Below are 72,089 nucleotides of genomic sequence, written 5' to 3'. Positions count from 1 at the left end.
CACTGCAGCACTCGCCTCCTGTCACAGCAGGAGAGCGGACAGCTGGATGTGTGCGGAGGAGGCGGCGGGTCTGTGTACGCGGGGCAGGGAGGGCTATGAAAGCCTTCTCCTGCGCCACCCGTCCCTCCTAATGTGTATGCCGGGGGCGGCATCAGCCGTTGTTGTTGGCCCGGCGCCGCGGCCGGGGAGTCAGAGCTGCTGATGGGTGGGGGGAGGGGAGAGAGAGAGATGGACAGGCAGCAGGAGCAGAGACTTGCTGACTCCGCCCACCGCTGTGACTCCACCCAGCGTTACGGCCAGGCACAGAGTCACAGATGTAGCCAAATATATAGGAGATGTAAAGTTAGAGTAACCCAATATGGAAAAGACACAATTGTCACCTCAATTAGTAAAGTATCGAGGTCCTTAAGAATAACAGTATAGGCTTGTATTAGAGAGAACAGTGGCCCTCATTCCGAGTCGTTCGCTCGGTATTTTTCATCGCATCGCAGTGAAATTCCGCTTAGTACGCATGCGCAATATTCGCACTGCGACTGCGCCAAGTAATTTTACAATGGAGATAGTATTTTTACTCACGGCTTTTTCATCGCTCCGGCGATCGTAATGTGATTGACAGGAAATGGGTGTTACTGGGCGGAAACAGGCCGTTTTATGGGCGTGCGGGAAAAAACGCTACCGTTTCCGGAAAAAACGCAGGAGTGGCCGGGGAAACGGGGGAGTGTCTGGGCGAACGCTGGGTGTGTTTGTGACGTCAAACCAGGAACGACAAGCACTGAACTGATCGCAGATGCCGAGTAAGTCTGAAGCTACTCTGAAACTGCTAAGTAGTTTGTAATCGCAATATTGCGAATACATCGGTCGCAATTTTAAGAAGCTAAGATACACTCCCAGTAGGCGTAGGCTTAGCGTGAGCAACTCTGCTAAAATCGCCTTGCGACCGATCAACTCGGAATGAGGGCCAGTATTCACCTCAATTGATCAAGCATGAGGGTCCCAGGAGCAACAATATACTGTAAGCTTGTGATAAAGATAACAGAAACACTGATGTGTTCTAATTGCTAAAACGTTTGTTGCTTTAGAACAAGTTCAAAAGCGGCAACTGAATATTTTGTTGCTATAAAACAAGTTTATATTCACCAACTAATGTAAGTGGTAGTAACACTGTTATTTTATAATTGCCACATTGTTAGAATTTTTTGTTAAAGAAAGCGATTGATACAATTTGATTCAGCAGATTGTGCAGTAACATAGTTATTTGCACAGGTATTTCCAGTTAAAACAGGAATACATAATTGTGTACCTGCACTGTGTAATGTACTGTAAATAAAAAAAATAAGACAGAAAGAACACTTCTGCTGTTGGCAGTGCCGTAACTATGCATTTTAGCGCTGTGTGCAAGAAACGACAGTGGCGCGCCCCCCCCCCCCCCCATGTAAGATAGGGGCAGTGCGCGCCGTAGGCGTGTGAAAAATTTATAGGGGCGTGGCTTCACGGGGAAGGGGCGTGGCCACAAAATAATAGCAATTCATACTACGGTGCACAGTAGTCTACATTATTCAAATTACGCTGCACAGTAGCGCCACTACACCAGGTAGAGCCCCTTTTATACATTACAGCAGACAGCGTCCCCCTTTTTACACATTACAGCAGACAGTCCCCCTTTTTACACATTGCGGCAGCCAGTCCCCCTTTTTACACATTGCGGCAGCCAGGCCCCCTTTTTACACATTGCGGCAGCCAGTCCCCCTTTTTACACATTGCGGCAGCCAGGCCCCCTTTTTACACATTGCGGCAGCCAGTCCCCCTTTTTACACATTGCGGCAGCCAGTCCCCCTTTTTACACATTGCGGCAGCCAGGCCCCCTCTTTACACATTGCGGCAGCCAGGACCCCTTTTTACACATTGCGGCAGCCAGTCCCTTTTTACACATTGCGGCAGCCAGTCCCCCTTTTTACACATTATGGCAGCCAGTCCCCCTTTTTACACATTGCGGCAGCCAGGCCCCCTCTTTACACATTGCGGCAGCCAGGACCCCTTTTTACACATTGCGGCAGCCATTCCCCCTTTTTACACATTGTGGCAGCCAGGCCCCCTCTTTACACATTGCGGCAGCCAGTCCCCCTTTTTACACATTGCGGCAGCCATTCCCCCTTTTTACACATTATGGCAGCCAGTCCCCCTTTTTACACATTGCGGCAGCCAGGCCCCCTCTTTACACATTGCGGCAGCCAGGCCCCCTCTTTACACATTGCGGCAGCCAGGACCCCTTTTTACACATTGCGGCAGCCAGTCCCTTTTTACACATTGCGGCAGCCATTCCCCCTTTTTACACATTGTGGCAGCCAGGCCCCCTCTTTACACATTGCGGCAGCCAGTCCCCCTTTTTACACATTGCGGCAGCCATTCCCCCTTTTTACACATTATGGCAGCCAGTCCCCCTTTTTACACATTGCGGCAGCCAGGCCCCCTCTTTACACATTGCGGCAGCCAGGCCCCCTCTTTACACATTGCGGCAGCGAGGACCCCTTTTTACACATTGCGGCAGCCAGTCCCTTTTTACACATTGCAACAGCCATTCCCCCTTTTTACACATTGTGGCAGCCAGGCCCCCTCTTTACACATTGCGGCAGCCAGTCCCCCTTTTTACACATTGCGGCAGCCAGTCCCCCTTTTTACACATTGCGGCAGGCGGTGTCCCCCTGAGAGAGAGAGAGAGAGAAAGAGAGAGAGGGATATACTTACCTTCTCCCCGCTGACAGGCTCCTCGTGCTGGCATCTCCCTCTCGGTGCAGGCAGTGAGGTGAGAAGGAGGAGGAGAGAGGGGGAGCAGGGAGCCGCAGCAGCGCTATTTCATTGGTAGTAAGCGCCGCTGCAGCATCCCCCTCTTCTTCCGTATTGGCTGCCTGGCGCTGCTGTGGATGCTGGGATGAAGGAACCGCATCCCAGCATCCATAGCAGCGCCGGGCAGCCAATACAGAAGGAGAGGGGGATGCTGCAGCGGCGCTTACTACCAATGAAATAGCGCTGCTGCGGCTCCCTGCTCCCCCTCCCTCCTCCTCCTTGTCCGCTGTCCGGCGCTGGTCTCTTCTCCCTCCAGCGCGGCGCACGGCGCACACAGCAGAGGCGGCATGTAATGAGTCAATTTGACTCATTACATGCCGCTGGCCGTGCGCCCTCAGGGCAACTGCGCTGTGTGCCAAGCCCACTTGGCACACACGTAGTTACGGCCCTGGCTGTTGGTGTTAGATGCTGATCGTAACCCTGATGCCAAAGGACAGTGCAGGGAGACTACAACAAATTCGCCAATGAGAGAGTGCTGAAAAATAGGAAAAAATACTGAGCTAATATGTGAGGTAAATTACCGAGAGTGTAGTACAGTATATAGTGATAGAGGGGCCCTTCTGCTGTCTGCGTTAGGGGGAACGGGTCACCCTGATACTAAAAAGCATTGCCGTGTGCCCTCCACGATCGCTGATAAGAGCGGGACCAGAAAAAAATGTGTGCATTTACATCCGTGTGGACATTTTCAAGCGTGCCCCCCAAAAAGAGCCTTCTTATTTCTAAGTGTATTTTCAGTGTGACATTGTGTAAGCTCACCCGCGCTGTTACACGGACCCCGGGCTGTACTGTTTATGTTGAATTTTATATTGTGCTATACCTAGTGTCACCCTCTCCGTGTAACCCACTGCTGTCATCCTCTCCACAGCATCACCCTCTCCCTGGCACCCACTTCTGTCACCCTCTACCTGGTGTCACCCAATGCTGTCAGTGTCACCTTCACTCTATCACTTACTGCTGTCACCCTCTCCCTGGTGTCACCCTCTCCCTGTCTCCCAATGCTGTCAGTGTCACCTTCTCTCTGTCACCCACTGCTGTCACCCTCTCCCTGGTGTCACCCTCTCCCTGTCTCCCAATGCTGTCAGTGTCACCTTCACTCTATCACTCACTGCTGTCACCCTCTCCCTGGCGTCACCCAATGCTGTCAGTGTCACCTTCTCTCTGTCACCCACTGCTGTCACCCTCTCCCTGGCGTCACCCTCTCCCTGGTGTCACCCAATGCTGTCAGTGTCACCTTCTCTCTGTCACCCACTGCTGTCATCCTCTCCCTGGCGTCACCCTCTCCCTGTCTCCCAATGCTGTCAGTGTCACCTTCACTCTATCACTCACTGCTGTCATCCTCTCCCTGGCGTCACCCTCTCCCTGTCTCCCAATGCTGTCAGTGTCACCTTCACTCTATCACCCACTGCTGTCACCCTCTCCCTGGTGTCACCCTCTCCCTGGTGTCACCCAATGCTGTCAGTGTCACCTTCTCTCTGTCACCCACTGCTGTCATCCTCTCCCTGGTGTCACCCTCTCCCTGTCTCCAAATGCTGTCAGTGTCACCTTCACTCTATCACCCACTGCTGTCATCCTCTCCCTGGTGTCACCCTCTCCCTGTCTCCCAATGCTGTCAGTGTCACCTTCACTCTATCACTCACTGCTGTCACCCTCTCCCTGGCGTCACCCTCTCCCTGTCTCCCAATGCTGTCAGTGTCACCTTCACTCTATCACTCACTGCTGTCATCCTCTCCCTGGCGTCACCCTCTCCCTGTCTCCCAATGCTGTCAGTGTCACCTTCTCTCTGTCATCCACTGCTGTCATCCTCTCCCTGGCGTCACCCTCTCCCTGTCTCCCAATGCTGTCAGTGTCACCTTCTCTCTGTCACCCACTGCTGTCACCCTCTCCCTGGTGTCACCCTCTCCCTGGTGTCACCCAATGCTGTCAGTGTCACCTTCTCTCTGTCACCCACTGCTGTCATCCTCTCCCTGGTGTCACCCTCTCCCTGTCTCCCAATGCTGTCAGTGTCACCTTCACTCTATCACTCACTGCTGTCATCCTCTCCCTGGCGTCACCCTCTCCCTGTCTCCCAATGCTGTCAGTGTCACCTTCTCTCTGTCACCCACTGCTGTCACCCTCTCCCTGGTGTCACCCTCTCCCTGGTGTCACCCAATGCTGTCAGTGTCACCTTCTCTCTGTCACCCACTGCTGTCATCCTCTCCCTGGTGTCACCCTCTCCCTGTCTCCAAATGCAGTCAGTGTCACCTTCACTCTATCACTCACTGCTGTCACCATCTCCCTGGCGTCACCCTCTCCCTGGCGTCACCCTCTCCCTGTCTCCCAATGCTGTCAGTGTCACCTTCTCTCTATCACTCACTGCTGTCATCCTCTCCCTGGCGTCACCCTCTCCCTGTCTCCCAATGCTGTCAGTGTCACCTTCTCTCTGTCACCCACTGCTGTCACCCTCTCCCTGGTGTCACCCTCTCCCTGTCTCCCAATGCTGTCAGTGTCACCTTCACTCTATCACTCACTGCTGTCACCCTCTCCCTGGCGTCACCCAATGCTGTCAGTGTCACCTTCTCTCTGTCACCCACTGCTGTCACCCTCTCCCTGGCGTCACCCTCTCCCTGGTGTCACCCAATGCTGTCAGTGTCACCTTCTCTCTGTCACCCACTGCTGTCATCCTCTCCCTGGCGTCACCCTCTCCCTGTCTCCCAATGCTGTCAGTGTCACCTTCACTCTATCACTCACTGCTGTCATCCTCTCCCTGGTGTCACCCTCTCCCTGTCTCCAAATGCAGTCAGTGTCACCTTCACTCTATCACTCACTGCTGTCACCATCTCCCTGGCGTCACCCTCTCCCTGGCGTCACCCTCTCCCTGTCTCCCAATGCTGTCAGTGTCACCTTCTCTCTATCACTCACTGCTGTCATCCTCTCCCTGGCGTCACCCTCTCCCTGTCTCCCAATGCTGTCAGTGTCACCTTCTCTCTGTCACCCACTGCTGTCACCCTCTCCATGGTGTCACCCTCTCCCTGTCTCCCAATGCTGTCAGTGTCACCTTCACTCTATCACTCACTGCTGTCACCCTCTCCCTGGCGTCACCCTCTCCCTGTCTCCCAATGCTGTCAGTGTCACCTTCACTCTATCACTCACTGCTGTCATCCTCTACCTGGCGTCACCCTCTCCCTGTCTCCCAATGCTGTCAGTGTCACCTTCTCTCTGTCACCCACTGCTGTCATCCTCTCCCTGGCGTCACCCTCTCCCTGTCTCCCAATGCTGTCAGTGTCACCTTCACTCTATCACTCACTGCTGTCATCCTCTCCCTGGTGTCACCCTCTCCCTGTCTCCCAATGCTGTCAGTGTCACCTTCACTCTATCACTCACTGCTGTCATCCTCTCCCTGGCGTCACCCTCTCCCTGTCTCCCAATACTGTCAGTGTCACCTTCACTCTATCACCCACTGCTGTCATCCTCTCCCTGGTGTCACCCTCTCCCTGTCTCCCAATGCTGTCAGTGTCACCTTCTCTCTGTCACCCACTGCTGTCACCATCTCCCTGGCGTCACCCTCTCCCTGGCGTCACCCTCTCCCTGTCTCCCAATGCTGTCAGTGTCACCTTCACTCTATCACCCACTGCTGTCATCCTCTCCCTGGCGTCACCCTCTCCCTGTCTCCCAATGCTGTCAGTGTCACCCTCTCTCTGTCACCCACTGCTGTCACCCTCTCCCTGGCATCACCCTCTCCCTGTCTCCCAATGTTGTCAGTGTCACCTTCTCTCTGTCACCCACTGCCGTCACCATCTCTCTGTCACCCACTGCTGTCACCCTCTCCCTGTCATCACCCTCCCCCCTTAATATTTATTTTTTATTTTACAACATTTACAATATATTAGCCGCCTGCTCATCACCAGTTTGGCAGTGGCTGCATCGGACTGAGATGCAAATTAGCGGCAGGGGGGCCAGGACCGTTGATGGTGGCGATTTTGTAGTAGATTGGCATTGGCAGCAGCCATTAGCAGCAGCAGCAGTGGGTATTGGCTTGTGGGGCGGTAGCAGACATCAGCTCAGCGGTGGTAGGGGTTATCGATGGGCCTCAGCGTACATTATGGCTGCAGTGCCTCACCAGCCACTGACCTCACCGCACGTCACTGGTATGTATGTAAGGGGAAGTTGGTGCTTCCTATGAAATATGAGGTGTTTCTGGTCAGACTTCCCCAGTTCCTTTCCCCAGACCACTTCTAATCATGGAATAAACAGAATATCTCGGGTGTTACAGAAAATCAAGTGCCACAAATAGTCCATATCTGTGGACCTGGTTTTTCACACCCTCCCTTTGCGCCTGGTGATGACCGGTGGCGATGGCTGAGTATCTCCAGCAGAAGTGTGAGGAGCCAAGACGTATTTTCGGGGACAAATTGTTATGTCGCAGGGGATTAGCTCCCGGCCTAGTCTCCATTTGTTGCCCGGCCAGTGAAACCAGGTCCTCGTTTCACGTTCCTGGTGACATCCTGGCGGCGAATGGGTTAAAGACCCAACCCTTCTACACAGCCCAGCCCTCTCCCCCTTTTACCAACTTTTCAAAGGTTTCATTCATCCTGTGCAGCCAGACAGAAAATGTGGGGCCAGATTGATGCCTATAGAGCGAAACATTAGTATAGGCCCAGCTTGGTAAGGAGGGGGGGGGGGCTTTTGATGTTGTAATCTCCCCTCCCCCGAAACCCCCAAAAGTCTTTCTTTTTTTTCTTTTTATAATGCTTTTCTAAGTTCAGATAAAGGAGCTAGTAGGAGGACCAGCGTGTATCAGTAACACCACTCACTGTATACGGCTGCGGCTGTGCAGCTACTGGGCAATACGCACCACAGTATTACAGTGGTGTCGGGCTATGGTTACTGTAGGTGCAAATGGCAGTAACTTACCTCAGAGCTACTACAATGAGCCAGCCGTAGAGATACAGTACCTGGTGCAGGGTGGCCGCCATTTTGTCAGTAGCCCCTTATCAGCCCCCGTGTCGCAGTTTGTGAGTCCGGGTTCGGACTGCAGCCATGGCTTATATACACGGTAACCTAACTCCTCTGTGACTACTAATATCATTACCATTTCACAGTAAGGGATACCGGAAGCGTTTACGGTGTCCCAAATGTTTCCCACATTTCCACCTGGGAATACTGGGAAGTGCTGAACATACATGTAGCCTTTTTAGGACTGATGTGATGGAAAGGAGCGTTAGCCCTTGTGTCCAGTGTGCCAATATGGGGCAGTCAGCGCTGCACTTATTAATGGCTGAAACACGGCAAACTACAGCCAAAATGGGAGTAACCGTTATCGCACATGTCATTCTCGGTATCTGTTGTCATTGTGTATATAAGTGTAACCGCACATGGCATTCTCGGTATATCTGTCCTCATTCTCTATGTCAGTGTCACCGCACATGGCATTCTCGGTATCTGTTCTCATGCATGTAAGTCTAACTGCACTTGGCATTCTCTGTATCTGTTCTCATTCTGTGTGTAAGTCTAACGGCACATTGCATTCTCGGTATCTGTTCTCATGCTTGTAAGTCTAACTGCACTTCCCATTCTTAGTATCTGTTCTCATGCATGTAAGTCTAACTGTACATGGCATTCTCGGTATCTGTTCTCATGCATGTAAGTCTAACTGCACTTGGCATTCTCTGTATCTGTTCTCATTCTGTGTGTAAGTCTAACGGCACATTGCATTCTCGGTATCTGTTCTCATGCACGTAAGTCTATCTGCACATGGTATTCTCGGTATCTGTTCTCATGCATGTAGTCTAACTGTTCATGGCATTCTCAGTATCTGTTCTCATTCTGCATGTCAGTGTAACTGCACATGGCATTCTCGGTATCTGTTCTCATGCATGTAAGTCTAACTGAGGTTGGCATTCTCTGTATCTGTTCTCATTCTGCATGTCAGTATAACCGCACATGGCATTCTCAGTATCTGTTCTCATTCTCTATCTCAGTCTAACCGCACATGGCATTCTCGGTATCTGTTCTCATGCATGTAAGTCTAACTGCACTTGGCATTCTTAGTATCTGTTCTCATGCATGTAAGTCTAACTGTACATGGCATTCTCGGTATCTGTTCTCACGCTTGTCAGTGTAACTGCACTTGGCATTCTCGGTATCTGTTCTCATTCTCTATCTCAGTCTAACCGCACATGGCATTCTCGGTATCTGTTCTCATGCATGTAAGTCTAACTGCACTTGGCATTCTTAGTATCTGTTCTCATGCATGTAAGTCTAACTGTACATGGCATTCTCGGTATCTGTTCTCACGCTTGTCAGTGTAACTGTACATGGCATTCTCGGTATCTATTCTCATGCACGTAAATCTAACTGCACATGGCATTCTCAGCATCTGTTTTCATTCTGCATGTCAGTGTAACCGCAGATGGCATTCTCGGTATCTGTTCTCATGCATGTAAGCCTATCTGCACATGGCATTCTCTGTATCTGTTCTCATGCATGTAAGTCTAACTGTTTATGGCATTCTCGGTATCTGTTATCATACTGCATGTCAGTGTAACCGCACATGCATTCTCAGTATCTGTTCTCATTCTGTATGTAAGTCTAACTGCACATTGCATTCTCGGTATCTGTTCTCATTCTGCATGTCAGTGTAACCGCACATTGCATTCTCTGTATCTGTTCTCATGCATGTAAGTCTAACTGCACTTGGCATTCTCGGTATCTGTTCTCATTCTTCATGTCAATGTAACAGTATATGGCAATCTCAGTATCTGTTCTCATTCTCTATGTCAGTCTAACCTCACATGGCATTCTTGGTATCTGTTCTCATGTAAGTCTAACTGCACATGGCATTCTTAGTATCTGTTCTCATGTATGTAAGTCTAACTGCACATGGCATTCTTAGTATCTGTTCTCATGCATGTAAGTCTAACTGCACATGGCATTCTCTGTACCTGTCATCATTCTGCATGTCAGTGTAACCGCACATGGCATTCTCAGTATCTGTTCTCATTCTCTATGTCAGTCTAATCGCACATGGCATTCTCTGTATCTGTTCTCTTGCATGTAAGTCTAACTGCACTTGGCATTCTTAGTATCTATTCTCATGCATGTAAGTGTAACTGTACATGGCATTCTCGGTATCTGTTCTCATGCATGTAAGTCTAACTGCACTTGGCATTCTTAATATCTGTTCTCATGCATGTAAGTCTAACTGCACTTGGCATTCTCTGTATCTGTTCTCATTCTGTGTGTAAGTCTAACGGCACATTGCATTCTCGGTATCTGTTCTCATGCACGTAAGTCTATCTGCACATGGTATTCTCGGTATCTGTTCTCATGCATGTAGTCTAACTGTTCATGGCATTCTCAGTATCTGTTCTCATTCTGCATGTCAGTGTAACTGCACATGGCATTCTCGGTATCTGTTCTCATGCATGTAAGTCTAACTGCAGTTGGCATTCTCGGTATCTGTTCTCATTCTGCATGTCAGTATAACCGCACATGGCATTCTCAGTATCTGTTCTCATTCTCTATCTCAGTCTAACCGCACATGGCATTCTCGGTATCTGTTCTCATGCATGTAAGTCTAACTGCACTTGGCATTCTTAGCATCTGTTCTCATGCATGTAAGTCTAACTGTACATGGCATTCTCGGTATCTGTTCTCATGCATGTAAGCGTAACCGCACATGGCATTCTCGGTATCTGTTCTCACGCATGTCAGTGTAACTGCACTTGGCATTCTCGGTATCTGTTCTCATTCTCTATGTAAGTCTAACTGTACATGGCATTCTCGGTATCTATTCTCATGCGTGTAAGCGTAACCGCACATGGCATTCTCGGTATCTGTTCTCATGCACGTAAATCTAACTGCACATGGCATTCTCAGCATCTGTTTTCATTCTGCATGTCAGTGTAACCGCACATGGCATTCTCGGTATCTGTTCTCATGCATGTAAGCCTATCTGCACATGGCATTCTCGGTATCTGTTCTCATGCATGTAAGTCTAACTGTTTATGGCATTCTCGGTATCTGTTATCATACTGCATGTCAGTGTAACCGCACATGCATTCTCAGTATCTGTTCTCATTCTGTATGTAAGTCTAACTGCACATTGCATTCTCGGTATCTGTTCTCATGCATGTAAGTCTAACTGCACTTGGCATTCCAGGTATCTGTTCTCTTTCTTCATGTCAATGTAACCGTATATGGCAATCTCAGTATCTGTTCTCATTCTCTATGTCAGTCTAACCTCACATGGCATTCTTGGTATCTGTTCTCATGTATGTAAGTCTAACTGCACATGGCATTCTTAGTATCTGTTCTCATGTATGTAAGTCTAACTGCACATGGCATTCTTAGTTTCTCTAACGTCCTAGTGGATGCTGGGAACTCCGAAAGGACCATGGGGAATAGCGGGCTCCGAAGGAGGCTGGGCACTCTAGAAAGATTTAGGACTACCTGGTGTGCACTGGCTCCTCCCACTATGACCCGCCTCCAAGCCTCAGTTAGATTTTGTGCCCGGCCGAGGTTGGATGCACACTAGGGGCTCTCCTGAGCTCTTAGAAGAAAGATAGTCTTAGGTTTATTATTTTCAGTGAGACCTGCTGGCAACAGGCTCACTGCAGCGAGGGACTAAGGGGAGAAGAAGCGAACTCGCCTGCTTGCAGCCGGATTGGGCTTCTTAGGCTACTGGACACCATTAGCTCCAGAGGGATCGACCGCAGGCCCAGCCTTGATGTTCGGTCCCGGAGCCGCGCCGCCGTCCCCCTTACAGAGCCAGAAGCAAGAAGATGGTCCGGAAAATCGGCGGCATGAAGACATCAGTCTTCACCAAGGTAGCGCACAGCACTGCAGCTGTGCGCCATTGCTCCTCTCACACTTCACACTCCGGTCACTGAGGGTGCAGGGCGCTGGGGGGGGGCGCCCTGAGGCAGCAATAAAAACACCTTGGCTGGCAAAAATACCTCAATATATAGCCCCAGGGGCTATATATGAGGTAAATACCCCTGCCAGATTCCATAAAAAAGCGGGAGAATAGGCCGCGGAAAAGGGGCGGAGCTATCTCCCTCAGCACACTGGGCGCCATTTTCCCTCACAGTTCCGCTGGAAGGAAGCTCCCTGGCTCTCCCCTGCAGACTACTCTACAGAAAAGGGTAAAAAAGAGAGAGGGGGGGCATTTAATTTGGCGCAGTATATAGTTATATTAAAAAGCAGCTATAAGGGACATAACTCAGTTAGTACCTGCCTTATATAGCGCTCTGGTGTGTGCTGGCATACTCTCACTCTGTCCCCCCAAAGGGCTTTTGTGGGTCCTGTCCTCTATATAGAGCATTCCCTGTGTGTGTGGAGTGTGTCGGTACGGCTGTGTCGACATGTTTGATGAGGATAATGAGGTGGAGACGAGGCAGATGCCTTTAGAAGGAATGTCACCCCCTGGGGGGCAGACACCTGAGTGGATGTGCTTATGGAAAGAAATGAGTGCACGTATAGACTCATTACATAAGAAATTTGACGACATGCCGACTGCGGGACAGCCGAGTTCTCAGCTCGTGCCTGTCCAGGTGTCTCAAAAGTCATCAGGGGCTCTGAAACGCCCGCTATCTCAGATGGCACAAGTAGATGTCGACACGGATACTGACACCAGTGTCGACGACGATGAGTCAAATTTAATGCCCATTAAGGCCATTCACTGCATGATTGAGGCAATGAAAGAGGTGTTAAATATTTCTGATTTACATCCAGGTACCACAAAAAAGGGTATTATGTTTGGGGAGAAAAAACTACCTGTAGTTTTTCCCCCGTCAGATGAATTAAATGAAGTGTGTGAAGAAGCGTGGGCTTCCCCTGATAAGAAATTGGTAATTCCTAAGAAGGTACTAATGGCGTTCCCTTTCCCGCCAGAGGATAGGTTACGTTGGGAAACACCTCCTAGGGTGGATAAAGCGCTCACACGTTTGTCTAAAAAGGTGGCACTACCGTCTCAGGATACGGCCGCCCTTAAGGAACCTGCTGATAGAAAGCAGGAGGCGATCCTGAAGTCTGTATATACACACTCAGGCATTATACTTAGACCAGCTATTGCGTCAGCATGGATGTGCAGTGCTGCCGCTGCGTGGTCGGATAAACTGTCAGAAAATATTGACACACTAGACAGAGAGAGCCAGGTACGGTGGGGGCCCGCCTCATGAATTTCAGCGATCAGTGGGCTCGCTCACAGGTGGATCCCTGGATCCTTCAAATAGTATCTCAGGGGTACCAGCTGGAATTCGAGGCGGCTCCACCCCACCGGTTCCTAAAATCTGCCTTGCCGATTGCTCCCTCAGGCAGGGAGGCGGTGCTAGCTGCGATTCACAAGCTGTATTCCCAGCAGGTGATAATCAAGGTACCCCTACTTCAACAAGGCCGGGGTTACTATTCCACACTATTTGTGGTGCCGAAACCGGACGGTTCGGTGAGACCCATTTTAAATTTGAAATCCTTGAACACATACATAAAAAAATTCAAGTTCAAGATGGAATCGCTCAGGGCGGTTATTGCAAGCCTGGAGGAGGGGGATTACATGGTATCCCTGGACATCAAGGATGCTTACCTGCATGTCCCCATTTACCATCCTCACCAGGAGTACCTCAGATTTGTGGTACAGGATTGCCATTACCAATTCCAGACGCTGCCGTTTGGACTCTCCACGGCACCGAGGGTATTTACCAAGGTTATGGCGGAAATGATGATACTCCTTCGAAAAAAGGGAGTTTTAATTATCCCATACTTGGACGATCTCCTAATAAAGGCACGATCCAAGGAACAGTTGTTAGTGGGAGTGGCACTATCTCAGGAAGTGCTGCGCCAGCACGGCTGGATTCTGAATATCCCAAAGTCACAGCTGGTCCCGACGACACGTCTAATGTTCCTGGGAATGATTCTGGACACAGTCCAGAAAAAAGTGTTTCTCCCGGAGGAGAAAGCCAGGGAGTTGTCTTCTCTAGTCAGAGACCTCCTAAAACCAAAACAGGTATCGGTGCATCACTGGACGCGGGTCCTGGGAAAGATGGTAGCTTCTTACGAAGCAATTCCATTCGGCAGATTCCATGCCAGGATTTTTCAGTGGGACCTGTTGGACAAGTGGTCCGGATCGCATCTTCAGATGCATCGCTTGATAACCCTGTCCCCAAGAACCAGGGTGTCTCTTCTGTGGTGGCTGCAGAGTGCTCATCTTTTGGAGGGCCGCAGATTCGGCATACAGGACTGGGTCCGGGTGACCACGGATGCCAGCCTACGAGGCTGGGGGGCAGTCACAAAGGGAAGAAACTTCCAAGGACTATGGTCAAGTCAGGAGACTTCCCTTCACATAAATATTCTGGAACTAAGGGCCATTTACAATGCCCTAAGTCAAGCAAAATCCCTGCTCCTACACCAGCCGGTGCTGATCCAGTCAGACAACATCACGGCAGTCGCCCATGTGAATCGACAGGGCGGCACAAGAAGCAGGATGGCAATGGCAGAAGCCACAAGGATTCTCCGATGGGCGGAAAATCATGTACTAGCACTGTCAGCAGTGTTCATCCCGGGAGTGGACAACTGGGAAGCAGACTTTCTCAGCAGGCACGACCTCCACCCGGGAGAGTGGGGACTTCATCCAGAAGTCTTCCAAATGATTGTAAATCAGTGGGGCCGTCCACAGGTGGACATGATGGCGTCCCGCCTAAACAAAAAACTAGAGAGGTATTGCGCCAGGTCAAGAGACCCTCAGGCGATAGCTGTGGACGCTCTAGTGACACCGTGGGTGTACCAGTCAGTTTATGTGTTCCCTCCTCTACCTCTCATACCAAAGGTATTGAGAATAATAAGAAAGCGAGGTGTAAACACAATTCTCGTGGTTCCGGATTGGCCAAGAAGAGCGTGGTACCCGGAACTTCAAGAGATGATCTCAGAGGACCCGTGGCCTCTACCGCTCAGACAGGACCTGCTACAGCAGGGGCCCTGTCTGTTCCTAGACTTACCGCGGCTGCGTTTGACGGCATGGCGGTTGAACGCCGGATCCTGAAGGAAAAGGGCATTCCGGAGGAAGTCATTCCTACGCTTATTAAAGCTAGGAAAGAGGTTACAGCAAATCATTATCACCGCATATGGCGGAAGTATGTTGCATGGTGTGAGGCCGAAAAGGTCCCAACAGAGGAATTTCAACTAGGTCGTTTTCTGCATTTCCTGCAAGCAGGAGTTAATATGGGCCTAAAACTAGGCTCCATTAAAGTACAGATCTCGGCTCTGTCGATTTTCTTTCAAAAAGAACTAGCTTCAGTACCTGAAGTTCAGACATTTGTGAAAGGAGTGCTGCATATTCAGCCCCCATTTGTGCCTCCTGCGGCACCTTGGGATCTCAACGTGATGTTGAGTTTCTTAAAATCACATTGGTTTGAGCCACTAAAAACCGTGGATCTGAAATATCTCACGTGGAAAGTGGTCATGTTATTGGCTTTGGCTTCAGCCAGGCGTGTGTCAGAATTGGCGGCTTTATCATGTAAAAGCCCTTATCTGATTTTCCATATGGATAGGGCAGAATTGAGGACTCGTCCCCAATTTCTCCCAAAGGTGGTGTCAGCGTTTCACCTGAACCAGCCTATTGTGGTGCCTGCGGCTACTAGGGACTTGGAGGACTCCAAGTTGCTAGACGTTGTCAGGGCCCTGAAAATATATGTTTCCAGGACGGCTGGAGTCAGAAAATCTGACTCGCTGTTTATCCTGTATGCACCCAACAAGCTGGGTGCTCCTGCTTCTAAGCAGACTATTGCTCGCTGGATTTGTAGTACAATTCAGCTTGCTCATTCTGTGGCAGGCCTGCCACAGCCAAAATCTGTAAATGCCCATTCCACTAGGAAGGTGGGCTCATCTTGGGCGGCTGCCCGAGGGGTCTCGGCTTTACAACTTTGCCGAGCAGCTACTTGGTCAGGGGCAAATACGTTTGCAAAATTCTACAAATTTGATACCCTGGCTGAGGAGGACCTGGAGTTCTCTCATTCGGTGCTGCAGAGTCATCCGCACTCTCCCGCCCGTTTGGGAGCTTTGGTATAATCCCCATGGTCCTTTCGGAGTTCCCAGCATCCACTAGGACGTTAGAGAAAATAAGAATTTACTCACCGGTAATTCTATTTCTCGTAGTCCGTAGTGGATGCTGGGCGCCCATCCCAAGTGCGGTTTATCTGCAATACTTGTACATAGTTATTGTTAACTAAATCGGGTTATTGTTGAGCCATCTGTTGAGAGGCTCAGTTGTTTCATACTGTTAACTGGGATTCATATCACGAGTTGTACGGTGTGATTGGTGTGGCTGGTATGAGTCTTACCCGGGATTCAAAATCCTTCCTTATTGTGTACGCTCGTCCGGGCACAGTGTCCTAACTGAGGCTTGGAGGCGGGTCATAGTGGGAGGAGCCAGTGCACACCAGGTAGTCCTTTATCTTTCTAGAGTGCCCAGCCTCCTTCGGAGCCCGCTATTCCCCATGGTCCTTTCGGAGTTCCCAGCATCCACTACGGACTACGAGAAATAGAATTACCGGTGAGTAAATTCTTATTATCTGTTCTCATGCATGTAAGTCTAACTGCACATGGCATTCTCTGTACCTGTCATCATTCTGCATGTCAGTGTAACCGCACATGGCATTCTCAGTATCTGTTCTCATTCTCTATGTCAGTCTAACCACACATGGCATTCTCTGTATCTGTTCTCACGCATGTCAGTGTAACTGCACTTGGCATTCTCGGTATCTGTTCTCATTCTCTATGTAAGTCTAACTGTACATGGCATTTTCGGTATCTGTTCTCATGCATGTAAGCGTAACCACACATGGAATTCTCGGTATCTGTTCTCATGCACGTAAGTCTAACTGCACATGGCATTCTCGGTATCTGTTCTCATTCTGCATGTCAGTGTAACCGCACATGGCATTATCAGTATCTGTTCTCATTCTCTATGTCAGTCTAACTGCACATTGTATTCTCGGTATCTGTTCTCATGCATGTAGTCTAACTGTACATGGCATTCTCGGTATCTGTTCTCATTCTGCATGTCAGTGTAACCGCACATGGCATTCTCAGTATGTGTTCTCATTCTCTATCTCAGTCTAACTGCACATGGCATTCTCGGTATCTGTTCTCGTGCATGTAAGTCTAACTGTACATGGCATTCTCGGTATCTGTTCTCATTCTGCATGTCAGTGTAACCGCATTCTCAGTATCTGTTCTCATTCTCTATCTCAGTCTAACCGCACATGGCATTCTCGGTATCTGTTCTCGTGCATGTAAGTCTAACTGCACTTGGCATTCTCTGTATCTGTTCTCATTCTCTATGTAAGTCTAACTGTACATGGCATTCTCGGTATCTGTTCTCATGCATGTAAGTGTAACTGCACATGGAATTCTCGGTATCTGTTCTCACGCATGTCAGTGTAACTGTACATGGCATTCTCGGTATCTGTTCTCATGCATGTAAGTCTAACTGCACGTGGAATTCTCGGTATCTGTTCTCACGCATGTCAGTGTAACTGTACATGGCATTCTCTGTATCTGTTCTCATTCTCTATGTCAGTCTAACCTCACATGGCATTCTTGGTATCTGTTCTCATGTATGTCAGTCTAACCTCACATGGCATTCTTGGTATCTGTTCTCATGTATGTAAGTCTAACTGCACATGGCATTCTTAGTATCTGTTCTCATGCATGTAAGTCTAACTGCACATGGCATTCTTAGTATCTGTTCTCATGCATGTAAGTCTAACTGCACATGGCATTCTCTGTACCTGTCATCATTCTGCATGTCAGTGTAACCGCACATGGCATTCTCAGTATCTGTTCTCATTCTCTATGTCAGTCTAACCGCACATGGCATTCTCGGTATCTGTTCTCTTGCATGTAAGTCTAACTGCACTTGGCATTCTTAGTATCTATTCTCATGCACGTAAGTCTAACTGCACATGGCATTCTCGGTATCTGTTCTCATTCTGCATGTCAGTGTAACCGCACATGGCCGTGGCTCCCTGGTGTGCCTCGGGACACTTGCAGGGGTGCCTCAGGTTGGTGGTCCAGGACCAATTCAAACTATTTATTGTCAATATAATAGGTAAAACCAGTGCTGGTGGCTGCCAGTCATAAAATATATGGACAAACAGTAGCAGATCCTGTCCCTCACCACATAATTGAACCTAAGGATAACATAGAAACATAATTTACTTAATTTAATATTTTTTCCCTAAATTTTGCAATAAGAAACTTTTGGCCTAGGGGTGCCATGAAAAAAATGCTGATACTCTAGGGCGCCGTGATTCAAAAAAGTTTGGAAACCACTGAGCTGCACTGATGTAGGTCCAAAAGGAGATTTTTCGGTTAAATGTTGCCTTCTGCTGGCACCTGGTGGCCATAATAGTGTACTGATCTATCAAGTGCATTAACAAACCGTTATTGATTGCAGTTATTCCATAGAGGTTTCAAAAGCTTGAGGCACCCCAACAGCAGAGGCGTCACTTACATGTTTGACACCCGGTGCGGCTCCTGGCCAAAAAGGGGCGTGACTTCGCGGGTGCCGTCAGAAGGGGCGTGGCTTTGCGATATGGGGGGGTGGTTGCGCTGCACATGGGCGTGGCTTCGCTTCCCGACCCCCGTTTCCGTGACTAAGGGGGTACTGGAGGTGCTGGCTGACCCCGGAGACTGCAGTGTCGGCTTCTTCACAGTGACAGAAGTCGGGCACTGCAAGTAATGTTACAGTGCAGTACCCGGCTCCTGTCACTGAGCAGGAGCCGACACTTTGGTGACACCCCTTGGTGGTTGACACCCGGGTGCGGCCCGCACCCTCCGCACCCCGGTTTTGACGCCACTGCCCAACAGTCCAGGTTTTAGCAGAGCCGGCCCTAACCAATATGATGCCCTAGGCAAGATTTTGGCTGGTGTCCCCTAGCACCGCCGCTAGTTCTGCAGGAGATGCCTGGCATGAGTCAGCTGTCAGCTCTGCTAACGTCGGGCACCTTTTGTGTATGAAAATGCATATTATTTGCTTACTATATGGCTAGGATAGACAAGCAGCTTCTGCTGATTAAAATGATATGCAGCATGCCTATATTATGTGTGCGACTGCAGCTGTAGCTGCATACGAAATGCTACATTACAGTGATTTCCAGGAATACACGCAACATAGCATTTCGTATGCAGATACAGCCGCAGTCACACACAGAATATAGGCATGCTGCATATCATTTTAATCAGCAGGAGCTGTTGGTGCCCCTAAGCATACCAAATGCCCTAGGCATTTGCCTAGTTTGCCTATGACTAAGACCGGCTCTGGGTTTTAGGTATATCCATGGCTCAGCACAGACGGTTAAAATAATTGACTGAGGTGCTTATTAAGTCACCTGCGGCCAAGCATGGATAAACTTAAACCTGGACTGTCGGGGTGCCTTGAGGACCGCGTTTGAGAACTTCTGCAGTTACGGTAATGATGATGTACAGCGATAATCTCTGGACTATTTTGATCAGACAATTAGAACTAAATAATGGGAAAGATGACACATTGGGGTAAATTTACTAAGACTAGGTGATTCATCGCGCCCTACGGGCGCTCTTCACACCGTCGTAAGGGGCTACGCCCCCTTAACCCTTGCACACCCTTGTGGTGTGCAATAATTTTTATTATATGAAGTATTACCTCCAATCATAATTGTGTGAGTGGTTAAATATTGCACGGACAAAGGGCGTGCAATGGTTAGGGGGTCGTAGCTCCTTGCAATGGGTGAACAGCGCACGCAGGGCCTGATGAATCACCTAGTAGGTGTTGTGGTTAGGGGACTGGCGGGTGCGGGGAAGACGCGGATGGGATCTGGGGTGCCGCGGGAGGGGCAGTTGCGGTGGTGCCGCAGGTGAGGGAGGGGCTGGTCCGGTGGTGCCGCAGGTGAGGGATGGGCTGGTGCGGTGGTGCCACAGGTGGGGGTTTGGTCCACCGCGGGTGGGAGAGGAGCAGTTGCGGGGGTGCCCCGGGTGGGGGAGGGGCGAATGTGATGGTGTGGCGGGAGGGGCAGGTGCGGGGTCGCTGCAGGTGGGGGAGGGGGTCCGGAGCTATCGCGGGTGCTGGAGGGGGTGTGTGGGGGTGCCACGGATGGGGCCCGGAGGTACTATGAGTGGGGGAGGGGTGGGTAATGCTTATCCTGCTTCTCCTCCTGTCAGCAGCTAAGCTGCTGTCCTCCCTTTGGCAGTGGCTCTCCCAGAGACTCGCACAGCAGCCAGTCACTATTGTTAGCACCGGTGTCCCAACGCACCGCATTACAGGGAAGAAGATGCACTCAATAAACTACAGCTCCCAGCAGCCCTTAGGGCCGGAATGCTTCGGCGCTAAGGGCTGCTGGGAGTTGTAGTTTATGTAGTGCGTCTACTTACCTGTAATGCGGCGCGTTGGGACACTGGTGCTAACAATAGTGACTGTCTGGCAGAACTGAGTGACTGGCTGAATCAATGTAGAAGGTGAGAGTGCTGTGCAGTGTCAGTGACACTGCACACAGGTCCGGCGCTAGCCGCTCAGCAAAGGGATGCAGTGCAGGGAGGCACCAGGAAGGAGAGGCGTTCTCCCTGCTCTGTATCACTGTGCTGAGCTTCTGCTGCTAACCCTGCTGCTGCCGGCTGCTGTCACACATGCAGCGGCGCCAGCAGCACAAAACCTCCTCTCCCCCTCAGCGCCGGCAGCACAAAGCCTCCTCTCCTCCTCCCCTCCCCTGTGTGACATTCAGTGGCCGGGCGAGAGCCAAAGGGGGCGGAGCTAGATGGGAATAAGGGGAGGAGCTAGAAGGAACCATGCTGCAGCAGGAGGATGTGCTGCTACAGCTTCGGCCAGCCAGACTTCATTAGGCAAGTGTCTGGAAAGAGCGTGAGTGTGTGTGTGTATATACAGTGCAGTGGCGGAACTAGCGAGCGGTGGGCCCAGGTGCGACAAAATGCTTTGGCCCCCCGCCCCCATCCAAGTTTACTCCCTCACCCTGGAGAGGATCTGGTGAGGGGGACCTGCTCAGGGCCAGAGAAATGGATACCTAGCAACAGTGCCGTAACTAGACATTTTAGCACTGTGTGCAAGAAACGGCATCGGAGCCCCACCTCTGCATGCAAAACAGGGGCAGTACGCGCAAAAATACATAGGGGCGTGGCTTCGTGGGGAAGGGGTGTGGCCACAAAATAATACCAATTCATAAAACGGTGCACAGTAGTCTCCATTATTCAAATTACGCCGCACAGTAGCACCACTACACCAGGTAGAGACCCTTTTACACCTTACGGCAGACAGATTCCCCTTTTTACACATTACAGCAGACAGCGTCCCCCTTTTTACACATAACGGCAGACAGCATGCCCTTTTTACACATAGTGGCAGACAGCGTGCACTTTTTACACATAACGGCAGACAACGTGCTCTTGTTACACATAGCGGCAGACAGAGTACACTTTTTACACATTACGGCAGACAGCGTACACTTTTTACACATTACGGCAGACAGCGTCCCCTTTTTACACATTACGGCAGACAGCGCGTCCTTTTTAGACATAATAGCAGACAGCGTGCCCTTGTTACACATAGCGGCAGACAGTGTACACTCTTTACACATAACAGCAGACAGCGTCCCCCTTTTTTACACATTATGGCAGACAGTCCCCCTTTTTGCACAGAAAGAAAGAAAGAAAGAAAGAAAGAAAGAAAGAAAGAAAGAAAGAAAGAAAGAATTATACTTACCCTCTCCGCTGGCTCAGGCTCCTCGGTGCAGCTTCTGGCAGAGATCCCGGGCAGGAGAGAAGGAGGAGGAGGAAGGTGGAGGAGGGAGCCGCAGCAGTGCTGTGTTATTGGTGGAGGCGCTGCTGCTGCTGTCCCTCTGCTTCACTATAGGCTGTTCTCCGCCGCTGTGAATGCTGGGATGCGCTTCACAGCGACGGATGACAGCCTATAGTGAAGCAGAGGGACAGCAGCAGCAGCAGCGCCTCAACCAGTAACAAAGCGCTGCTGCGGCTCCCTCCTCCACCTCCCTCCTCCTCCTTCTCCCCCGTACCGCTGCGCTCCTCTCCTCTCTGTCAGGGCGGCTGTGTGCTGCAGACAGCGGTTGCCCGCAGCACACATCAGCATGTAATGAGTCAGTTTGACTCATTACATGCTTTGGGCCCCTGGACAGAGGCGGGCCCCAGTGCAACGCACTGGTTGCACCAGCGGTTGTTCCGCCTCTGATACAGTGTCTGTGTATACTGTATATATGTGTGACTGTGTATGTGTGTAATGTATGTACAGTATGTGTGTGTGTGTGTGTGTGTGTGTTTGTTTGTATATATATATATATATATATGTGTCTGTTGTGTGTGTATGTGTGTGTATGTGTGACTGCGGCATAATGTGTGTAAGGGTCACTGGTACAGGGGGCGTTACATGTGTAAGCGTCACTGGTACAGGGGGGCGCTACGTGTGTAAGCGTCACTGGTACAGGGGGCGTTACGTGTGTAAGCGGTACTGGTACAGGGGGCATTACGTGTGTAAGCGTCACTGGTACAGGGGGCTTTACGTGTGTAAGCGGCACTGGTACAGGGGGCATTACGTTTGTAAGCAGCACTGGTACAGAGGGCGTTATGTGTGTAAGCGGCACTGCTACGGGGGAAGTTACGTGTCTAAGCGTCACTGGTACAGAGGGCGTTACGTGTGTAAGCGTCACTGCTACAGGGGGCTTTACGTGTGTAAGCGGCACTGGTATAGGGGGTGTTACGTGTGTAAGCGTCACTGGTACAGGGGGCGTTACGTGTCTAAGCGGCACTGGTACAGAGGGCGTTATGTGTGTAAGCGTCACTGGTACAGGGGGGCGTTACGTGTCTAAGCGGCACTGGTACAGGGGCCGTTATGTGTCTAAGCGGCACAGATACAGGGGTGTTACGTGTCTAAGCGTCACTGGTACAGGGGGGCGTTACGTGTGTAAGCGTCACTGGTACAGGGGGGCGTTACGTGTCTAAGCGGCACTGGTACAGGGGCCGTTATGTGTCTAAGCGGCACAGATACAGGGGTGTTACGTGTCTAAGCGTCACTGGTACAGGGGGCGTTACGTGTGTAAGCGGCACTGGTAGAGGGGGGCGTTACATGTCTAAGCGTCACTGGTAGAGGGAGCGTTACGTGTGTAAGCGTCACTGGTACAGGGGGGTGTTACGTGTGTAAGCAGCACTGGTACAGGGGGCATTACGTGTATAAGCGGTACTGGTACAGGGGGGGTTACGTGTGTAAGCGGCACTGGTACAGGGGGCGTTACGTGTGTAAGCGGCACTGGTACAGAGGGCGTTATGTGTGTAAGCGTCACTGCTACAGGGGGCATTACGTGTGTAAGCGTCACTGGTACAGGGGGCATTACGTGTGTAAGCGGCACTGGTACAGGGGGCATTACGTGTGTAAGCGTCACTGCTACAGGGGGCATTACGTGTGTAAGCGGCATTGCTACAGGGGGCGTTACGTGTCTAAGCGGCACTGGTACAGAGGGCGTTATGTGTGTAAGCGTCACTGCTACGGGGGGCGTTACGTGTGTAAGCGTCACTGCTACAGGGGGCGTTATGTGCGTAAGCATCACTGCTACAGGGGGCGTTATGTGTGTAAGCGTCACTGCTACAGGGGGCGTTACATGTGTAAGCATCACTGGTACAGGGGGGGCGTTACGTGTCTAAGCGGCACTGGTACAGGGGCCGTTATGTGTCTAAGCGGCACAGATACAGGGGTGTTACGTGTCTAAGCGTCACTGGTACAGAGGACGTTATGTGTGTAAGCGTCACTGGTACAGGGGGGCATTACGTGTGTAAGCGTCACTGGTACAAGGGGGGGGCGTTACATGTGTAAGCGTCACTGGTACAGGGGGCGTTACATCTGTAAGTGTCTGTACTACAGGGGGTATTATGTGTGCTGTAACTTTGCAAAGTATGTGAGGGTGCAAATTTATAGTTTGCAGGGGGGCGCCGAACACCGTAGCACCGTCCCAGACTGCACACCCACTGCACTGCACAGCACTGTCACCTTTTACATTGATTCAGCGTCCAGGCATTACCCTCCGCGATATCACCCTCTCTATCCGTTACATTAGCCATCTCGGGGCTTCCAGGCCGGCTGCCCAGGTGCTGTGTTGCGGAGTCAGGGCCCAGGGCCGAAACTAGGGGGGGGGCTAGGGGGGCAGGTGACCTGGGCGCCGGATTGGAGGGGGCGCCGAGACCCCCAAACACCGCTGCGGCACTTTTAATCCCCCTTCTCCCGAGTGCCCAGCTCGGGGGGCGGGGTTTAGCGGAATGACGCGATTGCGTCGTGACGTCACGGCGCAAACGCGTCAGTCAACGAAACCCCGCCGGAGGAGGGAGAACTGAAGGGGGAGCCCGGAGCCGCGCAGACGAGGAGGGAGAGGCGGCTGAAGAGCGGCGAGAACCGCTTCAAATGTAAGTCAGCCCCTCTCCCTTCCTCTCTCTCTCTCTCTCTCTCCCTCCCTCTCCCCACCACCTGCCGTAATGTTTAAAATGGGGACCTGTGCCTGCGTACTGTGTAAAATGGGGACCTGTGCCTGCGTACTGTGTAAAATGGGGACCTGTGCCAGCGTACTGTGTAAAATGGGGACCTGTGCCAGCGTACTGTGTAAAATGGGGACCTGTGCCAGCGTACTGTGTAAAATGGGGACCTGTGCCAGCATACTGTGTAAAATGGGGACCTGTGCCGGCGTACTGTGTAAAATGGGGACCTGTGCCAGCGTACTGTGTAAAATGGGGACCTGTGCCAGCGTACTGTGTAAAATGGGGACCTGTGCCTGCGTACTGTGTAAAATGGGGACCTGTGCCAGCGTAATGTGTAAAATGGGGACCTGTGCCAGCGTACTGTGTAAAATGGGGACCTGTGCCTGCGTACTGTGTAAAATGGGGACCTGTGCCAGCGTACTGTGTAAAATGGGGACCTGTGCCAGCGTACTGTGTAAAATGGGGACCTGTGCCAGCGTACTGTGTAAAATGGGGACCTGTGCCAGCGTACTGTGTAAAATGGGGACCTGTGCCAGCGTACTGTGTAAAATAGGGACCTGTGCCAGCGTACTGTGTAAAATGGGGACCTGTGCCTGCGTACTGTGTAAAATGGGGACCTGTGCCTGCGTACTGTGTAAAATGGGGACCTGTGCCAGCGTACTGTGTAAAATGGGGACCTGTGCCAGCGTACTGTGTAAAATGGGGACCTGTGCCTGCGTACTGTGTAAAATGGGGACCTGTGCCAGCGTAATGTGTAAAATGGGGACCTGTGCCAGCGTACTGTGTAAAATGGGGACACTTGCCAGCGTACTGTGTAAAATGGGGACCTGTGCCAGCGTACTGTGTAAAATGGGGACACTTGCCAGCGTACTGTGTAAAATGGGGACCTGTGCCTGCGTACTGTGTAAAATGGGGACCTGTGCCTGCCGCAATGTGTAAAATGGGGACACTTTTTCCTGCCGCAATGTGTAAAATGGGGACACTTTTTCCTGCCGCAATGTGTAAAATGGGGACACTTTTTCCTGGATATGAAATTTATGTTAGAAAAGGCAGTTTTTCAGGTTAAAAAGTTCTGAAAGAGATATATATATATATATATATATATATATATATATATATATATATAATATTTTTATTCATTTATTTATTTATTTATTTTTTATTTTATTATTTTTATTCATTTATTGTAAAATAATTATTTATTTATTTTGCGGGGGGGGGGGGGGGGGGGTCAAATGACTACCTTGCCCCGGGTGACAGAAATCCTAGTTTCGGCCCTGTCAGGGCCTCTGGGGATCTGGACGTGGATGTGGCTGGGAGGCACTTCTGTGACATCACCATCTTTCTCCTGCTAGTAAAGGCTCATCTCCATCTATGGCCACCAGCCTCTAGTAGTACGATGATCAGTCCATCACTACTTACATCTTAGCTGTATTATGTCTTGAGAATGTGTGGTGCTCTGTTACCTGTACTCTATTTCTGTTATTTATTTACTGTAATGCTATGTTTTGTCCCCTGTACTGTCCTTTGTACGGCGCTGCGAAACACATGTGGCGCCTTATAAATAAAATATTATAATAATCACGCGCAGAGGAGGCTCCGGGGCTCAGAGAGCATGCGGCGCAGGGAGGGCTATGAAAGTCTTCCGCTGCTCCGCTTTCATACACATCTATACCGGTGGCTGCAGCAGCTTTTGTTCCTCCTTTGCCGAGGCTAGGGAGTGGGGATTGTTGATGGCGGTGGGGGCAGGCGGACTGGCAGCAGGATATAGGACGCTGCAGTAAAAGGATTTTTCTTCCCCTATCTACAGTGCAGAGACTTGCTGCAGATGCAGTGGCATACCCTCCAGCTGCACCTTTTTGGCAGGTACAGTCCCTTTTCCCCCCCATTGAAAGTATATGAAAAGGGGCGTGACCACGCAGCTGTACCTGTGGTCACGCCCCCTTTTCAAATGTGCATCTATGTTTATGTGTAAAGTGTTGGAGGGTATGTTGCTGCAGATGCAGTGGGCCTATTTTGGGGTGTGGACCTGGAGCTGCAGCTCCATCAGTCCCATTGCTAATCCTGCTCTGTGAAAACGGTTGATTCTATATCGGAGTGGGAGAAGGGACCTTCTGTCGTACCTAGGGGAGGAGACATGTCACCAGGGGGAGGAGCTATGGGCGAACAGGGTACCCGAAAAGCACGCTCGCCACGCTTCGGGCTCAATAGTTGGTGGCGTGGATAGTAGAGGAACTATCCTGCTGGCATAGCTCCTCCCCCTTGTGTCGTGGCTCCTCCCCTGACAGAAAAGGTCCATTAGCCCACTTGAATCTAGCATCAACCCTGTGAAAACACAGCAGGCAAAGGGCAGAGCCTCCCATTGGATATAACCTGTGTGGGAGGGCGTTTCTCGCCGAATCAGCTGTGGACTGGGTGTGATAGACCTGCCTCTAACTCAATGAGAGCTCCTAGCCACGCCCAGCATTATACACACAGTCATAGAGTCACAGATCTGGGCTATTATATAGGAGATGGGAGTTCTATTTAAGATAGCAACCAATCAGATTCTACTTCTCATTTATCTAGCACCTTCTAGAAGATATTACCTGGAATCTGATTGGAATTTGATTGGTTGCTAAGGGCAACATCCCATTTTACACAGAACTCCCATCTAAGTAAATTTCCCCCATTGTCTTGTACAATCATACAAAGTCTGATGACAACAACTTAAATTTATCTTAATTTTTAGGATTCCGTTCTAAACCATCTGTTCTCACTGGTGTTTGGAGGATGTATTTTAAGCCTTATCGAAAATAGTCACCGTCTCTTTCATTTACTGAAGACTGACAAAGCTTGGTGGCCCAGTGGTTAGCGTTGTTGCATTACACTCGAGCTCAGTTACAGGACAGGGCGCTATCTGTGTGGAGTTTGTAGGTTCTACCTATGTTTGCGCGGGTTTCCCTCTCGACAAGAGTGTGCAGGGGATACATTAACTTTAACTTCCCGTGGGAAAGGGACTAACGTGAGTGGCAAATATACTCTGTACTGTACAGTGCTGCTTAATATGGTGATGCTGTATAAATAATGATGCTAATAATTATTATCCGAGGCACCTTTGGCTGTTAATATTGATGTCTGTCTATTTGGGGACATCGGTTAGGGCTTTACATATCAGGATTCTGAAATTCTCACCCAGGGGGAGATGTATCAACACTTGGAGAGAGATAAAATACCACCCAATCAGCTCCTAACTGTCATTTTGAAACATAGCCTGTAACATGACAGTTATAAGCTGATTGGCAGGTACCCGTACTTTATCTGTCTCCACTTTATCTCTCTCCCAAGTTTGATACATCTCCCCTCCATTCTTTTCTGTAATGTCAGGGATCGATGAAGACCATTCGCCAATTGGGAAATACTTCCACAGATTCTCAATGGGATGGAGATTTGTAATAATCATTTCCTTAGGCTTCCTTCCCATCTTGGCTCACTATGTATGACGGCCTGTCCAGACAAATTTACAGGTGTGCCATTTTTGTCTTTCATTTATTTATTTATTTTGTTGATGGACTTGATAATGCTCAGGAGGCATATTTGTTTTCTCATATTTGATTGACGCGTTCTTTGCTCTTCATGATGAAGCTCTTTTTTGGAAAAGTGCACAAGCCCACTATGGGAACTCTCATAGACAGGAGTATTTTATTTTGGTGCAGCTTAGGAACAAGAGTAATAAAGACCAAGGGGTACATTTACTATAGTGCAGGTTTCCAAAAATGGAGATGTGGCCTATAGCAGCCAATCAGATTCTGCCTATCATTTATCTGGAACATTCTAGAAAGCGATGGCTAGAATCTGGTTGCTATGGGAACATCTGCATTTTTGTAAAGCAGCAGATTAGTACATTTACAGATAAGTTCTTTCCGTTAATGACAAAGCTCAGCATTTGGCGTTGATCAGTGGTAAGAGTTCTATGGCGTGACGTAAGTAAATAAAACGTGATAATACCAAATGGATGAATTCTCTGTATAACCACTGTATACACGCATCCCTATAACCTACAGTACGTCCCTAAACTGAGCGTTTCTAACATTAACCTTACGCGCAATTAGTTAATGTTCCATATTTGCCATTGTTTTGTGTTTATCGGGTATATTCAATTGAGGTCGGATCCATTCCGACATGCATTTGTCGGAATGGATCCGACAAGGGCTATTCAATGCCATCTCAATTCGACTTTAAAAAAGTCGAATTGAGATGAGGGACCGGAGAGGGGGGATAGCCGCGGACAGACGGGGGAGAGCCGCAGGCAGACGGGGGACAGCAGCGCTGCAGGAGGATGTGGCACCACCACCAGACCTCACCGCAGCGTCTACCCGGCTCCAGCAAACGGGGCCTCACTTGCTGGAGCCAGGTTGACGCTGCCGTGAGCGACGGCTGTGACACATCCTCCTGTAGCGCTGCTGTCCCCTGTCTGTCCGCGGCTCTCCCCCGTCTGCCCGCGGCTCTCCCCCTCTCCTTCTCTCAGGTCCCTCATCTCAGTTCGACTTTTTTTTAAGTCGAACTGAGATGGTCGGAAACGGGGCCAAAACTTGTCGAATTTGACCCTGTTTCCCTCAGAAGCACGCGAATCGCGGCTATACCGCCAATTCACGTACTATTCGACAAGTCTAATTCCCTGACTTGTCGAATAAAAATGCTGGGGACTGAATAGGTCGGAACCCCTACCAACCTGAAAAAGTCGAAAACTGACGTCTTTTTCGACAAGACGGCAGTTTCGACCTTAATTGAATATACCCCTATATCTGTTGGGAAAATCTGATCTTCCCTCTTACTCGTGCAGAGTCTGCAAAGGAATGTATATTTCTATCCATTGGACCTATTCTGCAAGTGGGGCCTGGCTCTATCAGTCTCTGTATTAACACCGTGGTGTAAGCTAAATTAAACCTCAGCGACGTAACTGGACCTTTTTGGACCACATAGCAACATTTTGAAGGTCCCCCTAGTGTTGATTTTATGCCACACAGTAGCACCCCCAGTTACCATTATGCCTTACTGTAGTGCCCCCAATCTCCATTATAGAACATCGTAGAGCCTCCAATTCCCAGTGTGACACACTGTAGCGCCCCTAGTTCCCAGTGTGCCACACTGTAATGCCCCAGTTCCTAGTATGCCACACTGTAGTGCCCCCAGTTCCCAGTATACCACACTATAGTGCCCCTTGTTCCCAGTATGGCACACAGTAGCACCCCCAGTTCCCATTATGCCTTACTGTAATGTCCCCAATTCCCATTATAGAACATTGTAGCGCCCCCAGTTCCTAGTATGCCACACTGTAGCGCTCCTAGTTCCCAGTATGCCACACTGTAGCGCTCCTAGTTCCCAGAATGCCACACTGTAGCACCCCCAGTTACTAGTATGCCACACTGTAGCACCCCCAGTTCCTAGTATGCCACACTGTAGCGCCCCCAGTTCCCAGTATGTCACACTGTAATGCCTCCAGTTCCCAGTATGCCACACTGTAGCACCCCCAGTTCCTAGTATGTCACACTGTAGCGCCCCCAGTTCCCAGTATGTCACACTGTAATGCCTCCAGTTCCTAGAATGCCACACTGTAGCACCCCCAGTTACTAGTATGCCACACTGTAGCACCCCCAGTTCCTAGTATGTCACACTGTAGCGCCCCCAGTTCCTAGTATGTCACACTGTAGCGCCCAAAGTTCCCAGTATGTCACACTGTAATGCCTCCAGTTCCCAGTATGCCACACTGTAGCGCCCCCAGTTCCCAGTATGCCACACTGTAGCACCCCCAGTTCCCAGTGTTCCACACTGAAGCGCCCCTAGTTCCCAGTGTTCCACACTGTAGCTCCCCCAGTTTCCAGTGTGCAACATTGTAGCACCCCCAGTTTCCAGTGTGCCACATAGCAGCACCCCAGTTTAAATTATGACACACGGTGCATTCACATTACCGTACCATTCAGCATTGGCAGCTGGGTGCAGGGGAGGTAGGACCACTAAGCCTCATGTACCCACAGCAATGATACCCCCTGCACCCACTATAGTTACTCCCCTGATGATACTAGACTTGGTATAGGCTCCATAGTAGCAGCAACGCTAATAACACTTGAACTCACTTTTTACTTTAATAAATATGGAAGATGGACACGGACACTAGAGACACAATAGTAGTTTATTTGTAAAAACGTTTTGCAAGGGCCAGTTTTCCACATTCCTGCACTAGCAATCCACGTTCAGTATGTGAAATTGGCGTAGTCCCCAGGAATTGCCCCCATATGTGTAGTCATTCTTTGGGACTACAGAACGCCAATGTGTTGCTTGTTGAGCGTGATTTAAAGACCCCACAACCAATCGCATCTAATACAATCAATGATGAAATAATAAACCGTTCATTTGGACATTTTACATTTGATTACTCTCATTTCTCTATGCATTTTGACCTCTTACAGTATTTGAGTTTGGGAGGGGGGAGGACTGGACAGTTCGGGAAGTCCTCCAGCCGTCAATTCTACCTTAAATAAATTCTTCGTTGTCTAGAATACAGAACATACAGAACAGCGGTCAGAAATTATACACTAAGTGATAAACAAATGTACTTTGGTGCTAGCCAATAAATCCACAGAAGTATTACTGTGTCCTATGGGGGTAATTCCAAGTTGATCGCAGCAGGACATTTTTTAGCAGTTGGGCAAAACCATGTGCACTGCAGGGGAGGCAGATATAACATGTGCAGAGAGTTAGATTTGGGTGGGTTATTTTGTTTCTGTGCAGGGTAAATACTGGCTGCTTTATTTTTACACTGCAATTTAGATTGCAGATTGAACACACCACACCCAAATCTAACTCTCTCTGCACATATTACATCTGCCTCCCCTGCAGTGCACATGGTTTTGCCCAACTGCTAAAAAATTTCCTGCTGTGATCAACTTGGAATTACCCCCCCATGTACCTACCATTTGCCGGTATCCCACAGTACTCCTTGCATTCCTTCTCCGTGTAGAAGTGATTCCCATTTCCTTTGCAGCCGCCATATTGGAAGGCGATACATTTCCCTACAGTAGAGTCGAAGGCCCAGCGGTTCTGGGATACTTTGCATGGACCGGTCACGATGGGTAAACGACAGGCCGCTAGGAGAAAGAAGACGAGATCAGGGTGGGACAAGACGGAAGGTAGAAGATGGTGATGGTGGCAGTCAGTGTCACTTGTGGGAGTGCCACGTATTAAGGCGTGCTTAATGGTGAAGGTAGCCATTTTGTGGATTTGAGACATCCATCCACAATCAACAAATGGCATCGCTACAGCAGCTCAAGACTCCATCGTCACTAGCTCTTGGTATTAAAGATCATGGCCAGTGAGGGAAGACATTTTCCTATGCATTTCAGACATGGCTGTACCCCCAAGAAAGGGCAGAACTTGTAAGGAATTAGATAACAAGTACTAATATTTGTGAATATGAAGTCCTGTCTATCTAGCTCACGGGGTATGGAATTTTTGGCTGAGGGGAGGAGATGTTGTTTAGATGAATGAAGACCAGGGGGTATATTTACTAAGATGGGAGTTCTATTTCAGATGGGATGCTGCCCATAGCAACCAATCAGCTTCTACTTCTAATTTATCTAGAACCATCTAGAAGATAATACCTGAAATCTGATTGGTTGCTATGGGCAACATCCCATCTGAAATAGAACTCCCATCTTAGTAAATTTACCCCCATGAGTTTAAGCCAGTCGCTTGCATATACTCACCCTCTGTTCTGCACGTCTGAAGACAATATCGTTCCGTCTCAAAGTTATTGTAGTTTCCAAGGCAGCCACCATATCGGAAAGTCTCGCAGGCCATGGAAGAAGAGTTGTAGAAATAGCGCACTTTTGATCCCAAGCACGGGCCAGGAGCTGGGTCCACATGACAAGAGGCTGAAAGAAAATGGAGACGCTTAGAGGGAGCCACTGTGATTTTTGTCATACCGGCGAGGTTATTATTTAAGGCAGTGTTATTCGATGCTGTCCATATATATCCATATATATGCTATCCATATATAAATTAGAAGCATGGGCAGCCAAAAGGAGAATGCGCTTCAATACAGACAAGTGTAAGGTAATGCCAGCGGTGCAAGTATGCGGGTACGGGTGGGTACGGCGTACCCTTAAGAATTTTGCCGTGGGTACGCCGTACCCACACCGACGGGCCGCCGCTTGCTACCGCTGATGTGAGAGGAGGAAAGCGCAGCCTGCGCCTCTCCTGCCCTCAGTGTCTTCGTTCAATTCAGCGCCGCCCGTGAGCCAATCAGAGCTCGCGGAGCTTTGATTGGCGTTGAATATTGAACTCACCCGCCGGAGACTGAGGGGAAGGAGAGGCGCAGGCTGTGCTCTCCTCCCCTCACACATGGGAGACAACACAACAGCAGCAGCGGTGAGCTGGGGAAGGGGGGGGGGGGGAGGCAGCACTGTGGGGGGCAATGTATACCTGGCACTGTGGGGGGCAATGTATACCTGGCACTGTGGCAGGCAATGTATATCTGGCACTGTGGCAGAACTCTGGGAAGGGGGGCACCTTTCCTCCCATTCTGTGACACTATTGAATTAAGTTATTTGATAGCTGTCGCTGTCTTTTCAGTGGCCGACTTCCTCACTGGTCCCTGCACCTTACAAATCACACCCTCTTTATTATACTGAATATACACATTTTACAAGTGTAACACCCAGGATTAGAAACCACAACCTATTACACTGGAAGCAGACACCTTACTGATGAAGCCGTTTGCTCCTGTATAGGAAATATGAGAATTTTAACTATATGAAGATACTTCTCTGACAATTACACGTAACTTCATATAGTTAGAATTCTCATGCTTCCTCTACAGGAGCAAATAACTCCATCAGTAAAGTGTCTGCTGTCAGTGTAACAGGTCATGGGTTCTAATCCTGGGTATGACTGCTAAGAAATGTGTGATTTAAAATAAAAGACAATTAAATGTATTAAATACAGTATATAATTTTTTTTTCAGAACACTACATACACACACACACACACACACACACACACTTATCTTAATATAAGAAATAGGGGGCACCAATATTTATCTTGCCTCCGGGCAACTGGGACGAACTTACGCCACTGTATATCTGGCACTGTGTGGGGGGCAAGGTATATCTGGCACTGTGGGGGCAATGTATATCTGGCACTGTGTGGGGGGCAAGGTATATCTGGCACTGTGGGGGGCAATGTATATCTGGCACTGTTGTGGGCAATGTATATCTGGCACTGTTGTGGGCAATGTATACCTGGCACTGTGGGGGGCAATGTACATCTGGCACTGTTGTGGGCAATGTATATCTGGCACTGTTGTGGGCAATGTATACCTGGCACTGTGGGGGGCAATGTATATCTGGCACTGTGGGGGGCAATGTATATCTGGCACTGTTGCGGGCAATGTATATCTGGTACTGTTGTGGGCAATGTATACCTGGCACTGTGGGGGGCAATGTATATCTGGCACTGTGGGGGGCAATGTATATCTGGCACTGTTGTGGGCAATGTATACCTGGCACTGTGGGGGGCAATGTATATCTGGCACTGTTGTGGGCAATGTATATCTGGCACTGTTGTGGGCAATGTATATCTGGCACTGTTGTGGGCAATGTATACCTGGCACTGTGGGCGGGCAATGTATATCTGGCACTGTGGGGGGCAATGTATATCTGGCACTGTGGGGGGCAATGTATATCTGGCACTGTTGTGGGCAATGTATACCTGGCACTGTGGGGGGCAATGTATATCTGGCACTGTTGTGGGCAATGTATATCTGGCACTGTGGGGGTCAATGTATATCTGGCACTGTGGGGGGCATTCGTGTATCTGGCACTGTGGGGCATTCGTGTATCTGGCACTGTGGGGCAACGTGTATCTGGCACTGTGGGGCAACGTGTATCTGGCACTGTGGGGGTCATATGTGTATCTGCCCCTCCCCCATATGTGTATCACGCCCACATTCTAATTGGCCACGCCCCATATGGCATTTGGCCACACCCATTTTTTTGCGCACGCGCCTTCGTCGCGCGCACACAGTACCTGTAAGACATTTTTTCTACTTGCACCACTGGGTAATGCACTGTGGTAACAAGAACAAAAACAACACCTACATACTAAATAGGGTTAAAATTAGGGGATTCTGTACTGGAAAAGGACTTAGGTGTCCTCATAGATAGCAAACTAAGCAGTAGTACCCAAAGTAGGATTGCAGCAAAGAAGGCTAATAAGATACTAGCATGCATAAAACGGGGAATTGATGCAAGGGACGAGAGTATTATACTCCCATTATATAAATCACTTGTGAGGCCACACCTTGAATACTGTGTACAATTCTGGGCACCATACTACAAAAAGGATATCTTGGAGCTAGAAAATGTTCAGAGGCGGGCAACCAACTAATTAAGGGAATGGAGACGCTGGAATACGAGAAAAGACTTGCAAGACTAGGCATGTTTACACTGGAAAAGAGGAGACTAAGAGGGGACATGATCAACATCTACAAATATATAAGGGGACAATACACAGATCTTGCGCAGGACCTGTTTTTGGTTAGATCAACACAGAGAACTCGTGGACACTCGCTCAGGTTAGAGGAGAGGAGATTCCGCACAATACGGTGTAAAGGCTTTTTCACGGTAAGGACGATACGTGTTTGGAATTCCCTGCCTGAGGGAGTTGTAATGGCGGACTCAGTCAACACTTTTAAGAATGGGTTAGATAAATTCCTATTGGATAGAGATATCCAGGGTTATGGTGCATAGTGACGCACTATGGGGGTAATTCCAAGTTGATCGCAGCAGGACATTTTTTAGCAGTTGGTCAAAACCATGTGCACTGCAGGGGGGGCAGATGTAACATGTGCAGAGAGAGATAGATTTGGGTGTGGTGTGTTCAATCTGCAATCTAAATTGCAGTGTAAAAATAAAGCAGCCAGTATTTACCCTGCACAGAAACAAAATAACCCACCCAAATCTAACTCTCTCTGCACATGTTAAATCTGCCTCCCCTGCAGTGCACATGGTTTTGCCTAACTGCTAACTAAATTCCTGCTGCGATCAACTTGGAATTACCCCCTATAGTTACTATAAAAAGAGGGATAAAACGCAACATCAGCATCAGTCAAAATTTTAGATCAAATAATCCTGCATAGGAGACCACAAATAGGTTGAACTCGATGGACAATTGTCTTTTTTCAACCTTAGATACTATAGGGGGTCATTCCGAGTTGTTCGCTCACAAGCGGATTTTAGCAGATTTGCTCATGCTAAGCCGCCGCCTACTGGGAGTGAATCTTAGCATCTTAAAATTGCGAACGATGTATTCGCAATATTGCGATTACACACCTCGTAGCAGTTTCTGAGTAGCTCCAGACTTACTCGGCATCTGCGATCATTTCAGTGCTTGTCGTTCCTGGTTTGACGTCACAAACACACCCAGCGTTCGCCCAGACACTCCCCCGTTTCTCCGGCCACTCCTGCGTTTTTTCCGGAAACGGTAGCGTTTTTTCCCACACGCCCATAAAACGGCCTGTTTCCGCCCAGTAACACCCATTTCCTGTCAATCACATTACGATCGCCAGAACGATGAAAAAGCCGTGAGTAAAAATCCTAACTGCAGAGCAAATTTACTTGGCGCAGTCGCAGTGCGGACATTGCGCATGCGCATTAAGCGGAAAATCGCTGCGATGCGAAGATTTTTACCGAGCAAACAACTCGGAATGACCCCCTATGTTACAATGTTACTATATATTATACCGTATTATGTGCTGGCTAGCTCATTATAATAATTAATTATTATTTTTTGTATACAGTTTATGCAGTTTAGCATATGAGTTTGTCAGGAGTGGTAGCAACAAGAAAATGTATTGTGTATAGTGGTTTTCGGGCCCATAATCTTGATAACCTGGACTACTACATATATTTTTGCATATAGTAAAGCACATTCCCAGGGCACACCCTATTTAAAATATAAAATGTATGAATGTGAGGCGTTTTTGCAGATGCACCTGTCTTAACGTATTGCGTACATATGGCGGGCCACAGAGAGCTAAATGAGGCCCGGGTACTGGGGTTGCGGCCAATCCAGGGGGCGTGGCTACGTCCTTCCGGGAAATTTGTCCTCCTCAGAAGCTATGCAGAAGGTGATATATACATACACATCAGCTGCTGACCCTGGCCCCTCCAAATAGCATGGGCCCTGGAAATCACTCTCTAATGCCCCCCTTCCCAGTATCCCTGTACATATGGACAGTGGTGCCGAGAGAGGGAGGGAGAGGGTACAAATTACCCGGGCCCAGGTCTGATGGAGGGGCCCAGTGAGGGTCCAGTAGGGACCCAGGCAACCTCCCCCTTACCTAGCAATAGCAGACGCAGCTCTTTTCCTCAGCCCAGCACACACCGCTGTGTACTGGGCTGCAGTGTGGCCATGGAAGTGCTTAAAATACTATTTTTTTCAGTATTTTTTTTTCTAAGGGTACATGACCACACCTCCTGTGATTAGGCCACGCCCCTTGAAAAGTACCTGGGCCCATCCTGGCTCTCGACTGCCCTGCATATGGAGTGCAGCCATAGCTGATAAACACAGATAACTTGCAGAACATATGATAAGAAAAGTAAAAATGCCGCTATAAAGTCCAGCCTGCCATCACTAATCATTACTTCACGTTATTCTACTAAGCGCTGCTCCCTGCTGTCTTCAGTCATCACAGGAAGGGGTCGCTGGGGCCGCCATCGCTTCATGTGTGGCACAGATTTGAACCTGATGTGTCATATGGGTCACATGCAGATGCCCACCACCTCTGAGGACATGTATAGTACAGACTGTTTTATTGCTGGGGTGAGGTAATAAAACTCACCATTGTCACCCCCCTCCATTACAATTATCTCAACCCATTGAAACTAAAATAACATCTTCTAGGCAGCGGTGCCAAGAGGGGGGAGCAAGTATTATTTACCCGGGCCCGGGTTTGCTGGATAGTTGGAGGGGCCCGGCGGGAAACCGGGTCTGCTCTCCCCTCATCCCTCCCCCTCACCTGTCAGCCAGCCGCTGCCTCTCTCCAGCGAGTGCGGTGGCTCCCTCTGTCTGCATGGGGTGGGTATAGCCATCACACTGATTGCGCCCCCCCCCCCCCCCCCACCTCTTCCTGGATCTGACCCTGGCTGAAGGGCTCCTGCCCACCCCCCTGTTGAGTAGGGGTTTTTTTCCACAGGTTTTATTAAAAAAGGGGGCAAGGCCACAGCTCCGTGATTAGGCTACGCCCTCTGACTTTACCGGGGCCCTGGCCATCTTTCTACAGACCTGCTTATAGGTGCAGTACATTCCTGCACTTAGGGGGTCATTCCGAGTTCATCGCTAGCTGCATTAGTTCGCTGTGCAGCGATGAGACAAAAAACGGCACTTCTGCGCATGCGTATGCGTCGCAATGCGCACACGTGGCGCACTATCACAACGAATGATGTAGTTTCACACAGGGTCTAGCGAAGCTTTTCAGTCGCACTGCTGACCGTAGAGTGATTGACATGAAGTGGGCGTTTCTGGGTGTCAACTGACCGTTTTCAGGGCGTGTTCTGAAAAACGCAGGTGTGCCAGGAAAAATGCAGGCGTGGCTGGGCGAACGCAGGGCGTGTTTGTGACGTCAAAACAGGAACTGAGTAGGTTTTGAGCTACTCATAAACTGCACATAATTATTTTGTGGCCGCTCTGCGATCCTTTCGTTCGCACTTCTGCATAGCGTTTGCACGGCTGCTAAAAACTGCTAGCGAGCGAACAACTCGGAATGACCACCTTAGTGGGCAATTCAGCAAACGTCTCCCCGATCCACCATTCTCCTCCTATAGGAAGGAGCTAACGTCTGCACATTGTAGTCGCCTATAACACACATACACGGGACAGATACAACATATATTTGAAGTACAGAAGCATTTCTCCAATGTCCATAACGATGATGATGAAGATGATACACCCACCTGCCCTGTTTTTGGTGAATGCGGTATTATCCAATCCTCCAGACCCCTCCTCTTCCTCATTAGCGGCTGCTCTCTGGGATCTCTGTGGATAGTAAGTTACAATATTCCATTATAAGGGGGAGAGTTATCAAACTTGCTTTAAGAGGACAAATGGAGCTATTTCCAAGATCAGCCAATCAGTTTATGTCTGTCATGTTATAGAGTGTAATAGATAAATGATAGCTGCAATCTGATTGGTTGCTATGAGCAACCTTCTCCACTTATCTGTGGAAGATTTGATGAATATCCTCTTATATCTCTATCCACTTTATCTCTGCCCAATGCTTAGGGGTCTATTCATGAAGCAGTGAAAAGAGTGGAGATGTGAGCCAGTGGAGATGTTGCCCATGGCAACCAATCAGTGTTGAAGTAACATTTCTAAAGTGCATTCTAAAATTATACTAAGCAGCTGATTGGTTGCCATGGGCAACTTCTCCACTGGTTCACTTCTCCACTCTTTTCACTGCTTCATGAATAGACCCCCTAGAGAGAACTCAGTGTGGAATATTAATCTGCCCTGTACATTTATCCACAGAGAATTACACATTCAAAGGTTTTACAGTCTTTCTGGGGTTCCCATAACACAATTAGCGGTTTACATACCCTCCAACATTTTACACATAAAGGGGGTCATTCCGAGTTGATCGCCAGCTGCCGTTGTTTGCAGCGCAGCGATCAGGCTAAAAAGCGGCTTTTCTGCGCATGCATATGCCCCGCAATGTGCACGCGCGACGTACGGGTACAAAGCCCGTTGTAGTTGTGCACAGGTTGTAGCTAAGTTTTCAGTCGCACTGACGGCCGAAAGAAGATTGACAGGAAGGGGGCGTTTCTGGGTGTCATCTGACCGTTTTCAGGGAGTGTTTGCAAAAAAGCAGGCGTGTCTGAAAAAACGCAGGCGTGGCTGGGCGTTCGCTGGGAAGGTGTATGACATCAAATCCGGACACGAATAGGCTGAAGTGATCGCAAGCGCTGAGTAGGTTCAGAGCTACTCAGAAGCTGCACAAACTTTTTTTGCAGAGCTCGGCTGCACAAGCGTTCGTACTTCTGCTAAGCTAAAATACACTCCCCAGTGGGCGGCGGCATAGCGTTTGCACAGGTGCTAAAAACTACTATTGAGCGATCAACTCGGAATGATCCCCCAAAATCGGTACAAATTAGGGAAAGGGGCGTGGTCACATGAAAAGGGGGCGGGCCAACCCCATTTTCCTATACTTTCAATGGAAAAATGGAGAGTCAAAAATCGGTACAGACCATATAAAAAAAAACAGGTACTGTACCTGCCAAAAGGGTACAGCTGGAGGGTATGGGTTTAAGGTTCTATGTAACTATATATCCTGTAACAGACTGATAATATTTGCATTAAGCTTACCCTGTGTGTCACCTCAATGTCCCCTGGCGAGCATTCACCTGTTCAGAGAAGCAAAATAAAAATTATTTATTTTATTTATTTATTTTTACATTTTTTAACCCAATTTCACGGTTTCAGCTGCCTCCAATATCCCTCTACCCCAGTGATTTTCAACCTTTTTTTACTCGCGGCACACCGGACAATATTTTAAAATTGCCAAGGCACACCATCAGTTCCCCACAGGAAAAAAAAAAACCCACACACTGGGGGAAATTTACTAAGCTCCCGATTTTGACCGAGATGCCGTTTTATCATCAAAGTGTCATCTCGGTAATTTACTAAACACTAATCACGGCAGAGATGAGGGCATTCGTAATTTTTTGCAAGTCCAAGTAAAAAATTACGAATGAATACACCATCGGTCAAAACGCGGCTGTTTAAGTATGAATCTCGGTCATTTACTAAGAAGTGCAAAGCAAAAAACAAACAAACACTGCCGTGAAAAATTACAACTCGTAAAAAAGTGCTAAAAAAAAACAGACCTTTTTTTTTTATTCGTGATTGGATAGGCATGCACGGATCCATGAGATCCGTGCATGTATATCAGTGGGAAGGGGTGGGAAAGTGCTTATTTTTTCAAAAAAAATTGCGTGGGGTCCCCCCTCCTAAGCATAACCAGCCTCGGGCTCTTTGAGCCGATCCTGGTTGCAGAAATATGGGGAAAAAAATGACAGGGGTTCCCCCATATTTAAGCAACCAGCATCGGGCTCTGCGCCTGGTCCTGGTCCCAAAAATACGGGGGACAAAAAGAGTAGGGGTCCCCCGTATTTTTAAAACCAGCACCGGGCTCCACTAGCTGGACAGATAATGCCACAGCCGGGGGTCACTTTTATATAGTGCCCTGCGGCCGTGGCATCAAAAATCCAACTAGTCACTCCTGGCCGGGGTACCCTGGGGGAGTGGGGACCCCTTCAATCAAGGGGTCCCCCCCCCCCAGCCACCCAAGGGCCCGGGGTGAAGCCCGAGGCTGTCCCCCCCCATCCAATGGGCTGCGGATGGGGAGGCTGATAGCCTTTGTTGTAAAAGAAAAGATATTGTTTTTAGTAGCAGTACTACAAGGCCCAGCAAGCCTCCCCCGCATGCTGGTACTTGGAGAACCACAAGTACCAGCATGCGACGGAAAAACGGGCCCGCTGGTACCTGTAGTACTACTACTAAAAAAATACCCAAAAAAAGACAAGACACACACACCGTGAAAGTATAATTTTATTACATACATACACACATACATACATACTTACCTTAAGTTCCCACGCAGGTCGGTCCTCTTCTCCAGTAGAATCCAAGGGGTACCTGTTGAAGAAATTATACTCACGAGATCCAGGGGTCCAGGCTCCTCGGGAAATCCAGGGGTAATCCACGTACTTGAAAAAAATAACAAAACGGTGTCCCGACCACGAACTGAAAGGGGACCCATGTTTGCACATGGGTCACCTTTCCACGAATGCCAGAAACCCACTTTGACTTCTGTCTAAGTGGGTTTCTTCAGCCAATCAGGGAGCGCCACGTTGTAGCACTCTCCTGATCAGCTGTGTGCTCCTGTCCTCACTGACAGGCAGCACACGGCAGTGTTACAATGTAGCGCCTATGCGCTACATTGTAACCAATGCTGGGAACTTTCTGCTCAGCGGTGACGTCACTTTAGGTCAACCGCAGGGCAGAAAGTTCCCATCATTGGTTACAATGTAGCGCATAGGCGCTACATTGTAACACTGCCGTGTGCTGCCTGTCAGTGAGGACAGGAGCACACAGCTGATCAGGAGAGTGCTACAACGTGGCGCTCCCTGATTGGCTGAAGAAACCCACTTAGACAGAAGTCAAAGTGGGTTTCTGGCATTCGTGGAAAGGTGACCCATGTGCAAACATGGGTCCCCTTTCAGTTCGTGGTCGGGACACCGTTTTGTTATTTTTTTCAAGTACGTGGATTACCCCTGGATTTCCCGAGGAGCCTGGACCCCTGGATCTCGTGAGTATAATTTCTTCAACAGGTACCCCTTGGATTCTACTGGAGAAGAGGACCGACCTGCGTGGGAACTTAAGGTAAGTATGTATGTATGTATGTATGTGTGTATGTATGTAATAAAATTATACTTTCACGGTGTGTGTGTCTTGTCTTTTTTTGGGTATTTTTTTAGTAGTAGTACTACAGGTACCAGCGGGCCCGTTTTTCCGTCGCATGCTGGTACTTGTGGTTCTCCAAGTACCAGCATGCGGGGGAGGCTTGCTGGGCCTTGTAGTACTGCTACTAAAAACAATATCTTTTCTTTTACAACAAAGGCTATCAGCCTCCCCATCCGCAGCCCATTGGATGGGGGGGGACAGCCTCGGGCTTCACCCCTGGCCCTTGGGTGGCTGGGGGGGGGGGACCCCTTGATTGAAGGGGTCCCCACTCCCCCAGGGTACCCCGGCCAGGAGTGACTAGTTGGATTTTTGATGCCACGGCCGCAGGGCACTATATAAAAGTGACCCCCGGCTGTGGCATTATCTGTCCAGCTAGTGGAGCCCGGTGCTGGTTTTAAAAATACGGGGGACCCCTACTCTTTTTGTCCCCCGTATTTTTGGGACCAGGACCAGGCGCAGAGCCCGATGCTGGTTGCTTAAATATGGGGGAACCCCTGTCATTTTTTTCCCCATATTTCGGCAACCAGGATCGGCTCAAAGAGCCCGAGGCTGGTTATGCTTAGGAGGGGGGACCCCACGCAATTTTTTTTTTAAATTTTACAGTGTTTAATTTAAAAAAAAAAAAAAATATAGAACCCCAGCACGGATCACACAGATCCGGCCGAGATTAATTGTAAAAAAGTCGGCAGTGTTTTGCTAATCACTGCCGTAAAAAACACAAAAAAAACACGAATGACATCGACATCGGAAGAAAAGAAAAACCCGAATACGACAGCTTAGTAAATCCATCGTAACAAATTCAAAAAGTTGCAGTTTTACACTTTCGATGTCATTCGTGATTGAACTTTGACCTGAAACGGGAAAATACGAATCTTAGTAAATTTACCCCACTGACTCCCACAGTTAAAAGAACAACACACATACATTGGCCTACACAGAAAAAAAAATCACATTGCTCCCCACATAAATCAATCACATTGCTCCCCACATAAATCATGTTGCTCCCCACATGAATTATTCACATTATTCTCCCCATAAATCCTATTGCTCCCCACATAAATCCTATTGTTCCCCACAGGAGAAATAAAATAACAAATATTAGCCCCTACCAGTCAGCTGTCCTCCTCCCTGTCCCTCAGTGGCGGGGATTGGTCATAGTGGAGTGCTGCGAATACTGAGCAGCGGGCGGGCGGGCAGGAGTGGATGTGGGTGGGCAAGGAAAGCTGTGGATGCAGGCGGGAACTGGAAGATGTGTATGAAGGCGGGTGGGCTGGCTGGGTGGAGAGACGCGGCGGCCGTGACCTATGATATCACACCGCCGCGTCTTCAAGGCATAGGTCACGGTCAGAGCACGACTGATCCTCTAAGAAGAGCCCGGGCCAACAGTTCACTCTGAAGGTGCAGGAAGCTGCTCCTGATATCACACCGCCGCGTCTTCAAGGCATAGGTCACGGTCAGAGCACGACTGATCCTCTAAGAAGAGCCCAGGCCAACAGTTCACTCTGAAGGTGCAGGAAGCTGCTCTGGCTCCGCGGCACACCTTGCAACTGGTCGCGGCACACTGGTTGAAAGAGCCTGTTCTACCCAGTCAGTCATTAGACCATAGGTCTGCAAACTCGGTCCTCATTACCCCACACAGTGCATGTCTTGCAGGTCTTCTCACAGAATCACAAGTGAAATAATTAGCTCCACCTGTGGACCTTTTAAAATGTGTCCGTGAGTAATTAATACACCTGTGCTCCTGCTGGGTTACCTGCAAAACATGCACTGTGTGGGGTAATGAGGACCGAGTTTGCAGACCTATACATTAGACAAAAACATTCTATGAATGTAGACAGGGCCAGATAAGGGCCGCAAGGGCCGCGGGCCGAAAATGTTCAAGGACCTATTGTGAAAAGTGGTGTGGGTGTGGCCAGTGCTGTGTGGGTGGGGCCAGTGATGTGTAGGCGTGGCATATACTATACTAACTGCCCCACTGTAATACCTACTATTTATAGCCGACTGTGTGGCCAGCTGGGCTGCTGGTCATTTTTATGCCGCCATGAGAATGGGCCTATTTTTATGTGAGGCCTGGAGGTGGAGTCCCATCCACCCCATTAGTAATCTGACCCTGTTTATGAATATAATAATATTACCAGGGCCGTAGAGAGCATGGCCGGGCCCAGGTACTAGGAGGGTGCGTGGCCTAATGTAGGGGGGGGGGGGGGAAGCCCCATGGAAATTAAAATATGACATGCAGAAGCCACTGGGGTGCTGGTGCGATCACACTCCCCGCTGCCTGCCTGACCTGCCACTGGTGTCCCCTGTGCCGGCACATAAACTTTAATTTTTAATATTTTACAAAGAGAGGGCCTGGCCACACCTCCCAGAGTTGGGCACGCCCCCTCCCAGTACTGGGGCCCAGTGAAGCAGTCACAGCTCCGGCCCTTTCTATAGGTTACTTCTCCACTTTATCTCTCGGAAAGGTTTTATTTATCTCCCCTTTAGAAAGAAGTGAAGTGGGTGCTTTGGGGTGTCCACTGCATTAAAACAGAGTTTAACATCCGTGTGACGCAGCCCTACAAGACAAACACTCTGACGGGTAAAATAAGGCAGAAAGGTACCTTTGTTGCGCAGAGTAAAGATGGCTTCCTCCAGAACACCCTGCTCCATAGCGAACTGCTTGAAGTCATCGATAAGACTTTGCCTTAGCTCTGGGGTGCGTCCTAAATTCAAAAAGAAAAACACAGAGTATTGTGCTTGAGTGAGTTGTCATACATGGCTTGGTGGCACCCTAAGTGCCGAAACCCAGAGCATACTGGGATTATTCCCCACACTGCATTGCAAAGAGAGTTAGATGTGATTGCGCTGTGTCCAAACCGAAATCTAAATTGCAGTCTAAAAATAAATCTGTCCACTATTTGTGAGCTGCATGCAGAAGCAGCCAGTATTTACCCTGTATGCAAAAAATAAGAATTTACTTACCGATAATTCTATTTCTCGTAGTCCGTAGTGGATGCTGGGGACTCCGTCAGGACCATGGGGATTAGCGGCTCCGCAGGAGACAGGCACATAAGTAAAAGCTTTAGGATCAGGTGGTGTGCACTGGCTCCTCCCCCTATGACCCTCCTCCAAGCCTCAGTTAGGATACTGTGCCCGGACGAGCGTACACAATAAGGAAGGATTTTGAATCCCGGGTAAGACTCATACCAGCCACACCAATCACACTGTACAACCTGTGATCTGAACCCAGTTAACAGCATGATAACAGCGGAGCATCTGAAAAGATGGCTCACAACAATAATAACCCGATTTTTGTAACAATAACTATGTACAAGTATTGCAGACAATCCGCACTTGGGATGGGCGCCCAGCATCCACTACGGACTACGAGAAATAGAATTATCGGTAAGTAAATTCTTATTTTCTCTGACGTCCTAAGTGGATGCTGGGGACTCCGTCAGGACCATGGGGATTATACCAAAGCTCCCAAACGGGCGGGAGAGTGCGGATGACTCTGCAGCACCGAATGAGAGAACTCCAGGTCCTCCTCAGTCAGGGTGTGCCCCTGACCAAGTATCAGCTCGGCAAAGTTGTAAAGCCGAGACCCCTCGGGCAGCCGCCCAAGATAAGCCCACCTTCCTTGTGGAATGGGCATTTACATATTTTGGCTGTGGCAGGCCTGCCACAGAATGTGCAAGCTGAATTGTACTACACATCCAACTAGCAATCGTCTTCTTAGAAGCAAGAGCACCCAGTTTGTTGGGTGCATACAGGATAACAGCAAGTCAGTTTTCCTGACTCCAGCCGTCCTGGAAACTATATTTTCAGGGCCCTGACAACATCTAGCAACTTGGAGTCCTCCAAGTCCCTAGTAGCCGCAGGTACCACAATAAGCTGGTTCGGGTGAAACACTGACACCACCCTAGGGAGAAACTGGGGACGAGTCCGCAGCTCTGCCGTGTCCGAATGGACAATCAGATATGGGCTTTTTTGAGACAAACGCCGCCAATTCTGACACTCGCCTGGCCGAGGCCAGGGCCAACAGCATGGTCACTTTCCCTGTGAGATATTTCAAATCCACAGATTTGAGCGGTTTAAACCAATGTGATTTTAGGAATCCCAGAACTACGTTGAGATCCCACAGTGCCACTGGAGGCACAAAAGGGGGTTGTATATGCAGTACTCCCTTGACAAACTTCTGGACTTCAGGAACTGAAGCCAATTTTTTCTGGAAGAAAATCGACAGGGCCGAAATTTGAACCTTAATGGACCCCAATTTGAGGCCCATAGACACTCCTGTTTGCAGGAAATGCAGCAAACGACCGAGTTGAAATTTCTTCATGGGGCCTTCCTGGCCTCACACCACGCAACATATTTTCGCCACCTGTGGTGATAATGTTGTGCGGTCACCTCCTTCCTGGCTTTGACCAGGGTAGGAATGACCTCTTCCTGAATGCCTTTTTCCCTTAGGATCCGGCGTTCAACCGCCATGCCGTCAAACGCAGCCGCGGTAAGTCTTGGAACAGACATGGTACTTGCTGAAGCAAGTCCCTTCTTAGCGGCAGAGGCCATGAGTCCTCTGTGAGCATCTCTTGAAGTTCCGGGTACCAAGTCCTTCTTGGCCAATCCGGAGCCACGAGTATAGTTCTTACTCCTCTACGTCTTATAATTCTCAATACCTTGGGTATGAGAAGCAGAGGAGGGAAGACATACACCGACTGGTACACCCACGGTGTTACCAGAACGTCCACAGCTATTGCCTGAGGGTCTTTTGACCTGGCGCAATACTTGTCCAGTTTTTTGTTCAGGCGGGACGCCATCATGTCCACCTTTGGTTTCCAACGGTTCACAATCATGTGGAAGACTTCCCGATGAAGTCCCCACTCTCCCGGGTGGAGGTTGTGCCTGCTGAGGAAGTCTGCTTCCCAGTTGTCCACTCCCGGAATGAACACTGCTGACAGTGCTATCACCTGATTTTCCGCCCAGCGAAAAATCCTTGCAGTTTCTGCCATTGCCCTCCTGCTTCTTGTGCCGCCCTGTTCGTTTACGTGGGCGACTGCCGTGATGTTGTCCCACTGGATCAATACCGGCTGACCTTGAAGCAGAGGTCTTGCTAAGCTTAGAGCATTGTAAATTGCCCTTAGCTCCAGTATATTTATGTGGAGAAAAATCTCCAGACTTGATCACACTCCCTGGAAATTTTTTCCCTGTGTGACTGCTCCCCAGCCTCTCAGGCTGGCCTTCGTGGTCACCAGCATCCAATCCTGAATGCCGAATCTGCGGCCCTCTAGAAGATGAGCACTCTGTAACCACCACAGGAGAGACACCCTTGTCCTTGGAGATAGGGTTATCCGCTGATGCATCTGAAAATGCGATCCGGACCATTTGTCCAGCAGATCCCACTGAAAAGTTCTTGCGTGGAATCTGCCGAATGGAATCGCTTCGTAATAAGCCACCATTTTTCCCAGGACTCTTGTGCAATGATGCACTGACACTTTTCCTGGTTTTAGGAGGTTCCTGACTAGCTCGGATAACTCCCTGGCTTTCTCCTCCGGGAGAAACACCTTTTTCTGGACTGTGTCCAGAACCATCCCTAGGAACAGCAGACGTGTCGTCGGAAACGGCTGCGATTTTGGATATTTAGAATCCACCCGTGCTGTCGTAGAACTACTTGAGATAGTGCTACTCCGACTTCCAACTGTTCTCTGGACCTTGCCCTTATCAGGAGATCGTCCAAGTAAGGGATAATTAAGACGCCTTTTCTTTGAAGAAGAATCATCATTTCGGCCATTACTTTGGTAAAGACCCGGGGTGCCGTGGACAATCCAAACGGCAGCGTCTGAAACTGATAGTGACAGTTCCGTACCACGAACCTGAGGTACACTTGGTGAGAAGGGCAATTTGGGACATGGAGGTAAGCATCCTTGATGTCCAGGGACACCATATAGTCCCCTTCTCCATTTCGAATAGGTCTCACCGAGCCGTCTGGCTTCAGTACCACAATATAGTGTGGAATAATACCCCTTTCCTTGTTGTAGGAGGGGTACTTTGATTATCACCTGCTGGGAATACAGCTTGTGAATTGTTTCCAATACTGCCTCCCTGTCGGAGGAAGACGTTGGTAAAGCAGACATCAGGAGCCTGCGAGGGGGAGACGTCTCGAATCTCCAGTCTGTACCCCTGGGATACTACTTGTAGGATCCAGGGGTCCACTTGCGAGTGAGCCCACTACGCGCTGAAACTCTTGAGACGACCCCCCACCGCACTTGAGTCCGCTTGTACGGCCCCAGCGTCATGCTGAGGACTTGGCAGAAGCTGTGGAGGGCTTCTGTTCCTGGGAATGGGCTGCCTGCTGCAGTCTTCTTCCCTTTCCTCTATCCCTGGGCAGATATGACTGGCCTTTTGCCCGCTTGCCCTTATGGGGACGAAAGGACTGAGGCTGAAAAGACGGTGTCTTTTTCTGCTGAGATGTGATTTGGGGTAAAAAAGGTGGATTTTCCAGCTGTTGCCGAGGCCACCAGGTCCGATGGACCGACCCCAAATAACTCCTCCCCTTTATACGGCAATACTTCCATGTGCCGTTTGGAATCTGCATCACCTGACCACTGTCGTGTCCATAAACATCTTCTGGCAGATATGGACATCGCACTTACTCTTGATGCCAGAGTGCAAATATCCCTCTGTGCATCTCGCATATATAGAAATGCATCCTTTAAATGCTCTACAGTCAATAAAATACTGTCCCTGTCAAGGGTATCAATATTTTCAGTCAGGGAATCCGACCAAGCCACCCCAGCGCTGCACATCCAGGCTGAGGCGATCGCTGGTATGTGTGTATATACCTTTTTAGGATATTTTCCAGCCTCTCAGCTGGCTCCTTGAGGGCGGCCCTATCTGGAGACGGTACCGCCACTTGTTTTGATAAGCGTGTGAGCGCCTTATCCACCCTAAAGGGTGTTTCCCAACGCGCCCTAACTTCTGGCGGGAAAGGGTATACCGCCAATAATTTTCTATCGGGGGAAACCCACGCATCATCACACACTTCATTTAATTTATCTGATTCAGGAAAAACTACAGGTAGTTTTTTCACACCCCACATAATACCCTTCTTGTGGTACTTGTAGTATCAGAAATATGTAACACCTCCTTCATTGCCCTTAACATGTAACGTGTGGCCCTAAAGGAAAATACGTTTGTTTCTTCACCGTCGACACTGGAGTCAGTGTCTGTGTCTGTGTCGACCGACTGAGGTAAATGAGCGTTTTACAGCCCCTGACGGTGTTTGAGACGCCTGGACAGGTACTAATTTGTTTGCCGGCCGTCTCATGTCGTCAACCGACCTTGCAGCGTGTTGACATTATCACGTAATTCCTTAAATAAGCCATCCATTCCGGTGTCGACTCCCTAGAGAGTGACATCACCATTTCAGGCAATTGCTCCGCCTCCTCACCAACATCGTCCTCATACATGTCGACACACACGTACCGACACACAGCACACACACACAGGGAATGCTCTGATAGAGGACAGGACCCCACTAGCCCTTTGGGGAGACAGAGGGAGAGTTTGCCAGCACACACCAAAAACGCTATAATTATACAGGGACAACCTTTATATAAGTGTTTTTCCCTTATAGCATTTTAATATATATATATACATATCGCCAAATAAGTGCCCCCCCTCTCTGTTTTAACCCTGTTTCTGTAGTGCAGTGCAGGGGAGAGCCTGGGAGCCTTCCCACCAGCATTTCTGTGAGGGAAAATGGCGCTGTGTGCTGAGGAGAATAGGCCCCGCCCCCTTTTCGGCGGGCTTCTTCTCCCGTTTTTCTGAGACCTGGCAGGGGTTAAATACATCCATATAGCCCCCAGGGGCTATATGTGATGTATTTTTAGCCAGAATAAGGTACTATCATTGCTGCCCAGGGCGCCCCCCCCCAGCGCCCTGCACCCTCAGTGACCGCTGCTATGAAGTGTGCTGACAACAATGGCGCACAGCTGCAGTGCTGTGCGCTACCTTATGAAGACTGAAGAGTCTTCTGCCGCCGTTTCTGGACCTTCACTTTTCGGCATCTGCAAGGGGGGTCGGCGGCGCGGCTCCGGGACGAACCCCAGGGTGAGACCTGTGTTCCGACTCCCTCTGGAGCTAATGGTGTCCAGTAGCCTAAGAAGCCAATCCATCCTGCACGCAGGTGAGTTCACTTCTCTCCCCTAAGTCCCTCGTAGCAGTGAGCCTGTTGCCAGCAGGACTCACTGAAAATAAAAAACCTAACAAACTTTTACTCTAAGCAGCTCTTTAGGAGAGCCACCTAGATTGCACCCTTCTCGGCCGGGCACAAAAATCTAACTGAGGCTTGGAGGAGGGTCATAGGGGGAGGAGCCAGTGCACACCACCTGATCCTAAAGCTTTTACTTTTGTGCCCTGTCTCCTGCGGAGCCGCTAATCCCCATGGTCCTGACGGAGTCCCCAGCATCCACTTAGGACGTCAGAGAAACATACATTTATTTGCTCCCCTTACACTGCAGCGTGATTTGTTCCAGATACACAGTGACTTTTTTTTTTTGCTTTGACCCAACTCAGTGTCATTGATGATTGATGGTTGAAACAATTGGTCAGAGACCATCGATGGTGAGCCATTAACGGTAAGTGTTTTGCTAATGCACAGTCGTGCCTGAACAAAACGCATTTACTGTATGTTTCACCATCGGGATCAGCCATAATATTATGCCATCGGTGGTTGGCCATTGATGGTGAAAGAAAACAAACACTCACCATAAGTCTCTGTCTATTGATATTTGCTAAACTAGGGATGGTCATCAGTGGGTTATCCATTGATGGTCACCATCGATGATGCCAATGATGGCTAACATAGATGGTATAAAACCATTTGCTAGGGAGCTATCGATTGTTTCGCCAACACCAATGGTCATCCTTCTTTAGTATGGAGTGGGCTGATGGCCAATCAGTTACTGGGGGTGAGGCTTTGCAATGCCGGGGGTCCGAGCTTTGACCCGTGTCTGGTTCGTTTTTACCATCGATGTCAAGAAGCCATCTGGTTCTCCCCATCGATGGCTAAAGTATTCATGTGCCCTTTCCAAACCATACATAAGGATCAACCTAGGGGCACTAGAGGGGCAAATTTAGAGGCAGCTTCATGTTTTGATTTTTTCACTGGGACAATTACTCACAATTAAAGTTTTGTTACCAATTACGTTATGATCCGGCCCATAAATTAATCTTATTTCTTTAAGTGGATTGTTTGCTATATCCATTGGCTGTGTGAAGGACGATCCTTCCACCATACGCACCGTACAATTTAACTGTGGTGGTGGTTTCGCCTCTCTTCGTTTTCCTCATCAGCAACGTTGCGTACTCGTAGTAATTGGTGAAAACAACATAAGTCTTGAATTCTGCACCGTATTCTGTAGGGAGAACAAAAAGATACTGAGTGACATCAGATACAGTGGGGGAGATGTATCAAACCTTGAAGAGAGATAAAGTACTAACCAATCAGTCCTTAAATGTCATATTTCAAACACAGCATGCAACATAGCAGTTAGAAGCTGATTGGCTGGTGCTTTACCTCTCTCTCTACTTTAGCTTTCTCCACAACTTGATACAACTTGTATGCGCAGTAACACCAGCAATGGAGGTGAGAGTGGTTTTCGGGGTATGCCAATGAACTTACTTTCTATGAAGTAATTGAATTTCCCAGGAACATCTGTTTTTTCATATGAGCTATTATATTGTGAGCATCTTCCACGTCTGTATGGAGAAAAAGTAACAGGATGGGCGAATGACCTATTATTTTATTTGCTTTGCTATTCATTTGCATTTGTGGCATTTTAAAAGACAAAATCTGGTCAAAATAATCCACAGTCCACAAAACCCATCCAGATCTGGACACATGTATGTTAAGCCACACCCACTTCCCGATAAGCCACACCCCTTTTCAGGTTCAATAAATGGGACATTTTCACCAATTATTACAAACTGTAAAAAATGTGGGGCAATACTGTTTCTGTGGAATCTGGCAATTGTAATTGAGCCCTGACTGGTTTTCCAGCAAGACAGCACCAGTCATCCACCGTGGCGATATCTGGTGTAGTCGGCAGGGTGTCACTCCCTAGAGACACATAACTGCTCCTCTACGCCCCTATAACGATATGGCTTTCATTACAGACATCAGAATTGTGTTGGTGGCAGAGATGAGGCTCTGACTTTGGCTCCTGCTGATCAGCGTCCTTCCTATCCTTCCTCCGGGATCCGGTCTGAAGATCGACATTGTCTAGGTCGACAATGTTTAGGTCGACCACTATAGGTCGACAGTCACTAGGTCGACATGGATGGAAGGTCGACAGGGTTTCTAGGTCGACATGTGCTATGTCGACAGGTCTAAAGGTCGACATGAGTTTTTCACATTTTTTTATTTTTTTGAATTTTTTCATACTTAACGATCCACGTGGACTACGATTGGAACGGTAAAGTGTGCCGAGCGAAGCGGTAGCGGTGCGAAGGCACCATGCGAGGGGACGCGGTGCACTAATTTGGGATCCCGGTCACTCTACGAAGAAAACGACACACTAAAAAAAAAATCCTCATGTCGACCTTTAGACCTGTCAACCTAGCACATGTCTACTTAGAAACCCTGTCGACCTTCCATCCATGTCGACCTAGTGACTGTCGACCTATAGTGGTCGACCTAAACATTGTCGACCTAGACACTGTCGATTTGATGAACCACACCCCCTTCCTCCATACAACTACACATGCACAACTCATATAATCCATTCATGAAGGAGAGAGAGGGGATATATAGACCAGGCACTGCACTTCCTCTTGCGTTCAGTGAAAGGGAAGCAGTCTCTGGAACAAATATCTATCATGACCTACACATGGGGGGTCATTCCGAGTTGATCACTAGCTGCATTCGTTTGCTGTGCAGCGATGAGGAAAAAAAAGGCACTTCTGCGCATGCGTATGCGGCGCAATGCACACGCGTGACGTACTACTACAACGAACGATGTAGTTTCACACAGGGTCTAGCGATGCATTTCAGTCGCAATGGCTGCCGCAGAGTGATTGACAGGAAGTGGGCGTTTCTGGGTGTCAACTGACCGTTTTCAGGGAGTGTTCGAAAAAACGCAGGCGTGCCAGGAAAAACGCAGGCGTGGCTGGGCGAACGCAGGGCGTGTTTGTGACGTCAAAACAGGAACTGAACAGTCTGAAGTGATCGCAAGCGCTGAGTAGGTTTTGAGCTACTCAGAAACTGCACAAAAAAAACATTGTAGCCGCTCTGCGATCCTTTCGTTTGCACTTCTGCTAAGCTAAAATACACTCCCAGTGGGAGGCGGCATAGCGTTTGCACGGCTGCTAAAAACTGCTAGCGAGCGAACAACTCGGAATGACCACCATAGTTTTCTCTTATACTACTAGATTAGGAAATAAATGATGATAATTTGTCTGTACCTCATCCTTGTGCTGATGACTTGGAGCTCATTGTCCGTCTGACCCTCGTAGAGCTCCATAGTCCCCATGTCGTATTTGTCCTTGTAGGCCATGAGCCATTTACACGTGGAACCGATGGCGACATCGTACCACTTTCCAAAGAACTGATAGAGACATAAGGTGGATGATAAATACTGGCTTACGTCCCTATCATTCAGCCATTCCTAGACACTTAGGGGCCTGTTCATTAACAAGCCATGATAAGGGCAGTTTTGGTTTTTCTCACCTAAGATGACATCATTAAAAAAAAAAAAATGTGTCATCGCTGCAAATTATCAATAAACCCTCGTCAAGGGCTCTGAGCAGTATTTATCTGCTGGCCTGGGGTGGTAAGGGTTAACTTCAGGGCTGTCTTAAAAGCATTGTAGGCCCTGGGTAAAGCAATGCACTGAGGACCCTACCGGCCCTTTCACGGGAACCAATAAAAAATAAAAAAAAAGTCAATTAATGGATGTAAGCCCTCTGATTGGTGGATAGCTCCAGCCATCCACCAATCAGCATGCTGACAGTCATTCACTGCCTGGCTGCAGGTTGGGAGGCAGGTAGACAATGCTTCTTGGCCGCTCTTGATTGTGAGGCCACCACTCACCCTTGCTCGAAGGCCCCTACAATTGTGGGGCCCTGGGCGGCTGCTAAGATGGCCCTGGCTAACTTGCTGCTTCCCCTGGGCCAGTTGTGAGGGGCTAGCCGGCTTGCTTTGACTTCTACTGATAGAAAAAAACCCAACTAAAATAAATTGGGTAAAAAATTAAACAACATTTAAATTAAAGAAAATAAGTTGTTGTTTTTTTCATTAATTTTGTTCTTCGTCACCATCCTGAGGTAACGATAACAGAACAGAATGATCTTTGCTCAAATAGGTTCACCCATGCTTTGCATGTGGAAGATATCGATGGTCAGATCCGACAAATTGTTCCGGGGGAGGTGCCCCCTTAATGCTCTTTGAGAAACATGAAATTTAGGCCTTCCAAAAACAGCTCCCTACATAGACATGGCTTGGGAATGCTGGAGCTATGGAACTACAAGTCCCAACGTGCTCTGCTAGCAGGTGTAAATTGTGTAGAGGCTCAGTTATATATGGAGGAACAGTGCAGTTCTGTAGTAATTTGTGTCTAGAATAGTTTTGCAGTTAAAAATTACATTTAGAAGTCTGTCGGCTTGTCAGTGCTAGTCCCGCATAACGACAGCAATACTAGTGTTTGTTATAGGGGAGATATTAATTGAAGTGCTTGTCTTGTAGAACGCTGAGAGTGTATGACATTTTACCATGTTTTAGCTATGCAAGTACTACTGTACGATTAACGTCTGTCCCCTTTGGCACCGGCGTATCTATAATGAGTGTAGTGAGTGCAGTGCACACGGGCCTTCAGGGCCCACACCGCACCCTGCACCCACTATTATCAATACTTACCCTCCGGGTAATGGTGCAGTAGAAAAATCACAGGGAAAATGGCCACTGCGACATAAGGGGGAGAGGTCGACCTACGGGGCCCCCTTTGTTACCGCTCGCATAAGCTAATAAGCTCCCTTTGAAATAAAGAGTCTGACACATTTCTTTTGGATCGAATTACTGGCCACAGTTTATTTCCATTACCTTATTCCATGTTACCTTACAAGGTTGCGGGGCACGGATAGAAGTGGTGGGCAAGGCGCCAATGGGTCCCTGACCCCTCCTGATTACCTGGGGGTGTGCCCTGCCTACCCTGTAAGCACAGCTGCAACGCCCCTGGGGAACCAGCCCTCCTGGCGCATATCACGCTCGCCTGGCACGCAGCTCCCTGGCCCAACCGTCCAAAGCTGGAGCCGAGCGTGCGCCCGTTCACCGAGGGTGAATCTGCCAACCTCGACTGGCTCCCCCCGTTCGCCATGCCTTGCGCACCGCTTCTTCCCGCCGCCCGCTGACTGTGACATACATATTTCCTGCATTACTTTTCCTTAACACATTAAACATACAACCGTATTATAACTTGCAACGATTTATACAATAAAACTCTGAACTGTAAGTATATGTACCTATATGCACCTTTTTTAATGGGTGGGTGGGTGGGTCACTCTCTGCGCTCTCCTTTCTCAGTGGCCGCCTCCTCCCCCCCCGCCTTCCTATTTAACCCGCCCACTATCCGGCCGGCCCCCTCGCCTCCTACTGGCTACCAGCGCCTGTAGGTGTGAAAGAGGGGACGGGCACACCTGCCCGCCACTCCTTTCCTTCGTGCCGCTGGCCCGCGGGCCACCTGCCGCCCCTCCCCCTTACCCCTCTCCGGCGCCGTCACGAGCTCGGCGCCTTTGTTACCATAAGGGGGAGAGGATGACCTACGGCGGCCCCCTTTGTTACCGCTCGCATAAGCTAATAAGCTCCCTTTGAAATAAAGCGTCTGACACATTTCTTTTGGATCGAATTACTGGCCACAGCTTATTTCCATTACCTTATTCCATGTTACCTTACAAGGTTGCGGGGCACGGATAGAAGTGGTGGGCAAGGCGCCAATGGGTCCGTGACCCCTCCTGATTACCTGGGGGCGTGCCCTGCCTACCCTGTAGGCACCGCGGCAACGCCCCTGGGGAACCAGCCCTCCTGGCGCATATCACGCTCGCCTGGCACGCAGCTCCCTGGCCCAACCGTCCAAAGCTGGAGCCGAGCGACCGCCCGTTCACCGAGGGTGAATCTGCCAACCTCGACTGGCTCCCCCCGTTCGCCATGCCTTGCGCACCGCTTCTTCCCGCCACACGAGGATCTCGGCTGCCCCCCCGAGACCCGAAGCCCCCACCCTGCAACCAGCTACTGACCCCCGGCCTCCAGTGCTTCCTGAAGCGCATTATTAAAAAGGTCAATCCCAATGTCCGACAAATGGACCCCGTTGCTCCTATACATGCTCCCGATCTTTTGACTGATGTCCTTATGCCGTATGACCCGTCCCCCTAGTGCTGCCACGCACTTGCCCACGGTCGCGTTGACCCTTTTCCTAGCCCTCTCCACTCCTGCCCCTTTCCAAGCTCCGCGCCAAGCTAGCCTGGGAATGATGTTAGACCATATTAGCTCTACGCCCGGCCATCGCTCGCTTACCCATGCTAGATCGGCCCGTATTGTCCTGATCAAGTCTAGGGATTTCATGTCGCCCAACTCGTTGCCCCCCAGGTGTAATACTATGGTGTCGGGGCTGCTTGTCGCCTCTTCCCCGGATAACAGGGTGCCCCTCAAGCCGTGCCACCTCATCCCTCTCTGCCCAAACCAGCATACATTCCCCTCTTTCTCCGCTAGCCCCAACTGCTTTCCATACGACCTCCCGGCGGCCCGTGCTGCCGCCCAGTGAACGTATGAGTGACCGACGATCCATATCTGCCTCGCCTCCTTTTTTCTTGCGGATGGGGCTGTGTGGGAGAGGGGGGGGGGGGGGGAATGATCGTTAGATGTTTTCTGTTTCGTCGTTGAGGGGTCTAATGTAGCGCCTGTAGCTGTTGGACCCCCACCTGCCTAATGCTTTGATCTCTTCGATCGCGCACCCTTCGTTAGCGGCTGACGTGGCCGCCCCTATTCTAAACGAGTGTGTCCCGAACCTCTCTGCCTGCCAGCCAAGTGCTCCTACACATCTCTTCAACACTGCTGCGAACTGGTACCTAGTGAGCGCCGCCCCGTCCTTGTGTACCAGAAAATTCTCTCCTCCTGCCGGCCTTGTTATCCTAAATGCTTCGACCGCCCTTACCGGGCAGACCGCAGCGTCGTCGTGCCTGCGTAGCTGCACCCATTTTCCCTTTCCGTTCTGTCTTTGATCGGCGTATTTTACACAATACTGTGTCCTCCGCTATGGTAACGCTACTGCACTGCAGCCCCGTTTCCCTTGCTGTTTTGGACTGCGCTACCAACTCACTAACCCTGAATGCCCCCCTAAAAGCCATAATAAAAGCCGTTGTAAACAACCTCGCCTCGCTCTGGTCGCGGCAGACGCTTGGGACCGCTTCTATCAGTTTCCTCAGCCTTTCGATTGTGATTGGTTCCCTAGCGTCTGGTTTCTTAATCTCCGCCCTTGCCCAGCCCTTCATTATCGTGCGTACTATGAAACTCTTCGTCTCGTCCCTTTCGCCTGCCAGTTTCTGGAAAAAGGATACCCCTGCTAGTATCGTGTTTGCTCTGGCCCTGGAAGTCTGCTCCCTTCTGAGCTTGTCCAAGAACGCCAACAATTGTTGCTGTGGAGGCTTGGATTCAATCTCCCCCTCCCCCTGGAACTGCCGCCATTTTCTCTATGCGGCCTTGTAGGCCTTCCAGGTCTTTGGTGCCAGGGACCGCTCCACCAAGTTGTCTAGTTCTGATCGACTATCTGCCAGAGATAGGAGGGGCATGTTAAACCTACTGCGCTTACTCCCGGCGCTGCGGCCCTAAAAACTTCCCATTTCTGCCTGGACAATGCGTCCGCTATTACGTTCTTCTCCCCTGGCACGTGTCTAGCTCTGAATGTTATGTTGTGGTGCAAACATGCTGCCACCAACCTCCTAAGCAACCTGACCACCGGCGGCGATGATGCCCGCTGGTTGTTCACGGCTTGCACCACCCCCATGTTGTCGCACCAGAATTGGATCTGCCTGTTTGTCAGCACTTTACCCCATATATCGACTGCCACGACTAGTGGGAACAACTCCAATGCCGCTAAGTTCTTGGTGATCCCCGCGGTCTCCCATTCTGGTGGCCATCGCTGGGCGCACCATTCGCCCTGCAAGTATGCCCCAAACCCCGTCGCTCCTGCTGCGTCTGTGAATAACTGCAGCGCACGGTTTGGCGCTACTTCCTTGGGCCAGATTTGCACCCCGTTAAACTGTAAGAGGAACTCCTCCCACACCCGCAGGTCCTCCCTAAGCTCCCTGGTGATACGTATGAAGTGGTGCTTTGCTGCCCTGCCCGCTGTGGCTTGTTCCAGCCGCCTCTTGAAGATTCTGCCCATTGGAATCACCCTTCAAGCGAAATGTAGGCTCCCCAGCAAAGACTGCAACTGCCCCAGCGTGACCTTCTTGGCCTTTGCGCAGTCGCTCACTTCCCTGACCAACTTTACCACCTTCTCTGTTGGTAGTCTGCACTCCTGCCTAACCGTGTCGATTTCTATGCCTAAATAGGATATAACCTCCGTCGGGCCTTCGGTTTTCTCCGCCGCGATGGGTACGCTGAACTCTTCCAGCATACCCTGTAGCTCTCGTAAAAGGTGGCTGCACTGCTCCGACTCTGGTGGGCCCGCCACCAAGAAATCGTCTAGATAATGCGCTATGGCCCTTGCCCCAGCGCGTTCCTGCAAACACCATTGCAGGAACGAACTAAATGCCTCGAAGAAAGCGCATGAAATGGCGCAACCCATTGGCAGGCATTTGTCCACAAAGAAAACCCCGTCAAAACTTAGACCCATCAACCTGAAGCTCTCTGGGTGCAAGGGAAGCAGTCTGAAGGCCGACTCGATGTCTAGCTTTGCCATGAGAGCTCCTTTCCCTTGTGCTCTCACCATCTTGACCGCCTGGTCAAAGGATTGATACTGCACTGAACATTGCTCTTTGTCCAGTGCGTCGTTTACTGACCCTCCCTCGGGGTAAGACAGGTGCTGAATGAGCCTGAACTTCCCCGGTGCCTTTTTTGGGACCAGTCCCAAAGGTGACACTATCAAATCCTGTAATGGTGGGGCTGCAAATGGCCCCGCCATTCTACCTAACTCTAGCTCCTTTGCGATCTTCTCCCGTACCACCCCCGGTTGCTCCTTGACGGATTTCAGGTTTCTTATTTTTTCTGTGGGCGGGACCTCTCTTATTATTGGTATCCTAAAGCCCTCCCTAAAACCGTCCCGCAGCAATTTGGCTTCCTGCTGCTTGGGATACCTGGCTAGCCACCCCAGGATCCTGCTTAAATTCACTGGGCTAACCGCTTTTCCCAGCCCCTGCCGCCGCGGGTAGCTTTCTTGGGTGATTTGCTCTCTTCCTATAGCAATCCTTTGCGGCATGACTTGCGTTGCAAAAGGAACATGCGTGCCTGAACTTGCACTGCGCGCGGGTGCACTGAGATTAGTTAAACGCCCAGCATTTGAGGTCATGTTTCTGCGTGCTAGGCCTCCCTGCCCCGGCTACTTGTGCCGGTGCCGCCTTCTTCGCTATACCGCTTGCTAATGCCTTGAGCCACGCGTCGAGGTCCCTAACTCCGAAGTCGATGGGCTTACCGCCCTCTGCCTTCGCTCTAAATCTCTCGTCGTACCTCAGCCAGACTGATCCCCCTTGCTCCTTGTACACGGAGTATATAAAATCCGTATATTTTAACATGAACATATATCGACAAAACCCCCTTTTTCTATCTCCTTTCTGATTTGTTTTGGCAAGTGGCCTGCCACTGCGCTAAACTCGCAACCCACTGCGGATCCTGTCTGCAAAAATTTCTTAGCCGTTTCCTGCTGCACCTGCCCCATCCGCTCCCTAACCGCATCTGTCCCGGGGGTAAACCCTTTCTTTTTCTTACAAGTCGCTCTGGCTAACTTTAGCTGCTCCCTCAATACTCTGCATGACTCGTCCTCCTCTGAATCCGTTGCGCTATCCCCCTGCTCCCTCGCCTGACCTGCTCCGCCCTTACCAACCACCCCCGTGAACTTAACCATAACATTACTAACATTTTGCGAGATATCTGGGGACACAATAACATTGCACAAACTGTTCATATCGACATTGGTCTCACCCGTCCCGTGTGAGGATTCCCTCGCTGGACCGTCCACGCTGGTCATCGCGCCGGACGCTGCCTTCGGTGTGGTGGCCACTTGGACCGTGTTGACTGCTGGGGCATCGCTGGCCGTAGCGTAGCCCGTGACGCTCTCCCCGCGATGGAATTCCGCGCCTCCTGACTGCTGCGTGTATGCCCTCTGCTGTTCCCGTGGCGTGATGGTACCGTGGACCGCCGTATTGCTCCCGTGCGTTGATCTTGCTGGCGTGGTGAAGACTTGCAAGTTCCTGTGCACTGCCTCCCTGTCGCCTTGTCTTGCCGGTGTGCCGTGCTGGCTGCTGTTCTGCACTGATCGCTGCCCTCCTCCCGTCGACTGATAACGCTGCTCTTGCCTGTCTTCTCCCCTGCTGCAGCTGCACCCTCGACAGCCGTGCCGTGATGTGATGTATGCCGCCGGCGGTGATGCGTGTCGGCTGTAACCCCTGACCGGTGATGACCTGCGTGCTGTGAAATGTTGGCTGTGCTGATGCCGGGAGCTGGGCGGTGGCGAATGGTAACGCGGGGATCTCCGGCCATAAGATGACTCCCTGCTTCCATGCCCGTTGTAATGCCTCTCCCTGCTGTGACGGTGTCCGGTGTCATGCCGCCCCCTGCCCGGTTGCCCCGCCGCCGGAAGCTGTGACATCTCCTTGAACAGCTGGGTGGAAGCCTGCTGTACCCACGCGTCCCGGCCGCTTGATGATGGCCCGCCCTCGTATCCTGCTTCTCCTTTCTCCCATCTACGGGCTGGGGTTCGCGGTTGTGTGGCGGGTGAAGTGGGATTGGCGCTGCTCAAAACTTTGCCCCAACCCTTCCGCCCCTCCCCCCCGGAGTCAGGTCCGTCTGACTCCGCTGCCGCGGGGATATCTTCGTAAATAGGCGGCAGGTCACTCACCCCGTATTGCTGCTCGCTGGTGATCGCTGCTGCCGGCTGCTTCTTCCTCTTCGCAGCCCTGGCTGCCGGATTGGAGCTGCTTTTTCTTCTCTTCTACACGTGCGGCCGTCCTCCTCCTTTCCTGCCGCCAGGGGGAGCTCCTGCCTCATTATCCCTGTGCTGCTGCTGCTGACGTGCTCCTTCTCTCCCTGCAGGGTTAAAGTGTAACCCTCAGAGGCGTAACTAGGGTAGGGCGAGTGGGGCACGTGCCCTGGGCGCCCTGGCAGGCCCAGGAGAGGGGGGCGCCGCCGGCGTCCAGGGCATCATGCCCCACTCGCCCCGTTACCCCTAAATGTGAGGGGAGGAGAGACCACAGCGTCTCTCCCTCCCCTCACCGCCGCTGGAGCACTAGCAGCGCTGCCAGCAGCGCTGCCGTGTCCGGTCTCCGGCGCTAGCCAATCAGGGCTTGCGGACCAGCTCCTGATTGGCTGCCGGTCCGCGAGCTCTGATTGGCTAGCGAACCGGCGCCAGACAGTCGCCGGCGTCCGGAGGGAGCAGCGAGGGAAAGGAGAGGCGCTGCGCTGCGCTCTCCTCCCCTCACAGGTGAGTGACGGGGCAGGGGGGTCCGGCGGCGGAACGGGGGGTGCCTGGCACTGTGGGGCATGTATCCAGCACTGTGGGGCACTGTGGGGCACTGTAACTGGCACTGTGGGGCACAGTAACTGGCACTGTGGGGCACAGTAACTGGCACTGTGGGGCACTGTAACTGGCACTGTGGGGCACTGTAACTGGCACTGTGGGGCACAGTAACTGGCACTGTGGGGCACAGTAACTGGCACTGTGGGGCACTGTAACTGGCACTGTGGGGCATGTATCCAGCACTGTGGGGCACTGTAACTGGCACTGTGGGGCATGTAACTGGCACTGTGGGGCATTGTATCCAGCACTGTGGGGCATGTAACTGGCACTGTGGGGCATTGTATCCAGCACTGTGGGGCATGTAACTGGCACTGTGGGGCACTGTATCCGGCACTGTGGGGCACTGTAACTGGCACTGTGGGGCACTGTAACTGGCACTGTGGGGCACTGTAACTGGCACTGTGGGGCACTGTAACTGGCACTGTGGGGCATGTAACTGGCACTGTGGGGCATTGTATCCGGCACTGAGTGGGGCATTGTATCCGGCACTGAGTGGGGCATTGTATCCGGCACTGAGTGGGGCATTGTATCCGGCACTGAGTGGGGCATGTATCTGGCACCGTGGGGCATGTATCTGGCACCGTGGGGCATGTATCTGGCACCGTGGGGCATGTATCTGGCACCATGGGGAATGTATCCGGCACCGTGGGGCAATGTAACTGGCACTGTGGGCCATTTTCAGTGGCCACACCCCTTCTGAAGCGTAGCCACACCCCTTCTTGAGTGTGACCACGCCCATTTTTGGACGCGCGCGCGCCTTCGGCGCGCGCACATGCTTCTTTTACTGTTTTTTTTTTTTAAGGGGGGGGGGGGGGGCGCGCCATTTTCCATCTTGCCCTGGGCTCCAAAAACCCTAGTTACGCCTCTGGTAACCCTGCACTGTCCTCGGTCTCCTCCCTGAACTTGTGGGGTATGCTCCTTCTTCTGACCCCCCTCTCTGCTTGCCCTTCCATTCTTCTTTCCTTTTGCTACTTTGCAGGGGATGCAATGTGGCTTGTGCAGCTGCCCTGCGGTGCTGATCTTGCTGGTGGCCTAGTCCGACGAAATGCGCCCCTTTTTCGGCCCCCCCCGCGCTGCACCCAGCCTCCGGAGCCGCCTCGCGACCTGTGCCCGACTTCTCTCCCCCCCCCCCCCCGCTGCCGCCTCTTGCTCGTACTCGCCGAGCTGCGCTCACCCGCGAGTGACCTCTTCCTCCTGCTCGGCGGCTGCTGGCGCCCTCCGTGGATCCTCTCCTCGCTGGCCGCCGCTGCTGCCGTTCGTTCGTCGCACTGCTGCTGCTGCCGTCCGCTGAGTCCGTCACTCTCTGCGCTCTCCTTTCTCAGTGGCCGCCTTCTCCCCCCCGCCTTCCTATTTAACCCGCCCGCTATCCGGCCGGCCCCCTCGCCTCCTACTGGCTACCAGCGCCTGTAGGTGTGAAAGAGGGGACGGGCACACCTGCCCGCCCCTCCTTTCCTTCGTGCCGCTGGCCCGCGGGCCACCTGCCGCCCCTCCCCCTTACCCCTCTCCGGCGCCATCACGGGCTCGGCGCCTTTGTTACCATTTTCCCGGAGATCTGCTCATTGGCTGTAGACTCTGGGACATCGCTAGGGTCCCAGAGCTAAGCGCTGCCAGATAGAGAGAAGGAGGCCCAGACGGAGCCTCCACCTCTCTAGAAACACCCCTGCCCTTGGGTATATAGGAACTGATCGTGGTCGCTATTTTGATATTTACATAGTTGAGCAATTATCAGTGGACTGCGCATGTGTCTTAGACGTAATGCACACGCGCAGCATATGACTTGTGTATTGACAGGGGGAGTGTATCAGCGTCTCGGCTCCTGCGGCCGTTCTGCGCGACCATTAAGTGAGTATAACCAACACCCCCTTCCCTATAAGAGGGTTCCTCCCTATGTGCTGGACTTAGCAAGGTCCTGACATGGACCCATTTCCTGCTGATCACAACTGAGCCTCCCTAGACTGCATACTTGCCTACCTGACCCTCTCCATGAGGGAGAAAAATGGTCTGTTCCTGGACTTTCCTGGTAATGTATGATTGCCATCACCTGTGGTGAGCTAGCTAATTGATAAGAAAGGCGTTCACCACAGGTGATGGCAATCATACATTACCAGGAAAGTCCAGGAACAGAGCATTTTCTCCCTCATGGAGAGGGTCAGGTAGGCAAGTAGAGCAGGGGAGATCCAGTGCTGACAATAAAAGCCAGATGCTGATTGGAGGACAGCCAGCTCGGGAGGGACCCAAGCGATGATAAAGGAGATCAGCAGAGATCCTGGCTACGTTCTCAGTGCACGGACCCTGCTATGTAGTACAGCAAATACTAAGGGAGGGGATTGGTTACATTCTATAAAATAGAAAACCCTTTGAAATTCATATCTTCAATTAACAAGATGACGTGGAAAGTGTTCTATGTTCTTCTGCTCTCTGGTGGAAATACTTTATTAGAAGTGTCTGGAGCTGCAGTCTACGGGTCTGGGACTCAGGGTCGACAACAAAAAGGTCGACATGTATTAGGTCGACGCCAATTGGTCGACACGCCTTATGTCGACATGGACACAAGGTCGACATGGACAAAGGTCGACAGGAACAAGGTCGACAGGGAAAAAGGTCGACATGAGTTTTTTATGTTTTTTTGGTGTCGTTTTTTGCGTAAAGTGACTGGGAACCCCAATTAGTGCACCGCGTCCCCTCGCATGGCTCGCTTTTCTCGCCATGCTTCGGGCATGGTGCCTTCGCTCCGCTTCGCTCGGCACAGATTACCGTTCCAATCGTAGTCCACGTGGATCGTTAAGTATGAAAAGGTAAGAAAAAAGAAAAAAAAAACATAAAAAACTCATGTCGACCTTTTTCCATGTCGACCTTGTTCCTGTCGACCTTTTGTCCATGTCGACCTTTTGTCCATGTCGACCTAAGGTGTGTCGACCAATTGGCGTCGACATAAGGTGTGTCGACCTTTTTGTTGTCGACCTGGAGTCCGGATACCGCAGTCTACTAACCCAGAGCTTCCCAAACGTGGTCCTCAAGACACCATAACAGTCCAGGTTTTAAGGATAGCCATGGCTGAGCATAGGTGGTTAAATCAAATGGACTGAGGTCCTAATTAGGTCACCTGTGGCCAAGCATGGTTACCCTTGAAACCTGGACCATCAGGGTGCATTGAGGGCAGAATTTGGGAACCTCTGAACTAACCTATATCAAGTGATTCTAAAAAGTTATCACTCTGTACTTAAGCATCAACCATAAGGTAAGAAACAGTATTGGGGCAGCACGGATGGTGTAATGGTTAGCATTACTGCCTCACAGCACTGAGGTCATGGGTTCAATTCTCACCATGATCCTAACTGTGTGGAGTTTGTATATTCTCCCCATGCTTGCATGGGTTTCCTCCGGATACTCCGATTTCCTCCCACAATTCAAAAATATACTGGATCCCAACAAAATTAATCCTAGTGTGAATGTGTGTGCGTGTACATGTGGTAGGGAATATAGATTGTAAGCTCCACTGGGGCAGGGACTGATGTGACTGGCCAAAAATGCTCTGTAAAGCGCTGCGGAATATGTGTGCGCTATATACATAACTGGTAATAAATAACAATATCAGATTATATGAATTAACAAAGAACTCCAAAAACTAATAATAATAATAATAAATGAACCTGTTACAGACATTGGGGGTAATTCCAAGTTGATCGCAGCAGGAAATTTTTTAGCAGTTGGGCAAAACCATGTGCACTGCAGGGGGGGCAGATATAACATGTGCAGAGAGAGTTAGATTTGGGTGTGGTGAGTTCAATCTGCAATCTAATTTGCAGTGTAAAAATAAAGCAGCCAGTATTTAGCCTGCACAGAAACAATATAACCCACCCAAATCTAACTCTCTCTACACATGTTATATCTGCCCCCCCTGCAGTGCACATGGTTTTGCCCAATTGCTATCAAAAATCCTGCTGCGATCAACTTGGAATTACCCCCATTACTCTGCTTTTTCATTTTGATTATAATGTTACGCATTTTGCTCCTGCTGCAGCGCTTACCCTTGTGACATCAAAATTCTCCTGTGTTGGGACATCGGCCTGCGCTGGGTCAGCGGTCACTGACGCCAGGACAGCAGCCAGGAGAAATAAATGCATCTTCATGGTCAGCGTCGCAGTCTCTGGTCCCCTTGGAGTGAATCTGCTGCGGACACTCTGCTGGCTGTATACTTTGTGGGATGTGTGCTCTCGCTAGGGCTAAACATCTGTACACAGGATTCAATGTCTCATCACAAAATCTGACCAATAGCCAACACCGTATTGATCCAAACTCCGAAGAAAAAAAATAAAAATAAACTGAGTTCCCACCCACTCGCCCAGAACATGTCTCAATATTGGCGTAGGGGGCTGGGGTACTGACAGGTGAAGTCAGCAGCAAATCATTAACACTTTTACTTTTTAAACTGTTATCGGCCCATGCCAAGGTCCATCTGTTGGAAGTAAAAGTTTGTGATGAGGTGTTGCCCCTTCTACATTGGGAGGGGGGGGGGGGGGGGTGTTGGTGCACTGCAACACGCACCCGCCTCTTCCTCAGGATCCCCTAATTAAATTCTTTGAATCAGACCCTAAAGGCGCATACACACTTGCCAAGAAAATGAGCGACGTCGCTCATTTTCACCATTCCTGAGCGACGACGCTCACTTTCTCGGCAAGTGTGTATGCCGCTCACGACGAGCCATGCGCAGCCCCGTGGGCCGTTAACGTCTCTGGCTGTCGGCCGTGCAGGCAGCTCAATTTGGACTGTCGTCCAAGAGCTGCCTGCACAGCCCGGCCGATGTGTGATGTCACTGAGCGATACGGTCGTCAGTGTGTACGCCCTGCCGCCAACCGCCCCGGCCCGGGAGGGGAATCACTAGGCGGCGCCGCTCATACAGCACATCGCCTAGTGTGTACCCGCCTTAAGACCTGATGTACAGAAATTTACACCATGCACTGGCTTCAGCACGCCCAGAAAATGGGGACAGAACCCCAATTTCCGACATTCTGGCGCCTCACAAAGCAACAACTAAAATAATTATCTGTAACAAAGCGATCAGCAGTCAATGGATTTTCCTGTCCAGTCCTCTGAACCTCTGACTCCGCTGTTTATCCCCCGCAATCATTAACTAGGAAGAGAAAAGGTGAAATCAAAGAGCAAAATTCAAAGATTTTCCTGTTTCACCGCTAGGATCTAGAACATTTATCCATTGAATAATCCCAGAGGAATACGCATATTAATCTTTAACCCTTTCCGGGTCTCCGATTATTTTTGGAAGGCTGTTTTGGGAGCCAATTTAAGTTTTGAGATGAAAACAGAATTTCCTGAATGGATCGGTGATGGCTGGAAGAATCCGTCCGGCTGATTACGCACATTCGCGACTATATGGTGTTATAGGATGGGATGTATTAAAATACATCGCCGCCCCTCGCCGCTTACCGCAGCAATGTTGATCGCATATGTACTAACATATGCGATCAATATCGCAATGCGGTGACGGAGGCCGCCCGCGATACCTGTGAGGTGGTCTCCGTCACCTCCCAGGGGTCTCCACACTGCCTGGAGGCCGGGAAGCAGCAGCAGGCTGCCCCTGGCACCTCCTCCTCCCCCCTGCAGCCGTAAGGACCTCTGGCTGCGTTGATAGGAGGAGATTACATTCCGGGTTCAGAGCAGCCTGGAGGAAGGTAAGCTGGGGGGGAGGGGGGGAGGTGTCTGCGGCGGGGTCGGTGGATTGTGGCGGTCGGCGATAAGAAGCCCATAGGCTTCTATAGGATATCTCGGCAGTAGGGTCTTAGTAAATTTGAAGATGCGGTAAAACCCCGATTTCGCATTTTTCCTTTAGTACATCCCACCTATAGTCTGTCCCAAATGAGACAATTTTTTCAAAATACTTTTGGGGTGCTCACTTTACCCCCCTCCTAGAGAGGAAGGGCGGAGGGACGTGCAGGCAGTGGGCGAGTACAGTAAGGGCGCAAATACACTCACGCTGGTACCCAGGAGATATATTGGATGTCCGCTCAAGTGGCCAATATATTGCGAGCCCGTCGGCAAGTGTGTACCCCTTATATGTGTGTGAACGACGTCGTTCACAGACCTATCATGTAGGTTCTGCAGCACGGCCGGTGGCAGATATCTATACTGTGTGTACGGGTGATCCGCCTACTGCCCGTACACTTGCGGCGGTGGTTGACATCACAACTGGGAGGGCAAATTCAAATGCCTGCCCAGCTGGGGATCCTGACCAACACATTGAGTGGATGACCAGTAAGTGTGTATACATACCTGAATCGGCGGCTCTGTCGGTGCAACGGCGGGTCCATTAACGTGGCATTTTAATTTTCTTTTAAACGTCCATCTTGTCAAACCTGTCAGGGGGTGTATCTCTTGCAGTTGCTCCACCCCTTGCACAAATTACGCACCGATGATGATGCTTAAAAGCAACTGCAGAGATTGGCTGAGACTATCCTGATCCCTCCCATTGATACCATTATTATTAGCGCTGCATTCTCTTTTCAATACAGTTGAACCCAGATTATCTGGTATCACATTAACAGTGGCACGGATTCATGAACACCCAAGCTGCTTGCCGCTTTGGTCCAAGCCACATTGGCTAGGTAGCTCAAATGTTTTTTTGTTTTGTTTTTGTGTTGTTTTTTTTATGAGATTTTATGAAGAGGTTTCTTAATGATGAAAGAATGATTTTATGTGCTGGTCCCTAGGATGTGCACTGTATTGTATGATGGATGCTAAAATGGCCACTGTATTGTATGGTAATTACTGGAATGCTCTCTGTGTTGTATGGCAGACACTAAGATACACTCTGTGTAGGAGGGACCCTTGTCTTAAGTGCCTGGGCCCCCCAAAGCCGTAATCCAGCTCTGATGGAAGGAGCAGGGTCCATCTACAGCACAGAGTAGGCAACTACTCAGCTCTTTTCACTGCTTCATGAATAGACCCCTTTAACAATTCACTTGCTCCACTAGTGTGATGCCTAGGGGTGGTTTGGCTGGGCTGGTTTGGGGGTGTCCCACGCCCTATACTTGATCCTTTAGAACGTTAGGGACTTACCCGATAAGGTGACCTGGCCGTGGTGGGTAAGCCCATAACTTTGGCCGTGATTATGCTAAAAACCTCTATTTCTCATACGTCCTAGAGGATGCTGGGGTCCACTTTAGTACCATGGGGTATAGACGGTTCCGCAGGAGCCATGGGCACTTTAAGACTTTTTCAGAGTGTGAACTGGCTCCTCCCTCTATGCCCCTCCTCCAGACCTCAGTTTAGTGGAGCTCTACTGAGTTCTACTAAAAGACTTTATGTTAGGTTTTTTTTATTTTCAGAGAGACTGCTGGCAACAGTCTCCCTGCTTCGTGGGACTTAGGGGGAAGAAGTAGGAACCAACTTCCTAAATAGTTTCATGGCTCTGCTTCTGCTGACAGGACACCATTAGCTCCTGAATGGTACTGAACACTAGCTGCGGCTATGCGCTCACTCCCACAGCACGCCGTCACCCCCCTAACAGAGCCAGAAGTCAGAAGACTGGTGAGTAGTATTACCGGAGATCTGCAAGAGGGATCTCCGGTCATCGTGACGGCACTAGGTACTGCGCAGCGAGCGGGAACGCTGCGCGAGCATGCTTATCCATAACACAGTGCACAGCAGGGTGCAGGGCACAGGGGGGGGGGGGTTGTTGCGCCCTGGGCAGCATGAAACCTACTCTGACTGGCAAAAGGTAGCATATGATGCTGTGGCACAGTCCTTCACCCCCACCAGTATAAATAACTTGTGATGTTTTCTGAGGGGAAATGCACCATTACAGGGGGCGGAGCTTCCTCCTCAGGCAGCCAGAACACTGCTCAGCGCCATTTTCTCCAATCTGCTGCAGGGGAAGAAACGCTGATCCTCCTCTCCACTTCTGAATCAAGTATCACGGTGTAAAAACATAGTATTTGGCATTATAAAGCGCAAAAGGTCTCTGTGGACAATTTACATGTCACAGGAATTTTTTTCATTGGCGCTGGGTGTGAGCTGGCAATTCCGTTTCTGTGTCCTTCTGACAGATTTTAATGTGCGTCTGTCCCCTATAAGCCCCGGAGTGTCTGTGGTGTGATTGTGCACATGTGTGGCATGTCTGAGGCAGGGAGCTCTTCCCCTGAGGGAGCCATTTTAGGGACACAGAGTTGTAATGTGGTGGCGCTGCCAACACACCACGAGCCTGAATGGGTGAAAGAATTACGGGATAGTGTGAATCATATCAGTAAGAGATTGGATAAGATTGAGTCTCATGCAGAAAACTGGAGAAAATCTGTGGAAGATGTTATTTTTCATAGTTCTGCTTTTTCATCCGCAGGGGACCCCTCTGGTTCACAAAAGAGGTCATTTGCACAAGTAGTACAAACTGATACTGACACGGACTCTGATTCCTGTGTCGACACTAGTGATTCCAGGGGAATAGATCCAAAATTAGCAAAAAACATTCAATACATGATTATTGCTAGAGATGTGCACCGGACATTTTTCGGGTTTTGTGTTTTGGTTTTGGATTCGGTTCCGCGGCCGTGTTTTGGGTTCGAACGCGTTTTGGCAAAACCTCACCGAATTTTTTTTGTCGGATTCGGGTGTTTTTTTCAAAAAAACCTAAAAAACAGCTTAAATCATTGAATTTGGGGGTCATTTTGATCCCATAGTATTATAATATCAACCTCAATAACCATAATTTACACTTATTTACAGTCTATTCTGAATACCTCACACCTCACAATATTATTTTTAGTCCTAAAATTTGCACCGAGGTCGCTGGATGACTAAGCTCAGCGACCCAAGTGGCCGACACAAACACCTGGCCCATCTATGAGTGGCACTGCAGTGTTACGCAGGATGGCCCTTCCAAAAAACACTCCCCAAATAGCACATGACGCAAAGAAAAAAAGAGGCGCAATGAGGTAGCTGTGTGACTAAGCTCAGCGACCCAAGTGGCCGACACAAACACCTGGCCCATCTAGGAGTGGGACTGCAGTGTCACGCAGGCTGGCCCTTCAAAAAACTACTCCCCAAACAGCACATGACGCAAAGAAAAAAAGAGGCGCAATGAGGTAGCTGTGTGAGTAAGCTAAGCGACCCTAGTGGCCGACACAAACACCTGGCCCATCTAGGAGTGGCACTGCAGTGTCACGCAGGATGGCCCTTCAAAAAACTACTCCCCAAACAGCACATGACGCAAAGAAAAAAAGAGGCGCAATGAGGTAGCTGTGTGAGTAAGCTAAGCGACCCTAGTGACCGACACAAACACCTGGCCCATCTAGGAGTGGCACTGCAGTGTCACGCAGGCTGGCCCTTCAAAAAACTACTCCCCAAACAGCACATGACGCAAAGAAAAATTAAAGAAAAAAGAGGTGCAAGATGTAATTGTCCTTGGGCCCTCCCACCCACCCTTATGTTGTATAAACAGGACATGCACACTTTAACCAACCCATCATTTCAGTGACAGGGTCTGCCACACGACTGTGAATGAAATGACGGGTTGGTTTGGACCCCCACCAAAAAAGAAGCAATTAATCTCTCCTTGCACAAACTGGCTCTACAGAGGCAAGATGTCCACCTCATCATCATCCTCCGATTCATCACCGTGTACATCCCCCTCCTCACAGATTATCAATTCGTCCCCACTGGAATCCACCATCTCAGATCCCTGTGTACTTTCTGGAGGCAATTGCTGGTGAATGTCTCCACGGAGGAATTGATTATAATTCATTTTAATGAACATCATCTTCTCCACATTTTCTGGAAGTAACCTCGTACGCCGATTGCTGACAAGGTGAGCGGCGGCACTAAACACTCTTTCGGAATACACACTTGTGGGAGGGCAACTTAGGTAGAATAAAGCCAGTTTGTGCAAGGGCCTCCAAATTGCCTCTTTTTCCTGCCAGTATACGTACGGACTGTCTGACGTGCCTACTTGGATGCGGTCACTCATATAATCCTCCACCATTCTTTCAATGGTGAGAGAATCATATGCAGTGACAGTAGACGACATGTCCGTAATCGTTGTCAGGTCCTTCAGTCCGGACCAGATGTCAGCATCAGCAGTCGCTCCAGACTGCCCTGCATCACCGCCAGCGGGTGGGCTCGGAATTCTGAGCCTTTTCCTCGCACCCCCAATTGCGGGAGAATGTGAAGGAGGAGCTGTTGACCGATCAAGTTCCACTTGACTTGATAATTTTCTCACCAGCAGGTCTTTGAACCCCTGCAGACTTGTGTCTGCCGGAAAGAGAGATACAACGTAGGTTTTAAATCTAGGATCGAGCACAGTGGCCAAAATGTAGTGCTCTGATTTCAACAGATTGACCACCCGTGAATCCTGGTTAAGCGAATGAAGGGCTCCATCCACAAGTCCCACATGCCTAGCGGAATCGCTCTTTCTTAGCTCCTCCTTCATGG

General features: G+C 50.0%; 1 protein-coding gene across 1 annotated transcript; it reads right to left on the bottom strand.

The window, feature by feature from the left end:
- Positions 1–30,480: 30,480 nt before the first annotated feature.
- On the bottom strand, positions 30,481–65,906 carry AMBP (alpha-1-microglobulin/bikunin precursor). Its single transcript, XM_063936222.1, has 10 exons — positions 65,681–65,906; positions 53,338–53,480; positions 51,557–51,633; positions 51,177–51,290; positions 44,493–44,594; positions 39,730–39,767; positions 38,322–38,403; positions 32,073–32,240; positions 31,281–31,454; positions 30,481–30,860 (listed from the first exon to the last, which is right to left on the bottom strand). Exons 1-10 carry the CDS (start codon positions 65,780–65,782, stop codon positions 30,841–30,843), a joined length of 1,020 nt encoding a protein of 339 aa, XP_063792292.1. The 5' UTR covers positions 65,783–65,906; the 3' UTR covers positions 30,481–30,840.
- Between the last annotated feature and the right edge of the window lie 6,183 nt (positions 65,907–72,089).

The sequence above is a fragment of the Pseudophryne corroboree genome, chromosome 8, assembly GCF_028390025.1.
Source record: "Pseudophryne corroboree isolate aPseCor3 chromosome 8, aPseCor3.hap2, whole genome shotgun sequence".
In the NCBI taxonomy this organism is placed as follows: Eukaryota; Metazoa; Chordata; class Amphibia; order Anura; family Myobatrachidae; genus Pseudophryne; species Pseudophryne corroboree.
Note: the sequence above shows the minus strand (reverse complement) of the source record. Positions and strands in the feature narration are given on the sequence as shown.

Coding starts and splice junctions, on each gene's coding strand:
- AMBP (XM_063936222.1), bottom strand. CDS start 65,782: ATGAAGATGCATTTATTTCTCCTGGCTGCTGTCCTGGCGTCAGTGACC. Junction 51,291..51,556: donor ATTCAATTACTTCATAGAAA/GTAAGTTCATTG, acceptor TTCTCCCTACAG/AATACGGTGCAGAATTCAAG. Junction 31,455..32,072: donor TCAGACGTGCAGAACAGAGG/GTGAGTATATGC, acceptor TCTTTCTCCTAG/CGGCCTGTCGTTTACCCATC.